The 72,089-nt window shown below is 35.3% G+C and overlaps 1 protein-coding gene across 7 annotated transcripts; it reads left to right on the top strand.

The window, feature by feature from the left end:
- Positions 1 to 14,592: 14,592 nt before the first annotated feature.
- On the top strand, positions 14,593 to 68,415 carry LOC110653766 (probable protein phosphatase 2C 8). 7 transcript variants are annotated; one of them, XR_009148258.1, is made up of 11 exons: positions 14,593 to 15,220; positions 15,309 to 15,417; positions 24,720 to 24,756; positions 24,842 to 24,886; positions 25,321 to 25,373; positions 28,348 to 28,509; positions 66,568 to 66,651; positions 67,288 to 67,377; positions 67,486 to 67,533; positions 68,005 to 68,182; positions 68,354 to 68,415. XR_009148258.1 is itself a non-coding variant. In XM_058145716.1 (11 exons), exons 1-10 carry the CDS (start codon positions 14,871 to 14,873, stop codon positions 68,113 to 68,115), a joined length of 1,089 nt encoding a protein of 362 aa, XP_058001699.1. In that variant the 5' UTR covers positions 14,593 to 14,870; the 3' UTR covers positions 68,116 to 68,125; positions 68,354 to 68,415. The 7 variants fall into 7 exon arrangements, 4 of the variants coding, with proteins under 4 accessions (XP_058001699.1, XP_058001695.1, XP_058001702.1 ...); XM_058145716.1 differs by having other exon boundaries at positions 68,005 to 68,125; XM_058145719.1 differs by having other exon boundaries at positions 14,594 to 15,220; positions 68,008 to 68,125.
- The last annotated feature ends 3,674 nt before the right edge of the window (positions 68,416 to 72,089 follow it).

The raw sequence follows: 72,089 nt of genomic DNA, 5'->3' as shown, positions 1-72,089 counted from the left end.
TTGGTGTTTGGCCAATTGGACATGAAACTAGACATATAATGGCACAATTTTGCTGAAGAAACCATGCCCAAAAGACCAAAGCAAGTGGACCAAAAGTTGGCCCCCAATCCGGATACCCTACAAGCAGATTCTGCAGAATGACCAAATGAACAGTAAGCCATAACTCACTGTAAAATGGTCCATTTGACCTGAAATGTTTACAGCAACAAGATAAGATATAGAAAAACAACTTTCATGAAAAAACCTACCCTAAATTATGACCAGAACCTGTCCAACAAGGCACTCACAGTCACTATTCATTATACTGTAGATTTGGTAAATTCTGCAGTTTTCCAATCCGGCCAGCTGTGGCTTTTGGACCATTTCTAGAGCTACAAAACTCCAAATGGAGTGATTCAAAAAAAGAAATTCAACTAGACAAAATAAGGAACAACTTTCATGTTTACCATTTCCTCAAATTTCTACTGTAACAGTCCCTAATGGAACAGTAAATTTATGGTACAAAAACTGAAAATTCTGCCCCTTAGTGCTAAGTTTGGAAATGGATTTGGTGATTAATTCCAACAAGTTTTAAATGCAAAATGTAGTACATTGGGAGTGTTAAAACTAATACACCTATTTTCTATCCAAAAGTCAACATTTTTGTTGACTAAGGAAGTGAATAGTAACACCAAAACTTGAAATTCACAAATTGAAGAATTTTAAAGTATCAAATGCCCTAGTATACCTAACAAGATTGGTTTGGATAGTTTGGAATGCCAATAGGGTTCAGTTAGCAGTACTGCACATGGCATTATGCCATTCTGTGATTTTATGGCTTTTAGCCATTTTGATATTGTGTTGAGACTTGGCCTCGTGCCTAATATTATTCTGACTTGTTAGGCATTACATTGCCTGCCGGGAGATACATATGTGACCGATGGTGTGACGGCCCGAGGTACTTGATACTCAGTGCTAGTTTACCCGTTTATCCAGTCCAGTCGTCTAGTATAGGTTACTTGGGCAACCAAATGAATGAAAATGGACAAAGTTAAAGAAATAAATGAATATAACAAATACAAAACAAATAAGACATATACATTCAATACATATTTATTTTCTGCTATTTTCTTTTATTTTATTATTGCACCACTAAGCATCATTGCTTAGCGCGTTGCTTTTGCCACGCGTAGGTTCTGGAGATACTGATCGTGAACCCAGTAGACCGTAGACTGGGTGAGTCCATCCTGCAGCTCTGCATAGTGTCCGTGTCACCTCACCCTCCACAGTGCATTGGTAGGACACTAGGTTCATTTTGGTATTTTGTAACTAAATTTTTATTTTCTCATATGTAATTGAACTTATGTAATATATTTTGATGTTCATTTAAATAATGAGAATTGGGTTTGTGAATGGAAAAGTGAATGTTTATCTGTGATTTATACATGATCATCACATGAGATGCATGACCGAGAAATGAGATTGAAAAATATTGAGATTTTGATATTGGAGTTTGAGGTGATTGAATATGATTATTGGAAGTGTTTTTCACAGGTTCCGAAGAACTGTTTTCTCCATGTATAGCCTGATCACGGATTTTCTTTAAAATTTTCGGAACCTCAAATAAATTATAATTTCGATAAATGGCTAAAATATATTATATTTCACAAGTTATATTCAAAACCATGATAAAAATTAATTAAGGTATAATAGAGTGTGCCGATACACCGTGTGATATTGCTGACTCGGGTATACTGTACACGGGTAAGGGTTGTCACAACGCATGTATTCTGACTTACCCCTTTTCACTCACATATAACCTATAATCACAAAAAATGTAGTCAATTTTCTTGATGGTACACAAAAACTAGTTACACACATTGGAACAATAAAAATAAACCCTAAACTTGTGTTATAAAATGTTCTTTACATCCTTAGTTTCAAGATTAACTTTTTGTCTATTAGCAAATTAACCTAACATTCACCTATTTTGCCCAATTCTTTTCTAATGATTGTATTCTGTAGGACCAAGTAACTTATGACATGGTAGTTGTTGGGAGATTGCACAAAAGATTATGCATATTAGATACCACTACAAACTTTATTACTTCTGTAATACCTATACCTAGATATATTGACCAACAAAATAGAGCCTTTCATACATCAACTCTCAAGGATTTTGTTTCATATGAGATATGCATTCTATTCTAACACATGTATCCAAAAACAAAATTTCTCATGTAATTGGAATGCATGACAAAGATGTTCTTCAAACTTGTGAAATTTGTCCACTTGCAAAACAATAAAGGCTTTCCTTCAATAAAAGTCATATTACTACAAATTTAATTTTTGAATTTAATCATATTGATTTGCAGGGACCATATGTTGTTCCATCATTATTAAGAGCTAAGTATGTGCTCACATTAGTTGATGATTTTTTTAGGGTCACTTGGAGTTATTTGCTTATTGACAAAATTAAAGTTTACGCTATTCTTACTGACTTTCTAGCAATGGTTTCTACTTAGTTTGCTAAATCAGTTAAGATAATAAGGTCTAATAATGGTACCAATTTGTTAATCAAGCTTGCATTGGTTTATTCAAATCCAAAGGTATCCTTTATTAAAGGGATTACCCATACTCAACACAGTAGAATGGTGCAGTTGAAAGAAAGCATAAACACCTTCTATAGGTGGCCAGGGCACTCATGTTTCATGCACATTTGCTAAAAATATTTTTGCCAAACTCCATTTTGACTATACACATATTATAAATCAACTACCAACTTCTATTTTACAGTGGAATAGTCCCTTTAAGGTCATGTACAATAAAATACTAAATTATAGTCACCTTAAAGTATTTAGTTGCTTATGTTTTGCAACTAATACCAAACCTCACAATTCTAAAATTGATCAAAAAGCTTTCAAATGCATATTTCTTGGTTATATCCCTGGTTTTAAAGCATATAAACTCTATGATTAGCAAAATAAATGTGTCCTCATCTCTAGAGATGTCATATTTCATGAATTTATTTTCCTTTATTCCAATTCTCGATAAAATCCCATAAGTAGCAACCAACTAGTGCCTCTTCCAATTATATGATTTGAACCTGACCCTCCTTTAAACTCATAATCATTAGTTTCTATCTTACCAACACTCCCTACATCTCCTACACCACCTACATCTCCTTTAAATTCATAATCACAATTTCCTCAATCACTTTTTCCTTCTTTTCCTACTACTACTACATCCCCTATTACCATTTTCCTAATACCACCTAGAAGAAATAATTAAACAACTACAAAACCATCACGATTAAATGATTTCATTGCTAATATATTCTTTTATGCAGGTCTTTTTACACTTATCGATAACTCTACTTCATCATTTTCACAAGGTATTGCACCCTCTATCCATACTTTTCCCACTCCTTATTTTTTTCACTCTCCTATCTCTCACCCCACATATACTCATTTGTAGCCAATATTCATGATTCTTTTGAGCCAAGAACAAATAAACAGGTTAAAAAGGACTGTAGGTGGGTTCAAGCCATGCATGCAGAATTGGATGCTCTAGAGTTAAACAATACTTGGATTCTAACTTCTTTACCTACTGGAAAGAGACCTATAGCCTATAAATGGGTTTATAAGATAAAGTACAAGGCTGATGGGTCTGTGGATATAAAGCCAAATTTGTGGCCAAAGGCTTTAATCAACTACTAGGAATTGATTATCATAATAGCTTTAGTCATGTAGCTAAGATGGTTACTGTGAAGGTTTTTTTATGTCTTGCTACATCTTTTACTGGCCAATTCACTATTTAGACATCAATAATGCCTACTTACATGGGCATATTGATGAGGTTTTATACATACTACCACCTGAGGGATATGATAAAGTAGCTTGAGGATAGGTTTGCAAACTGGTTAAAAGTCTTTATGGACTTAAATAGGTAGGTAGACAGTGGAATAGGGAATTGACATAGATTTTACTTTCCTATGGGTTTCTTCAATCTATCTTAAACAATTGTCTCTTTACAAAGCAATCTAATGATGTTTTTTTGGCCCTACTGGTATATATTGACAATGTTTTAATTATTAAGACAGATGAAGATGCTATCATTCATGTCAGACAATACCTATATTGTCCCTTATAGCAACCCAAGAGAGAGGGGTGAATTGGGTGTTAATTAAAAAATTTAAAGGGTAAGTGAAAATTTTTAAGTGAAATGCACAAGGAAAAGGAAGAAAAGAAAAAACATGAGATTTTATAGAGGTTCAACTATCCTAAACCTACATCCTCTCCTCAATGCCCTCCTTGAGAGTTAACTCCACCAAAATTCTTCTTTGGGTGAAGAATAAACTTCTTACAATCACCACAAGAGAAAACCCTTACTCTTTTACAAATCCCTTTATACTCAAAAGCAACTTAATGCTCTATTACACTTAAGTTACAATAAATGCTCATAACAACCTTGAATAAATGCTCAAAACTAAGAAATTACAGCTCAAACTATCGAGCTCTCAACAATCAATTATGGTAGTTCAAGTTCTAGATAGAGAGAAGAAAAAAAATCTTTTGAATACAATAAATTCTCAAAGAAATAGTTATTGTCTCTTCCATCTAGTCATAAATGTCTCTATTTATAGTTTTGGCAAGAAAATGACTGGGTTTCTTCAAGTTGCAGAAACTCAGGTTTAGCTGCACTTCAACTGCCAAATGTTAGAGAGCCAAAAAACATCATTTAAAAAGTGAACTTGCTATCAAAGTTCCCAGCTTGGATTACTGAAGTGCTCTCTAGACAAAAATGACGCTTAGGTTTTAAAAACTCATAACTTTTTAACCTGAATTCAGATTTTCGATTCGTTTAAACTGTTAGAAAGCTAATTTGATAAACTTTTTAATGAAAATACTTTCAAAAACAAATTTACATTTCTAGAAAGTGAAAATTTTTCCCAAAAATGAAAATTTCATTTTACTCCTCCTTGGTCAAGAAAAGTTAAAAATAGAGACGCTGAAAAATTTAGAGAATCCTAGACTTAAGCCAACATAACCAACAAATTAAGATTCATAAGATAAAAGAAAAATTCACATTGTATTGTCTCCTCAACCTTTGCTTCAAGTTCTTGTTTTCTCTCAATCATGATTAGCAATTTCTCAATTTTGAACTTGAGATCTACAATCTTAACACAAACACTTTCAAGGTAGATTAGTAGTATACTAATTGTTTATTATCATCAAAACATTGATTAAGACCCCTAGGTTCAATAACCTAGACAAAGCCTGCACAATTAAAGACCTAGGTTATGTCAAGTACTTTTATGGGATTGGAGATTGCTAAATCAAAATCATGAATGTTACTAAATCAAAATAAGTATATTCATGATATTCAAACAGACACAGGTCTTACTCATGCTAAGCTTGTACTGTTTCCCCTCTCTCAAGGATTGAAGCTAGACAATTTTGGTAAACCTTTATCTAATCCTGATCAATATAGATGACTTGTTGGCTATCTACTCTATCTAGAACTCACTCAACTAGACATCACATATGCAACTCAACAATTGAGTAGGTTCATGCAAACACCAATAAAACTACATTGGGGATGCAATGATGCATGTACTTAAATACTTGAATGGCAGTCCAGTGAAGGATATTTTTTTCCTACCCAGAATGATCTCCAAGTTTGAGCCTTTTGTGATGCCAATTGGGCTGCATATCTAATTTCTCGCAAATCAATTATAGGATTTTGCATTCTTCTGGGTTCATCTTTAATTTCCTGAAAAGCAAAGAAACAAAACCCGATCAGTAAATCTTAGTCGAGGCTGAATACTAAAGCATGGCAACCAACGTATGTGAACTTAAGTAAATTCATTGCCTGCTTCAAGGTTTTCAACTCAAACTGTACTGGCCATTTCTTTTACACTGTGATAATCGCATTGCTCAACATATTGTAGCTAATCCTGTATTCCATGAATGGACAAAACATCTGGACATCAATTGTCATATTGTCATTGAGCAAGTTGCCAAAGGCTTTATCAAAACTATTCACGTCCCCTCGAAAGACCAATTAGCATATTTTTTTACCAAAGCTCTTGATGCTTTCTCATTTCACAGCTTGTTATCCAAGATAGGACTGCGTGAACTTACTCAATCTCCTTCTTTAGGGGGGCTAACGAGTTATGTTAAATAGGTTGAAATGCTGCGTTTGGGTACGTATGAAAACGCTTCATATGGGTATGTACTAAAATGCTGTGAATGGGTACACATGGGCTTCTTATCTGCTTAATTAAGTGAACAGTGTGCATCATGGGGCTAGATACTTATGTTTCTTAGATTAGTTAAGTAGATTGTTCTAGTTTGTTCTTTAACTAATCTAGATAGCACTAAATTGTATTTAGTTACAATAAGCTCTTTTTTTTAAAAAAATTTTATAAATAGCTCAAGGATCAATGAGAAATATCATCTCAATTTCTCTAATTATTCTTTTTGAGTAAATTGTTCAAAAACTTATATTTATTTAAGGACTTGACTAGGTGTATAAAAATCTATGTACAAAAATGTACAAATGTGATAATTTAGTAAATTCTTGGCAGTTTTCTGATGTATAATGCCTATTTAGCCCTTTATGATTTAAATTTCAAAATTTACAATTTCTCTATCTTCTATTATTGATCATCTAATCAAATACTGCCAACTCTCTAACCTATTATGTTCCACCAACTATTCAAACCAATAAGAGACCATCCCACCATTTATTTAACCTATCAAAACCCACCATCTTTTTAACCTATCAGAGTCCACTATTACTCTGACCAATAATGACACATCTCAACCTCTAATTCCATAACTTATTCTCAAGTAAAAGACTCTATACCCATCTGAAGTATCTTCTTCATGTATCTATTTTTTATTTTTTTCGGAACTAAATTTATATTTTCCAACTCATACACCATTCAAGTTCTATAATAATGGGAGATGATTCGATTTTCAGAAGATGAAGAAAAAAAGAAAATATTATGTTGTCTCCAAAATCAAACTAAATAATCTGAAAAAATCAAAAATAAAAATTGAATCGAACTAAATTTCTACAAAAATTAAACTGAATTTACGAATTAAATCTGTCTGATTGATTATTTCAGTCTAAACTGAATAGTGTAAAATTGATTATGATGTACTTGATTATAGTTACTTGATTAATTAATCTAATTGTTAATAATTACTTGATTAATTGATCTAATTAATTATGATCCACTTTATCCTAATTACTTGATCTATGATCTAATTAATAGGTGGTTCAATTTTTACAAGAGGGAGGAAAAAAGGAAAATATTATGTTATCTCTAAAATCGAACCGTATAAACCAAAGAATTCAAAAATAAAAACTGAATCGAACTAAATTTATACAAAAACTAAACTAAATTTCCAAATTAATTATATTCGATTAATTAGTTATTTCAATCTGAACCAAATAATACTCACCCTATCTAATTAATCATGTTATAATTGATCATGGCTGATTTATGCACTAATTGAATATAATCTATTTGATTAATTTATAAAATATTTGATAGTACTTGATCTAATTGTTAATAGTTATTTGATTAATCAATTTAATTGATTGTGATGAAATTGATTATATTTACTTGATTTACGATCTAATTAATTGTAATACACTTGATTAATTGATAAAATATTCGATAATACTTAATCATAATATAATTGATCATAATTAATTGATTTAGATCTAATTGATCATAATTAATCGATTTAAAATTTAATTGATTAACCATTACTTAATTAATCGTTCTAATTGATTATAGTGTAATTAATCATAATTACTTGATTTATAATCTAATAGCTTAATGGTTACTTACTTAATTGATCTAATTGTTAACAGTTGCTTAGCTAATTGATTATGATCTAATTTAGCATAGTTACTTAATTAATGATCTAATTAATTAGGTAGTTCGATTTTCACAAAAATGAAGGAAAAAAGGAAAAAATATTATGTTATCTTCAAAATTGAACTGAATAAACTAAAAAATTCAAAACTAAAAATTGAACTGAACTGAATTTCAACAAAAATAGAATCAAATTTTCAAATTAATTCGGTTCGATCAGTCGATTATTTCAATCTGAATCAAATAATGTTCATCCTTATTAATTGTTTATGATGTAATTGATCATAATTACTTAATTTATGATCTAATTAATTACTATCTATTTAATTAATTAATAAAATATTCATTAATACTTGATTATGTCTAGTAGTTAATAGTTATTTGATTAATTGATCTAATTAATTATAATATAATTGATTAGAGTTATTTGATTTATGATCTACTTGATTAATTGATAAAATACCCGATAGTACTTAATTATAATGTAATTGATCATAATAAATTGATTTATGATGTAATTGATTAATTGATAAAATATCGATAGTACTTGATTATAATTTGCTTGATCATAGTTACTTGATTTATGATTTAATTGATTAGGCGATTTGAATTTCACAAGAGGAAAAAAAATAAAATATTATGTTGCTTCCAAAACCAAACAAAATATATTGAAAAATTCATAAAAAAAAAAACCGAACCAAGTTTCTATAAAAACCTAATTGAATTTCTAAATTAACTTGGTTCAATCGGTTATTTCGATTTGAACCAAAGAATGCTTACTCTTATCTAATTGATTAATTGATTATGACGTAATTAATCATGATTTGATTTATAATCTAATTGATCATAGTTACTTGATTTGTAATCAAATTAATTATGATCTACTTGATTAATTGATAAAATACACTATAGTACTTCATGATAATGTAATTGATTATAGTTACTTGATTTATGAGGTAATTAAATATGATATACTTTATTAATTGATAAATACTCAATAGTATTTGATGATGATATAATTGATAATGGTTACTTGATTTATGATTTAATTAATTGTGATATACTTGATTAATTGATAAAATAACTAATAATACTTGATTATGATTATGATGTAATTTGTTATAATATCTTGATTTATAATATAGTTGATTAATTGATAGAATATCCAATTGTACTTAATTATGATCTAATTAATTATAGTACTTAATTTATGATCTACTTAATTAATTAATAAAATACTTAATAATACTTGATTATGATCTAATTGATCATAGGTACTTGTTTAATATCTAATTAATTAATTGATCTAATTGTAACACCCTCACTGTAGCAACTCCTTACATTCTACTGTTCCGGTGACCGGTGTCGGTCCGGACAGCTAGAACGTCCGGAAAAATATTTAAACTAAAGTCAAGAACCATAATTAACTCAAATATTAATAAGAAAAATTTAGTAAAAATTTTAGAAATAAAATACAACCAAGTCAAATGAGCCTGTGCCCAAGCGATGGGTAACCGGAGGGAAGTTGTGGTTCTCGCAACGAGGAGCCCTAGACCCGGGGAAAAATTCATAAAATAATTCTTGGGACTCCAGAGAAGGGTCATTGAGGTTCCTATGGCATTAGAATGCCAAGAAAATATTTAGAAAAATTTTTCAATCGGTACAGACAATTTTGACCCGTTAAGCCAAACGGAGGGCATTTTGGTCATTTCGCCTTCAAAGGTGATTTTTGGCCGACTTGTCCAGTTGAGTAAATAATTATTATGGTCTAAAATATGAATAAATATTGCTAAAAATTAAATTGGAAATGAGTAAAGAAGAAAAGAAAAGAAAATGAATTAAAATTACAATTTTGACCTCATGCTTATGTCACTAAGCACTCCCACCCAATCACCACTTGACAAAATAAATAAATGGGATAAAAATGAAGCAAAAATGAGATAAAAACAAAAGAAATCAGCAGTTTCCCTTCTTCATACGGGCTGAATCAAGAGAGAAAGAGAGAAAAGGAAAAGAAAGAAAGAAAGGAAGAAGGAGAAGGAGAAGGAGAAGGAGATGAACAGTAGCAGAAAAAGGGGTTCAGCAGGGCAGCAAGTTTCTCTTCCGTCCAGGTGAGTTTGGCTCGACATCTATGGCTGATTTTTGGATATGTTTGAGGTATGTATGTGTGGAAGTTATGGTTAAAATTTGGTGATTGTTCAACGGTTGGATTTGGAGAAATATATTGTTGAACACAGGCTGTCTGTAGGTTGAATTCTGAATTTTGGCTACTGAAATTTGAGAAAAATAAATAGTTAGGATGCTTATAAAATTATGAAATTTGGTACAAATGATATTTGGGGTGTTGAGGCTGCTGGGTTAAAATTTGGTGAATTTTAGACTTGTGGTTTATGAGATATAAATTGTTTTGCATGAGCTGTCTGAGTAAGATTGATTTTTGCAAAAATTCAGATTTTGAAGGGTTGAATGAATGTTTTGATATCTCATGATATAGAGGTTATTTGATGCTAAAATTTTTACTAATATTGTATAGGGATGTCTTGAATATATGGTTAAAATTTGGGATTTATCTAACGGTTAGATCATTATATATAAATTTGAATACACAAGCTGCCAGATTGGGTATTAATGGGTGGTTGTGGATTTAAGATTTATGATAGGAGTTTAGTCCAATTTAAGGGGAAATGCTGTTGAATTTTTATTGGATATTTAATTTAGGAAAGTGAAGTTATAATTGATTATGATTATTATGGTTCTAGGAGAAATCTTGAAGAATAACAAGCTCAAGGTTGGTTTTAAAAAGGTTAGTGCTAATTCATCCTTAAAACTTTGTATATATATATATATATATATATATATATATATATATATATATATATATATATCATGTGGAGTATGAAATGAGGGTGAAATTAAGAGAATTGAAACAAGTTTGCATGAATAAATTCCACCAATTTTGGCAGCCTTAGGATACATTAGGGTTTCATTGATTAGATTGAGTTATAGTTGTACATGGCTGCCATTGAACATAAATTAGATACTTTGATTCATTGATTGCATGTATATGGAAAATTGAAATGGTAGAGCTAGGGTTTGGGAGTGAAATTTAGACTTGGCTTATGAAGTGGTAAGTGAACATTATAATGGTCAATTAGTAACCATTTGAGGTAAGTTGACCATAATTTGAAGAGATTTAGAGTAATACAAACTGAATTGGTGGGCTGCCTAATGAGTGCAGCAGGGAGGCTGTGAGTCCAGCCTGTTTGGACTGCCATATCTTTGGCTGTGTAGGTTCAATTGGTGTTTGGCCAATTGAACATGAAACTAGACTTATAATGGCACATTTTTTCTGAAGAAACCATGCCCAAAAGACCAAAGCAAGAGGACCAAAAGTTGGTCCCAATCCGGATACCCTGCAACAGCACCTGCAGAAATGACCAAATGAACAGTAACTGTTCATTTGGCCATAACTCACTGTAGATATGGTCAATTGACCTGAAATTTTTACAGCAACAAGATAAGATATAAACAAACAACTTTCATGAAGAAACCTACCCCAAATTATGCCATTAACCCATTCAAAGTATTGAGCAAAGTTAAGTTATCAAACCTGCAACTCTGCAGATTTTCATTTGAGCAGTAATGTTTGGATGACTATAACTCTCTCTAGAAAACTCGGATTTAGGCGATTCTTGAACCAATGGAAACCTAAGGCATGGTAGAACATTTCATATGAAGAAAGTTAGACCAAATTATGAACTTAACTTGGTCAAATTACTGACCAAAGTTGGACCAAAATCTGCCAAAACTCAAAATTTCAGCATGAACAGTACACGTGAACAATAAACTTATTTTGGCCATAACTTGAGCTACAAAACTCCAAATAGAGTGATTCAAAAAAAGAAATTCAACTAGACAAAATAAGGAACAACTTTCATGTTTACCATTTCCTCAAATTCCCAATCAGATTAGCTTAATGGAACAAAGAAATTAAACTTTAAAGCGAAAATTTTGTTTCCCTTGGCTTAAGCCTAGAAATGGTAATGATGATCACTTCCAACAAGTTTTAAATGAAAAATGTGGTATGTTTGAAGTGCCAAAGTCAAGGTACCTACTTTCTATGCAAAAGTCAACTTTCTTGTTGACCAATGAAATGAATAGTGACACCAAAAGTTAAAATTCAAAGATTGAAGAATTTTAAAGTATCAAATGCCCTAGTATACCTAACAAGATTGGTTTGGATAATTTGGCATGCCAATAGGGTATTGTTTTAGCAGTACTGCGAAAGGCTTTATGCCTGTATTCATGGCTTTATGCCCGTATTCATGGCTTTTACGCCCGTATTCATGGCTTTTATGCCCGATTATGTGATATCATGGCTTTTTAGCCATACTGATTGCATACGTGGTAGACGTTCTGCGTCCCATGGTATGACGACCCGAGGCACCGCGGTGTCGGTTAACGACCCGTTATCGATCCGATCGTGCCCAAAGATAGGTTACTTGGGCATGGAAAAGTATAACTGTGGTTGCACTGATTATTAAAGAAAATACAAAAATTAAGTATCAGAAATGATTACAAAAATACAAAGAAGCTCAAGATCATGAAGAAAATAATTAACGAAATGCATGAAGAAGTTAATATCATAAAACATGATTAGTCCTCGACTAAACAATAAGTTAGTAATTAGTCAATTCTTATGAACAAAATAGCAAGGAAATTATTATTTTTATTTGCATATATTATATTTTCTTGTATTATTGGCACCACTAAGCTTTATGCTTAGCGCGTCGCTTTTGCAACGCGTAGGTACTGAAGATTTGGACAGAGGGCCCGGTAGACCACAAATTGGGTAAGGCCATTCACAGTTCTGCATAGCGTCCGTGTCACCTCACAGACTACAGTGCATTGGTAGGACACTAGGTCCCATTTTGTATTTTGAGATTTTTGTAAATTTGGTAATTAAACTCTTATTTTATCATATGTATTTGAACAAATATAATATAATTTTGTATTAATGTAAGTACTTGTAACTTGTGATTATAAATCACATGTGAGAATTTATTTATGATTTGAGTCTAATGATGATGTGAAATGACAAATAGAGGAATCGTTAAGAAATTGCTGTAACTTGATGTGATACAAAATGCGAATTGTATATGAATACCATGAGATGAATGATTGAGAAATAAATGAAATTGATGAAATTATTCTGAGACTTTGTTGATAATTGGAGTTGGGATTGATTGAATATGATCATAGGAAGTGTTTTTCTGAGTTAGAAAAGCTATTTTCTCCATTTTTAGCCGGTACTCCGCCGGATTTTCTATAAAATTTTCGGAACCTCAAATAAATTACAATTTCAATAAATGAATTATATTTCACAAGTTATATTCAAAACTATGATAAAAATGAATTAAGATAAAATAGAGTGCTCCGGCACACTGAGTGGCATAACTTGCTCGGCTACACTGTAGTCGGGTAAGGGGTGTCACATTTATACAGCTCAATTGGTAAGAGGCGAAGCAAATCCGTGAGGTGATATGGGTTCGAATCCTAGCTCTGCAGGGCGAAGGGATTGAACTCAACCAAAGCGGACAGTACCGATTTGAGTTGCATCGCCGGCCTCTAGAGGGGTACGCTGGCAAGATGGCCACCCATAGAGGGGCTTGAGCTAGGGCCCACTAAGTCAGGGTGTGCGCCTTTTTTATTGTCACACCCCGGCTTAGTGAGCCCCAGCTCAAACCCCTCTATGGGTGGCCATCTTGCTGCACTCTAGAGGCGGCGATGCAACTTAAATCGATCTTGTCGCTTTGGTTGAGTTCAATCCTTCGCCTGCAGCCAGGATTCGAACCCATATCACCTCACGGATTAGCTCAATTGGTAAGAGGCGAAGCAAATCCATGAGGTGATATGGGTTCGAATCCAAGCTCTGCAGGGCGAAGGGATTGAACTCCACCAAAGCGGATAGTACCGATTTGAGTTGCATCGCCGGCCTCTAGAGGGGTACGCTGGCAAGATGGCCACCCATAGAGGGGCTTGAGCTGGGGCCCACTAAGCCGGGGTGTGACACTAATTGTTATTAGTTACTTGATTTTTTATCCAAGTGATTATATTGTAATTGAACATAGTTACTTGATTCATGATCTAATTATTAATAGTTACTTGATTAATTAATCTAATTGATTATAGCTACTTGATTTTATGTTGTAATTGGTTTACCGGTTACTCGCTCGATTTAAATGGGCCAACTCTAATTTGCTAAATAAAATAGATTAAAGGTTGAACCGAACTAGTCATTGACCCGGTTTTCATTTAAATTGATTCGACTAATCCGATTCGGTTCGATTTTAACACACTATATAAATCAATTGTAATTGATTGAATTTTTAGTGTGGTTAGACATAATTGATTAAATTATTAGTGGGCTATAATTAGTTGAAAGATTAATAGGAGCGATTGATTGATTAAAAAATTGATGGGATATAATTGATTAAAAGATTGATAAGAGCTAATTAGTCAAAAAATAAAAAAATTATGATTGGTTGAATTTTAGAAGGCAATGATTTTAGCTGAAAACTAAATTAATTTGGAACTTAAATGACTTAAGGATAAAGTGGACATTTTATTTTGTGCAACTTTTATAAATATTTTTTTTGTATACCAAATATTTTCCTTTATTTAAATATGAAAGTGTTAAAATTTAGCACTTCGGGAGCACATTATAATTTTCTTGAAAATACGAATTCAATGTGAAATTGAGAGTGGGTGATTTTCAAGGTATGGTAGCACTTCCCTAACCACGCACGGCTGAAAACTGAACCAAACGGGCATTAATTTTCTGGGGTTTTATATAGGCGCAGCTGAAGAGCCTTTCAATTTCTATTAAAAAAAGGCCCTTCGATTCGTCCAATTTTTTATCTGAGGATCCCAGCAGATGTCACTGCACAACATGCAGGCAATAGTCATTCACAAGCTTTCATATTAATCAATGGCAAAAACAATGCAGGGCACCCATTCTATCTCTGATACTGAGAACTCAAACGACAACCACAAGCGCGAGGGCGATTTCGAGGAATCAGAGTTGGGATTAAAGAAGCAGAGAACAGAAGAAAATGCATTGGAGGAGAAAGCGATAAAGATAGATTCAGATATGGATGAAGTGAGTGAAGAAGAAACCAACCAAAAAGTTTGTATGAAAGAAGCGAAGCAGAGTATGGAGGTGAAGAAGGGATTCAACATCGAAGCTGACGCTGCAGAAGATAAAGGTTCCAGGCATTCCATGGAGGATGCTTGGGTATTGCTTCCGGAGGCGAGCTTGGATTCTCCAGGCACATTGAGGTCATTTTTCTTCTTTTTGTTTTCCCCAATTAAGGAAGCAAACGGAAAACCTAATTTTATGGTTGCTGTTCTGCTACTTTTGAAACAGGTGTGCTCATTTTGCAGTCTATGATGGGCATGGAGGGCGGTTCGCTGCTGAGTATGCTAAGAAGCATTTACACAGAAATGTTCTTTCAGCTGGCTTACCACGTGAGTTGGTGTGTTTGCTTGGTCTAATTTCTTGTGTTCTTTTATCCCTGCTTTTGTTGGATTAAGTTTGTGTTATGTATATTCACATGAAAATGCAATTTGGTTGCAGTAACTGACTCATTGAATCATTTAGGGGGAGCCAAATGAAAATTATATGATTGAGATTCTGGTTGTTAATTAGTGCTTGAACCCAGGATGATTTGTGATGTCTTAACTGTGCTCCCCTCTTCAGGGAAAGAAGAAATCATACTTTTCGTTTCCTAATGACTGTGATCACGTATTAAGTCCGCCTTTGCTTCATTCCTCTCTCTTTCTCTGTCATCTTATTGATCTCCATGAATTCTTTTTGCTATCATGAAGTTTTTTTGCTGCTTTATTTGGTCATGGTGGGTTTGCTGCCTTAGTTTGGAACGATGTTGCTCCAAAACATTTAGTAACCTGTGTTTCTCTATATGGCCATATAAACTAAATATTATGATACATGCATTGCAAGAGAAACTTTGGCCTAAATGTGAAATTTGAGCTCAATGTGTTACAGTTGCGTATACAAATTATTGTCAATCAGGCCATAATCTTCACACTGGTTTTCAAGACTCCTTGTAAATATGGCATTCTGTTGTATTTGTCGCTGTTAGGTATGCTTGGTTGCTAATGGTACACACAAACTGAATGGTTTTATTACTGGGTTACTTTTGCTCTTGTGGAAAAGGTATTAGCTTTTGATGTTAGCGACTCTGCTTTTTATTAGCTGCTGATGTAGTCAGGCAATGGATTTCCATCAATTCCTTTTACTATTAAAGCCTTATATCAGTTTCTCTTTGAGTATCATAGAAAGGTGCAAAAGTGAAAGGAAGGACTGACGTCTTAACAAAATTGAATGTTAGGGATCATCTAATCTGGTTTTAAAAATGCAGGGATTGACTAATGAATATTGACAAACCTAAATGACTAAATAGTAATTTACCCAAATAAAATTACTAAAACGACTTTTTATTGTTTGAATAATGATTTGGTGTGTTATTAATTCCATTGGGGATTACTTGTTATGCTCAAATATGTTCATTTGCAAGTGTATGGTATTGATCACAAGACTTCATGTTTGTGAACAAATTGAATGAATGAAAGCTAACTGACTATTAGCATCTCTTAGACCAGTGTGGCTTGGTCCTGTGACTGAAGGCATGACACTTGACTTGGCAAATAATGATAAGAGTTAGGAACAGTCAATAAAAGTAACAGAGAATGAGAAGAATACTGAGTTTGTATTGAAGAAGAAATGGTAGCAGCCTTTACACAATAATCTCTCAATAACTTCTCAATGCTCTCCAAAGTTAAAATAAATAAATAAATAAATAAATAAATAAATAAATAAAAGATGACAGAGAAGATAACCAGGAGAATACTCCCGAACTAGCACAAGCAATCCCCAGCTATGGCTGAATAAAAAGAAAACTCTGAATGCTTTCTCTGCTACAGTATGCTTTATTTACAAGCTGGATTCTTCCCTTATGGACCATGTGAACCTTCTTCCGTAAATTCCTCTAACTGTATAACCTCCACAGTATTCTCTTCCAGCTGTCACTTTCTGGATGCTTCTTTCTTCTTCACATTTTTCCTATAATAGACCCTCAAAGGCTTTGGATCTAGGCCCATATTTCTTGGATCCTTAACAGGACCTGTAACACAATGTTAGGTTCGAGTTCCCAATCTCCCTATCTAATGAAAAAGGTAGCATCTCTTAGTTTTTTGATGATATTAAAGTGTTATACTTAATTAAAAAGGAAATCAAAGTGACCAAGGATAATAAAGAGATCTTGAAAAAATAATGTGGAAACAACCCTGTTAAGGTTTTTGGATAAAAAAGAGATTAGAAATAGAGAAAGTTCTTCTAATTTACCATAAGCTTGAACTGTTTGTTTATTAGTTAGTTATTAACTCTAACAATATCTTATTTTTTTAATGATCAAATAGTTATTTGTATGGAGTAGAAAAATTATAATTTTTTTAAAAGTTTATCTGTATGGAGTTATTTTTGGAAGAGCACTGGAATTTCTGCCTTCATGTAGACAAACTTTAGCACATCCCTGATGGCGCACAGGTTGAAGAATCTCTTCTTCCTCTAATAAGTCTATATAATATTTACAGGCGCTCTGGATTTTTTACTAGAAGCATTAGAACTCTCATTTTCTCGAGAAGAACGGCTACTAAGGAGTATGTTCAGACTTCACGTCTGGATCAGTGTGCTCTTAAATCTACAACTGCAGAACAGTATGTGACTCTTGAAATTCCCCCAGCCCTTATCCCTTCATGGAGAAGACAAGGATATTCTCATCTCCATTATGGAGCTGTTCGCCTTGTGCTCACCCTCCATGGCAGATGAGGCCTCTCAGTAACAGCCAGATTGTCCTTATTGGATATCAGGTTCCCCAATTATGAACATGCTATGATTGGCACCTGTATAACCACTCTCCACATTGGAAGTGGGGTCCTTACTTTCTTTTCCAACTATAACATGTCTCTTTTAGACCCTAATATTTCCACGGCACTAAAAGTCCAAGTTCAGTTTATTGAGGTAGAACAGACTATCGCCTCTATGGCAGCTACCTTACACCATCAGATAATCTATAGGCTTCAAGATTATGCCATAGATTTATTTTAGCTAGGAGTGTCCTTTGATGCTCTATTCATCCTTGCAGACACAGAAACCACACCCATTATTATTCAGATTCCTCGATAACTGTTTACAGAAGATTTGGTAAAGATCATTCCGCGGGAATGGTTTACCAACGATGAAAAGCTGCACCATAATTCTTGACCTATCTAAGTGACAGAGCCCACGTTTCACAGGCAAGCAGATGGCACTGTTAAGACCATTTTTAAGGAACCAGGAAGTACTTCACAAGCTCCTGCAATCTTTCAAACCATGATGATCTCTCCAGTGCGAGGAAAAAGAGAAAAAAGTTCCTGTTCACTCCTTTTGGGTAGATGGACAACCAGTCTACACAGATAAAATTCATGGACATTTTATTTGGGATGTTCCAGGTTCAGGAATGTGCGATGAAGGATGTGACTGTGACCTAGAAAACTGGGATGATGATGATGACAGTTATCCCAGTCGCAGGAAAGGGAAAAAGAAGCAAGATTCTCCCTGTAAGACCCTGAAAGGTAGAAGGGATTCCTCTCCAAATTCAGGACCCTGGATTGGTGTTCATAAAGATGTTCAAAGGAAAATTCCTTTACCAATCTATGAACTTGCCTTAGAAATCTTGAGAAAAGAAAGGGAGAAAGAAAAAAGGGTTCCTGTTCCATCACCTCTGGTACTTCCTCTTGTACAGCTTTGTATGATGTTCTCACAAGAACATGTATGAATTAGATTTTGCGCCACTCAGGCACCGAATTGATCCAGCACAACAACTTACATCCAGGCTATTTATTCGAACATTTGCTGTTAGCCCAGACGGATAGCCTAAGCCATTAACTCATGCTGAAGAAGTCCTCAACTGGCAGACTTTAAATACTAAGGCTTAAAATGCTTTCCTAGAAAAAATTGAATAAAAAATGGACCTGATAGTCGGACAAGCTAAATTGACTGAAACAAAGGTTGATAATTTATCAGCTCAAGTCAATAAACTTTATGTTGATCTTCAGTCCAGGGTCAATTAACTTGATAAAGACCTCAGAGCCTTACTTTAGCAGAAAAGGTTTGGCTATGAATTTGAGCAAAAGGAGTCAAAAATAAAAAAAATTAAAGGCTCAGATTGCTCAGATAGAAGCTGACTTAGCCAAAAGGAAACCATCACCATTTGACCATGATCATCATAATCTATTTCGTCCCCTTCTTATTATAATCCTTTTTCTTCATTTTATCCACCCTTTATCTATAAGCCATTCTATCAGATAAACTCTTATCCTCAATCACCATTCCGTGATCGTTTTCAAGAAAAGCCTAAACCAAAAGCTCAGCCTTTCTCATCTACTGCTCAACCCTCTAAAAGTATTTCATCTTCAGAATCGATGGAGGAAGATAAAGTCAAACCCAAAAAAGACAAATAGCAAATGGCTGGTGATCCTCCTTTCCAACAATTGTCAATTTCAGTTGGGCCCCTAACAAATGAGCCAGACTCCTTATCAGGAACTGATTCTGAAGAAGAATTGGCAGATATCTCAAACCTACTGATGGCAACTTCAACAGGCTCTAATGATTGGATCACAGAACCTCATGTAGAGCAATCAACTGATACTCTTATGGAGAAAATCCAGATAAAGCTCTCCCCAGGCCAACTTCTGGTCCTTTGTTCACTTTTGATGATATTCCTCTAGTCAAATGGAGAGATAGAATGACGGAATTCCATGCTTGGCTTGATCTCTAAATGTCTAAACTGGATGCGGTATTATTGAGTATTTTGAAAAAACTCTCCGGTAGATTCATTAGATCATTAAGAGAATGGTTCGAGAGTCTTGGAGATTACAAGCGGCTCTTGTCTTACCAAGCATCGATCGTAAGAGTTATGAATGCTCTCTATGAGGAATTCATTGATGACTACACACTTCTCAACAGACAGGTGCAACAAGAATACTTTGAGATGAAATGCTGCTCTTTAAAATAGAAAGATATTGAGTTTCATTGACAAAGGATGTCTTAGAGATATTATCTGTTGAATGGATACAATGATGTCAATTTGAGACACACTTATATTGCTTCTTTGCCAGAACAATTGCAGCCTGAATTACAGTGAGCAATTTTGGCAACCCGCAAAGACATGACCCAGATAACTCTGGGAGAAATTCATCAAATGACGCTAACCACTCTTGAAAAATGTGTGATCAGCAGCGCTTTCTGAGTGACATGTTAGACAATAACAAATCCCTGCGAAAAATGTGCAAAAAATCTTATCTCGCAATCAAATGTAAAGAAAAGAATTGCACTTGCAAATCCAAAAAGAAGAAGCATCTGAAGCATTGCAGAATCAATAGTGGCAAAAACAGGAAGAAAGGAAGATCTGTTCGATTTTTCAAGAAAAAATAGCCAAAGGAAAAAAGTTCAAAAAAGACAGATGCTTTATCTGTGGAAAAAAGGGACACTTCTCCAAAGAATGCCCTCAAAAGCCCAAACAAGCAGCAAAATTGATTCAACAAATTCACCAAAGACGCATTTTGACCTGGACAATGCTGACATTAAGTCTCTATTTTCAGAACAAGAAGAAGCTAATGAAGAAACTGTCTTCATCCTGAAAGAGATCTTTTCAGACGAAGAAAAATCTTCATTAGAAGATGATTTCGAGTACCTCAGTATCAATACTCTTCAGTCTTGCCATCCAGTATAGCTCCTGATCTCAATTCCGTTGGTGCACATTCATGTCCTACCTTCCAAATATGAAAGACCAATTCCTATCATTGGTTTTTTTGATATTGATGCCTATAAAAACATGATGAATCCTTCAGTATTGCCTGATGAAGCATGGATGTCTTATTCAGAATATTTTAAAGCCGCAGATGGGAAAGTATTTCGCACCAACCTCATTACCAAAGAGCCCATTGAAATACAGTTCTTTCCAAACTGTATCATATGGACAAAAAGTCAGTGGATCAACTTTGCTTGATAAAGATTTATTGATAGGATTTGATGTGTATTAGCAAGCTCAACATCTTCAAATCCTTCCTATAGGCTTGAAACACAAAAGGTCTTTTAAAACCTTCACCACTGTTCCAAAAATGTTCTCCTTGTTTGAAGTTCCAGAAGAATTTATCAAATACAAGGAGCTGCTCATGCCATCCTATGCAGAGTCCCATGCAGACTTTTCTTATTCAACACCTCTATGGAAAAACAGAGATTTCTTTATTAAGCGTCCTTTTAAGCTTAATGAAGATGTCAACCCCACAAAGACAACTTATCCAGGAATGACTCTAACAGACCTCCTGCTAGCTTAACAGGAATGCCAACAGCTGCTTCTACAGGTCCATCCTGAACTGGTGAGCTCAATAAGGTCTTATTGAGCTCACCAGTTCAAGTTGGACCTGTCAAGCATTTTATGTTGAAAAAATATTAGAAAAAATTCGAGGGAAGAAAAAGCTGGTCATTGACTATAAGCCCTTAAATCATTTCTTAATGGATGACAAATTTTCACTTCCCAGGATCAGTTCTCTGTTCACTCATTTACAAGAAGTGCATATCTTCTCAAAGTTTAATCTTAAAACAGGATTTTGGCAGTTAGGAATTGATCTAGCAGAAAGATGCAATACAACATTCTGCATTCCTAATACTCAATATCAGTGGACCGTAATGCCTTTTGGGCTCAAAGTTGCTCCCTCACTATTTCAAAATGCCATGGTTCGAATCTTTGAGCCTATTCTTCATAGTGCCCTGATCTACATTGATAATATTCTGTTATTTTCAAAAGATAGTTCGACCCATAAACAACTCTTGGCTCAATTTTACTCTTTAGTCCAACAATACGGGATTATGCTATCTGAAAGAAAGAGCTACTTGGCCCAAACTGATATTGAATTTCTTGGAATAAAATTTGAAAATGGGATGTACCACCCTGAACGTCATATTGCCCAAGAATTGCTCAAATTCCCAGATGCAAATCTCACTGTCAAACAAATTCAGCAATTTCTTAGAATTATCAACTATCTCAAAGACTTTATCCCTTATGTGTCCAAATAAACTAGTTAGCTTTCCAAGATGCTAAAAAAGAAGGCCCCCACTTGGGGTAATGAACAGACCACAGCCGTAAAGGTTTCAAAGAAAATAGCTTAAAACCCCCCTCCTCTAAAAATTCTAAGAACAGGAAAAAGAAATTCTCCAGACTGATGCCAGTTATGAATATTGGGGTGCTATTTTACTTGAAGAACTTGATGAAAAGCGACAAATTTGTGGTCATGCAAGTGGACAATTCAAAGAATCTGAAAAACACTATCACATGATCTACAAGGAGATCTTGGCCATTAAGAATAGAATCAAGAAATTTGAGTTTCATCTTATCGGCCATTGTTTTCTGATAGTGATGGACAATTCTTCTTTTCCAAAGGTCCTTCATTTCAAAAATAAGACTCTTCTAGAACCACAATTATTGAGGCTCAAAAGCTGATTTGATAAATATGACTACACTGTCCAACATATAAAAGGGCATCTCAACCTCATCCCAAATCTCCTCACCAGACCACCGAATATTTCTTTACTCACTTCTCTTTAGACAATTTCTCTCATCTTTATGGCAGACTCCTCCAGCTCCTCTAAAGCTCCGATACCACAGTTCCTCATTCCAGCAATAGAAACATTTCCACCCGGATGCACATCAACAATGACCCTGTTCCAAATTATTGAATTTGCAAAAAATCATTTATTCCATTTTCAAAACCTATCCAATGTCCTCAGATAATATAAAGACAACCACACTCAGTTTCGTCCAGACGCTTCATTCCTCACGGTTTTCTGTTTTAGTCCTTCAGAGGACCTGCTCTTTGAAGAAAAATGGTTCTTATGGTGTATGACTACTCTCTATGCCATTGGTTTTGAAGTTCCCACTATACTCATGTACTATTTCCTTAATGACAGGAGCAACCAGAAAAAAAATCATCTGAAACTTTCTTGACTAGTTCCTGCCAATTCCTCAATGGTGCAATGATCTAAAAAAGATCATCAATCATTATGGTCTATGGCATAGATCATCATACGATCGTAAGGAATTTTGCTCACTGTTCATCATGTATTGACCTTTCTTTAGAAATCCTGAAGGGATACTCTGGACTCAAAATTCAGTCTATGAATACCTGACTTATTTCAAGTTTATCACCACAAGAGATACGTCCGCCATCCTCAAAAAAAAAAAAAAAAAAAAAATACAGACTATTTACATGAACTCAACCACTTCAGGCCTAAAGCTCAAATTTTGGAATCAACCTCTATAGGTCCGAAAGCAAAACCTGAAGCGGTTCTGGACTACAGTTCAGAGATTTGACAAGATTCATAGGATCCAACAGATATGAACACCGACACCAAACCCTTTGATGAACCTGGAAGCTCATGGAAAAGAGATTTTTATGGCAAGGACATCGATTTTGATGACTCAGATTATTACAATAATAATTTGGGTCCCAGTCAGAATTCCTTCTAGAAAAGAACTCTTCAAAATAGAACCAAAATACACCCGGAAAATCCAAAATGAAGCCTGTAGACTATTCTGGCAAAAGCTTCGCAGTATGCAACCCGTGATAGATGCCCTCAGTAGACTGTCTCTCTGAAGCTGAAAAAATATGTATCTGTGTAATTAATTTTAGTCAGATAAGTTCTCTGTATAATTAATCTTAGTCAAATGAGTCATTTGTCTTTATGCATGACTTAGTTAGGCATAAGTCATGTACCTACCTAACTAGTTCTTATCTTGTTAGATGTCTCCACCTAACTATTAGGTAGACATGTGTCTGTATAAAAAGTTTTTGTAATAGTTTCAGCTCTCCTCTCATAAAAAGGGAGCTTAGGTTTCATTTGGAGCAAGAGTTACCAAGCAATAACATTTCAACTTTCTTATCTTATCTTATGGCTTTTTAAATTTCTCTCCCTCTCCTGAAAGTCAAGAATTCTATCTTATTTATATCATCCTCTACTAAGGCATGAGTATGCTCTACACTTGCCACTCTTAGTGGATCCTGTGTATTAAAAAATACTAGTCCATTGATCCATTGCTACGATCCTCTAAATCTAGTTCTGTATAATAATACAAAAGGACAAAGCCTTGAGATTTGTTTGGCCATGGTGGCTTGTGGTATCTTGGCACTACATGAATATTATTATGCTTAACTCAAGTTTAGGGGCTCCGGGCCAGTGATGGCATCATCAGTAATAAATTCCACTTAATATAGTTTTTGTCATGCCTAAATGGTGTCTTCTATGCAAATTTTGTTTGCTTTTTTGCTCTCAATGTTTAGTTTCGGTTTTAATAATTCTTTAAGAGCTTGTACCATGTAATGTTGCTCTTGTCCATTAACATATCCTAGCTTATTAATGCATATACACGATAATTGTTTTAGAGAGATTATTCTACTACCTATATATTTTCTAATTATTTTGTTTTCAATTAATATCTTTGATCTTTTATTTTTTTTTTCAGCAGTTATGTGGCATTTTATATATTTTTTATTTACTTATTTTTTTCTTCTAGTCTGATTATGTTGAATTCATGTTTAGCTCATATTATTTACCTTTCAAGTTTGAAACGTGATTATATTTCTTGTTTCCTGACTGAATGCTGTAACAATCAACTCTTGTTATTTAGTATTTTAACATTTTAATTAATGTTCTGTGTTGCAGTTGGATGTGAAAGCTGCGAAAAAGGCCATACTTGATGGTATAAATTTATTGTACATGTCAATTGCTGGTTAGTTTCTGTATTATCATATTTTCTAGGCATATATATTAACTCTGTGTTTTAGGTTTTCGAAAGACCGATGAATCTCTCCTTCATGAAAGTGCTTCAGGTAAATGCTAGAATCAAGTCTTAGACATCTGGATGCTCTTTTTCTTGAAGCAATCTATTCTCCTTTTTGTCATTTGTTGTCTGCAGTTCAATTTTTGAGAGCTTGGAAACTTAGATTAGGTACCAGCACAATGTATTAGAAGGTCGAATACATCATATTCTGAAGACATAAGGCCATTCAATTGTAATAAACATAATTAGAGTCTGCATCAGGAACATTTGCTTTTAAGTCTAGTTGACTGTATTATTCTATTTTTAATTAATCAACTCTTTGGTTTTGGTTTTCTTCTCTTTGGGCATCTAGTCTTGACTTAATGTTCTTTCTAGATTCCCCTCCTTTCCTTTTCTTTTTCTTCCAATTAAAATTTCAGAAAGCGGTAAAAATATTGGGAAATTTCAAGTTTCACCTAACAATTCACTCGGTGTTCTTATTAGGGGGATGGCAGGATGGTGCTACAGCTGTATGTGTTTGGGTATTGGGGCAAACTGTAAGTTTGATGTTACTTTTCTAAGATTTTTTTATTTATTTTATTTAATGTCAAACCATTGGTTGAATGTGTGCAGAGACAGTATTTGTTATTTGTTTTACCTGGTTGTCATAGAGCAGAATTGTAGATTTTTTTGGGGTTTACCTTCAAGTCCTTATGGATAGTTATTGTGAATGGGACCAACAGGGTTGATTATGCCATCAGCTTTTCTAATAGGAAAATTACCTTGTTATTGTATCAACTACCACCATTTGAAAGATTTTCCATTGTTGGACCAAGTGGATTGTCCTCTCTTTTATCTCCATTTCTTGTATGTGCAAACTCTTTCCCTAGCTTTATTAAATCTATCATCACTCAAACCCTTGAACTATGAAAGATCAAATCTAACCAATATGGTATTCTTTGCTAAGAATGGTAAATCATGTGATTTCATAATCTTTCTTCTCTCTTTTAACTTCTCCAAACCAAGAATGTAGACTTCTTTTAAAGTCACTTCAGTGCATGGTGGGTTGAAGAATTTGCCATTTTTGCCTTGATTGTTCACTAGATTGGTACAATTACTTAAAGAGTTAAGAATGACAGAAATCATAATCTTTCTTCTCTCTTTTAACTTCTCCAGACCAAGAACGTAGACTTCCTTAAAGTTACTTCAGTGCATGGTGGGTTGAAGAATTTGCCACTGTTGCCTTGGTTGTTCACTGGATTGGTGACATTACTTAAAGAGTTAAAAATGATAGAAATTAAGCCTTCCACACTCTTTGGTTTTCAGGGTTGATGAAAATGCATGAGAACAGTTGTTGCACTTGAGGTTTTCTATGAGATGTCTTAGAGGATCATGATCTCATTAGCCTTATATATGTTGGAAGTGTCAAGGTCATTTGATCGAAGTAAAGAGTGTGTTTGAAAAAAATAATAAGACAAGCATTATGAAATAGAATGATTGATAGGTTCCATTTAGTGATTTAGGGAGTGCTAATAAAATATTTGTTGATACAATAGAAATATCTGTGCAGTTTTATTAATTCTCCCCATCGCTGCAAATAGAAATCAAGTAATTGTTTTGATGCTAACGTAATCAATGGATGATACTTTTGATGCTCTTGAAGTTGGTTAACATTTATCTGTTGACTTTAAGTACTTTATTATTAGGAATGCTTGCAATTTGTAGGACTGCAAGCTCCATAATATTATCTAGGATTAGTATAAAGATTGAGAATATTTCTGTGGAGATGATGTGATAGGGCAAGGAGGTCACGGAAGCAAACAACCAGTGGACAAGGGATTAGTTGCGCCCTCAATTAGGAAGCAAAACCCTCAATTAGAAAGCAAAAACTATCTCAAAATTTTGATTTAATGTTTTTTTATGATATCCACTCCTTAGTAGAGCTAGCAATTTTTTACACGACCGGATTATGCGACATGACTCGACATATAGTTAAACGGGTTTGGATTTAGTATAAACAGGTTCGAGTCATAAACGGGTCAACTCATTTATGACATGCTAAAAATAAGGGTTTAATAGGGTTGACTTGTTTAACCCGATAAGACACGCAATAACTGGTTTATTTAATTAGGTTAATAGGTTAACCTGTTTCATTTTGATCCATTTAAACCTATTATGACCCTTTTATTTATAATTAAAAATATAATTTTACTCTTAGTATCTTATAATTTATATTTTTTATTATTTTTATGAAACATTTGATATTAAAAGAAAATTTGAATTCTTGATTAATATCATCTATATTAAACAAGTTAGATAGTGAACAAAAAAAAAAAAAAATTAGACTCAAATTATAATTGATTTCATTATAACTGCTCATTTTATAAATAAATAAATTATATGAGGTTAAGAAAATAAAACTACATAGTGACTATAAATTTCTTTTGAAGATTGTTAATATTTAAAAATAAAATTTTATTTATTTTAAGAATAAAAATAAAGGATTAAATTTAACAAAATTTTAGTATTGATTGAAAAATAATTTCTACGAATACATTGATAAAATAAATTAGTGATATTATTAATTATTTATTTATTCTAATATAACTTTAATTTAATTTATATATGAAGAAGATCATATTTACTGAATAGACCCAGATTCAAATCCTATCCCCTCCCTTGCAAGCATCTCAAAATTTTTAAGTAAACAAGTAATACGAGTCATTAAACGGGTTACACGGATCATGTTGTATAACCTTTTTAGATGACTTATTTGATAAGCGGGTCATTAAACAGGTTACACGAGTCATGTCGTGTGACCTGTTTAATAAATTGGCTGTGTTTGGATTGGAAGTTTATGACAAGATTAATAATCGTGTCGTGTTCGGGTCAAGTATAATCGTGTCGTGTCAAAATTAGACACGACCCGTTTAGACATGACGCGACACAAATTGCCACTTCTACTCCTTAGAAATGGAAGTGTTGTTTATTGCAATAGGAGGAGGCAGTACAATTAAAGGTAAGGGCATGAATGTAATTTAACCTTTTTTAATATTAAATTTTAAAAGCATTAAAGGAACACAGCCTAATAGTTAGGTGCTAAAAAAAAAGAAGGTAAGCAGATTGTTGGAAAATTGAGCTTTTTTGGTAAGCAGATAGTTGGAAAATTAAGCTTTTTTGGTAAGCAGATTGTTGGAAAATTAAGCTTTTTTTTTTTTAAAGGAAAATATTTCCTTGGAAAATATTTTTGTATCTTTTAGTGTTTGGGGCACTTAGAAAAACTGGTCAACATAAAATTTTTTCTTAGGAGGGAAAACTAAGTCATCTACTCATCTTCAAGGAAAATGATTTTGGCAAACATTTGAAAAGAGGAATTCATTTTTAAATTGTCAAACTCGTTAAAAGGAAAGGAACTTATAATTAAAAAAAAGGCTGGCAGAAAAGTGCTCTTTAGTGGAATTTATTTATTCAATTTTTATTAGGGTATTAGGGTCTTTTTGTCATGGGTCATTGGTTAAATTGATATTGCAGGTTTTTATTGCTAACATTGGGGATGCTAAAGCAATTTTAGCTCGATCATCTGAAGCTGGTGGATCACTAAATCATACTGATGGTGGGAATCTGTTGAAGGCCATTGTCTTGACTAGGGAACATAAAGCCATATATCCAAAGGAGCGTGCACGCATACAGAAGGTACTGATAAAAAAAAAAATTTCAGTTTGAAATTATGTTCTACCTCCTAAACTCCATCTATCCTTGAAGTGCATTTTCGTATTTAGGTAATATTAATTGATTTACGAAGTTGAAAGATAAATGCAGGAATAATATAAGATATTAAGTTACAACCTTCAGACTTTAGAGCAAAAGTTCATACAAAAAGAGCAATTATAGAATTCATCGAGCTTCTTGTGATCATGCCACATTGTCCTATTTCAAGCAAAACTTTTTATGAATGGTTTTTGATGCTTGAGTTTGACTTAAGTTCTGCTTCCTTAGCCAAATCTAATTAGTCCTATGCATGGTTCAGCTTGGCTTATTTGCATTCAAGTCTATGGCTTCGAATAGGTTAAATTTTCACCTCTGCATTCATATATGCTTCAAAATTGTTATTTTGTCTGAGCTTGAGATATCCTGAAGGGTTATTCTTATATTTCGTTGCATTTTGTTTGTCTTTTTGTGTTTTTCTGAATTCTACATTTTCTATTTTTTTTTATTTGGATTATATTTATATTTCTTTTCCTGTGTTGATTGAAAAATAAAGTAAAATTCAAAAGATAATACCAAAAAAGTTTACTTGTAAGAGATATGGTATTTTGGACAAAAAGAAAAAAGAAAGTAATATAATAGAGAAAAGAAAGAGTGATTCATTATGGATATGATGAATGCAAATGAGAGAAATGGTTCAGACCAAATTAAGATGGAAAAAAAAAAAATATGCTAAGAAAAAAGGGACACAGGTAGCTTCTGAACTGTTGACAAATTTTCATTCAGCTCTTTTAACTTTCTTTTACTGTCATTTATTATTTGACCTTTTAAACATATCAATCAAGTCCTATTTGAATGGAATTGCCCAATCCAATGTTTGACTAAGTAGAGTGTGTTTACTTTGTGTCCATTTAAGACTATATTGGTGCATGTTAAAAAAGTTTAAATGGCCCATAAGTAACTGTTCAGACTTCAGAGTTCTAGGATTACCCAAGTAAATATTCCATGAAAGGTTGATTCACTTTAGGAAGTTAAAATTGAATATACAAACACGCAAAGGCCAAGTGATGAAGTTTAATACTGTGTTAGATGCATCATATGTTCAACATGTCTCCATCATGTGGTGAGGACTCAGCAAAATGTGCCCAACAAAAAATATATATTTTCAGGTCATATCAAATACCTTTTAAGTCCGATCTCTAACCCAAATAAGCAGACGTGGCCACGGGCCAATTCAAACCGTGAACTGGACAGGGTTTTGGTTCATGAACTGGTATAGAACTGGGGCATAGGGGGCTTGATAGAATTAGGAAAACAAGAGTAAATTAGAAAATGAAACAAAGCTGAGATTTTATTGAATACTGAAATTCTCAAATACAAATAGTATTTCTCTGCTACAAAATAACTCTCAAAGTCTCAAGCAATTACTCAATTCAACAATACAAAATAAATCTTCCCAAAGGAATCCAGGAGCACTCTCCCGTCTAGCAGAACGTTAGCCCAGCCACAACCAAAAACCAGAAGGAATTTCTCAACACCCTTCCAGCAGTCATGTGCCCCTTTATATAGCTTTTTGGTTCCTCATAGCTAGTGCTCTCTTCACATGAATAAGATCCCGTATTTCTAGCTAACAAACATTCTTTTTGTTGCTCACCCTCTAGTTGTATTTTTCCAAAGTCTTCCTCCTCAAGTTCTAGACTTCTTCTAGAATACATTGGGCCTTTAGTTGAGTACCTATCATTACCAAACCCTTGAAGAACTTGCCCTCAAGGCTGTATTGCAAACATAAAAAGAGTAATGCGAGCAATATATTATCCAGTAACAACATTAATTTATGTAAGGTAGAAATTATTTGAGGCTACCAGTCCCTTTGGTCATACATGTAGTTGGGTGCAACCCGTTCCCTCAATAACACAAAACACCAAAAAAGTTTTGATTCAACCACTTTTTTTTTCTTTACCAAAAGCAATCCTTATCATATGAAGTTGCAATAAGCATTACCCAGGGAGTGAAATAAGTCCAAGATTGTAGGTTCCCAAACCTTTGCATCTACTGTTAGAGATCTCACCTTAGAAATATGAATGCCAATATTCCAATGAACGCTAGAACACTCGATGAATACTAGACTAGCCTTGTCCGCAAGACTGAGAAAAGGAAACTGGAGAAGGAAATTAACTTTGTCCACCCATGAAGCTTCTTCCAGTGGTTGCCCAGGCCAAAACGCTAATGACTGAATGATGGAAGAGTTGTCATTCCTAATTTTCCGCTGCTGTAAAATTGCTAAGGGTTCCACCATCTCTTCCTCGACTGCCATATCTTTGGGCAATTTAGTTGGAACTCGATGAGCCCCTATTACCTCGAGCTGGGATATATGAAAAAAAGAATGCAAACGACCTGCCGCAGGTGATCGTAATTTATATGCAACGGGGCCAATTTTTGCAATTACCTGAACTGGAACATAATACCTTGCAACCAATTTAAGAAAGACGTTTGAATTGAAGGAAATTTTCCTGTGAAGTTGAAATTTCAGTAACTCAAAAACCTCCATGTTGGAATGAATTTCTATAATTTCCTTGTTTCTAGGTGAGAAAGCAACCAATCCTTCCTCAACAATATGAGGACTCAAATAAAGAACAAAACTAGATCCAAGACTGTCACATACAGAAGAAGGATATAAGAATAAGTGAATTGATTAATTAGTTGTGATGGTAGTTGAAGTTGTTGTAGCTTTCTGTTAGAGGTTGTTGGAGAAATTGTAGCAAGTGGTTAGGCAGTTGTTTTTGGAGGGAAAGTGGCAATAAATAGGGTTGTGAGATATTGTAAAGATTCAATCGGATTCTCAATGCAATATTATCTTCTTCCTTACAATTCTCGACACTCTCTCTTTTTCTTCTAATTTTCTGTTCTTTTAAATTTCAACTCTAAAATAAATATTGTTAGGGTTTCTACCTAACATTTGTTATCAGAGCTTGAAAACTGGGTGGGTTTCATCTGCAATTTGGTTCTTTGTAGTCGCAAACCATGACTAAATCAGTAGTGGTGGGTCAAGATGCTGTTAAGATGGCACAAATGGAAGAAAGGTTGGATCTGTTGTAAGGGGAATCTCGGGAGACCAGGAAGGAAATGGAAATTCTGAAGCACGACTTCAATAAGTTACAAGAGGGAATCAAGAAAGATGCTGCCGGGAATAAAATTGCAATTGAGATTGCTGTGGGAAGATTAGAAACCCTAATGTTAGGGTTTTTTGGGGAAAAAGGGAAAGAAATCATCAACTCTGATGAAAGGAATTCTAATGGAGTGACCGGTAAGAATTCTTTAACAGCTTCAAACGAAACACTGAATCTTCATTCTAGAGATCAGGGTGGCTCTGATTTTGTTATGGAATCAGTGGGGTCAGAAAAGATTTTGCCTAAGATTGAATTAGTAACTTTTGATGGGAGTGAGCCAAGGGCTTGGGTTAGGAAGTGTTTCAAGTACTTTGAAGTTTTTGGGGTTCCTAAAGGTAAGATGGTGGGAATAGCAAGCTTGTATATGGTAGGAAGAGCTGACTCTTGGTTTCAAAATTGGAATAAGTCTAAAATTAGTGGATCTTGGGAAGAATTTGAGATAGCAGTATGTAATAGATTTGGAGAATAGGGTTTTGAGGGTGTAGTTGAGGAGTTTACGAGACTAAGGCAAGAGGGTAGTGTTGGGGAATATCAAGATAGGTTTAAGGATCTTAGGGTGAGAATGGAGAGGTTTATGCCTGATTTAGGGAAAGTTTATTTTCTGTCTGGATTCATTGGAGGATTGAGGGATGAAATTAGGCCAATGGTGAGAATGGTTAGGCCTACAACCCTAGCTCATGCTTTGGAAGCAGCTAGACTACAAGAGCAGTGGATGCTATGTAATAGTAAAGCCTTTTCTCTACCAAGATCTGGGTACAATAGTGCTTATAAGCCTAATTTTGCATCTTCTTCTTCAAACCAAACTAACTCAACTAAACCTTTATCCCAAAAATTTGGGGTCGACGATATGGATTCGCTTTCTCCATTCTAAACGATTTTGGGTTAAATCTTCAGAAATGTGTAATGCTTCTAGGTCATGTTGTATTAGTTTCTTCCAAGTCAATTTAGGTCTACCCATTTTTTTTTTTCTATCCTCTAACCTAATGTGCTCTACTTGTCTAACTGGAGCCTCCGTATGTCTACTTTTCACATGACCAAACCACTTTAATCTCCCTTCTCTTAACTTATCCTCAATTGGCACCACTCCTACCTTTTCTCTAATACTTTCATTACGGACTTTATCTAGTCTAGTATGATTACTCATCCACCTTAACATTCTCATCTCCGCAACTCTTATCTTAGACGCATACGACTCCTTCAGTGCCCAACACTCACTACCATATAACATAGCCGGTCGTATGGCTGTACGGTAAAATTTTTCTTTCAACTTATTGGGAATCTTGTGATCACATAGAACTCCCGTGGCACGTCTCTACTTCAACCATCCGGCTTTAATCCTATAACTAACATTCTCCTCACATCTCCCATCTACTTGAAGGACTGAGCCGAGATATTTAAAGTGATTACTCTGGGACAGTACCACTCCATCCAAACTAACTCCTTCCTTATCACTAGTTTGGCCTTCACTGAACTTACAATGCATGTATTCTGTCTTCGTTTGACTTAACTTAAAGCCCTTTAACTCTAGAGTACTTTTCCAAAACTCTAGTTTTCTATTGACTCATTCTCGCGTCTCATCTATTAGAACAATATGATCCGCAAACATCAAGGAATACTCTCTTGTATATGTTTCATCAATTCATCTAAAACTAATGTAAAAAGGTAAGGGCTTATAGCTGATCCTTGGTGTAATCCAACTGAGATTAGAAAATCTCTTATGTCTTCTCTCACTGTGCGCATAATAGTAGTTGCTCCTTCATACATATCTTTCAACACTTGTATGTACCTAATAGATACCATCTTTTGTTCTAACACACTCTATAAGACATCTCTTGGAATACTATCATAAGCCTTCTTCAAATCAATAAAAACCATGTGTAGATCTTTTTTCACATCTCTATATTTCTCCATCAAGCTTCTAATGAGAAAGATTGCTTCCATAGTTGAACGACCGGGCATGAAGCCAAATTGATTGAGAGAGATAGAAGTATCATGACGTAGTCGATTCTACACAACTCTCTCCCACAACTTCATAGTCTGGCTCATGAGTTTAATTCCCCTATAGCTTGAGCAACTCTGTATGTCTCCCTTATTTTTAAAAATAGGTACTAAAATACTCCTCCTTCATTCATTAGGTATTTTTTTTGAGTTTAGAATCTTATTAAATAATTTAGTTAACCATGCCACTCCCATATCTTTCAAACACTTACACACTTCAATTGGTATTCCATCGAGTCCACAGGTTTTACCCACTTTCATTCTCTTAAGTGCTTCCTTTACTTCTAAAGATCTAATCCTTCTAGTATAATTCACATTCTTTTCTATTGTTCTATAGTCTATATTCACGCTATTACCATTTTGACTATTATTAAAGAGATTATTAAAATAATTTCTCCATCTTTCTTTAATGTCCTCATCTTTCACCAACACTTTTCCTTCTTTATTCTTAATACACCTAACTTGATTGAGATCTTGATATTTCCTCTCTCCTCCTTGCTAATCTATAAATATCTCTCCCCTTCTTTAGTTCCAAGTTTCTCATATAACTTTTCAAAGGCCTGTGCTCTTGCTTGACTAACTGTCTTTTTTGCTTCTTTCTTTGCTATATTGTATTGTTCATATGCCTCATTATTATCACATTTAGATAATTTATACCATTCACTTTTTCTCTTCACTGCCTTTTGTACTTCCTCATTCCACCATCTCTCTTTTGAGGGTGGTCCATGTCCTTTAGACTCTCCGAGTACTTTTCTAGCTACTTCTCTAATCTTTGATGCCATCTGTATTCACATATCATTGGCCTCCATATCCAGCTTTCATGCTTCGGACTCGAGAAACTCATTTTTGAACTTCACTTGCTTTACTCCTTTGAACTCCCACCACTTTGTTCAAGTTACACTATTTCTTCTGACCTTACTTGAATTGTTCCTAAACTTGACATCCACGATCACTAACCGATGTTGACTTGTTAAAGCCTCTCCTGAAATGACCTTGCAATCCTTGCATAGAGCTCTATTTGTCTTCCTGATTAAGAGGAAGTCGATTTGGCTTCTATGTTGCCCACTTTTGAAAGTCACTAAATGTGACTTTCTTTTTATAAAGTAGGTATTTGCTAGTATTAGGTCGTATGCCATAGCAAAATCTAGGATACTTTTTTCCTCCTCATTTCGACTGCCAAAACCAAAACCTCCATGAACATTCTCATAACCTTGCCTATCACTACATGTCTATTCAAATCTCCACCAATGAAAACATTCTCTTCATTCGGTATGCTTTGCATTAAATCACCCATATCTTCCCAAAACCTTTGTTTACTCTCACTATCTAGTCCTATTTGTGGGGCATAAGCACTAGCTACATTTATTTTTTTTCCTTCTAGTACTATTTTTATTATTATAATTCTATCTCCTACTCTTTTCACAGCTATTACAGCGTCTTTCAATGTCCTGTCTATAATTATGCCTACTCCGTTCTTGTTTCTCTCATTTTCGGTAAACCACAGTTTATACCCTGAATTATCCACTTCCTTGCTTTTTCTCTCCTACCCATTTAGTCTCCTGAATGCAAGCAATATTCACCCTTCTCCTTTCCAAGGTATCCACAAGCTTTATTAATTTTCCTGTAAGTGATCCAACATTCCAAGTACCAACCCTGATCCTCCTTCTATCCTGTTCCTTCCTAATTGGTCTCCTTCTATGATATCTTCTATTGTTTTCTATGTCTATTTTGTATTTTGTTTCACTATCTATTCTACTATTTGTCCTATGGACTAACTTCTTTACCCACACCCGTTCATGATGTGGGAACCCTTGCTCACTTAACACTACACTCGGGCGCCGGCATGGCGTGTCGCTTTTGGTGAACGCCCTAACCCCTTGCATATTTCTCACTACACCCGGGCTCCGATGTAGCGCGTCGTAAGTAGAGGACGCCCCAACGTTTATATCATTTGAATCCATATCATAAGGTGTGACGAAATTTTTACGCTGGTTGTCACATACCGCAACCCTCCTCCTTTATCCGGTCTTGGGACCGGCTAAGCGCAAACTACTTAGGCAGAGTTTTCTTCTTCAAACCAATCCTACAAAATTTCTCAACCACTTTCTTATCCACCAAAACCTCCAAATGATAACAACGACAACCAAAAACCTTCTGCAACCACTGCAAAGTCCTCTTCTGCTACCAGTAGTAATTCACTACCTCAACCTTCATCTAAGCTAGGTTTACTTCCAACTCGAGCAGCAAGTAGACAGTCCAAACCCTGTTACAGATGTGGGGAAAAGTTCTTCCTTGGTCATCAGTGTAAATCTAAGATTGCTATGGCCATTCAATTGGGGGAACGAGGAGTGGAAAAATTGGAGGAAGAGTATCAGGAAGTGGTAGAAGGTCGGAAATTGGGGAAGGACAGCCAGAAATGACATCAGTCCATGCTATGGAAGGCAGTCAAGGTGTAGACACAATTAAGGTGATGGGGAGACATAAGGATAGACAATTAGTTATATTGGTGAATAGTGGGAGCACTAACAGTTTCTTGGATGTAAAAGTGGCCAAAGATTTAAAACTTCCAGTGGTGCAAGCACCTGTGTCAGTGGTTATTGTAGCTGAAGGAAGGAAATTATAAAGTTCTACAATGTGTCCTTCATTTCAGTGGCACACTCAGAACCAATGTTTCTCTTTTCCTATGAGACTTTTGGAGTTGGGTGGTGAAGAGAATATTTTCTGTGTATTTTCTTGAATGAGATACAAAGTATTTATATACAAAGAATCCTATAATTAAGTATTCTAATTGGGAAGAAATCCCAATAATTATGCTAACTAATTAATAAAGAATGTTATGTACATAATTATAGGATTGACTTTCTATAACACTCTCCCTCAAGTTGGAGCGTAGATATTAATCATGCCCAACTTGTTACAAATGTAGTCAACCTGAGCCCTATTCAAAGCTTTTGTGAAGATATCTCCTAATTGCTCCCCGGTTTTGACATGCTCTGTTGAGATGATCTTCTGTTGAATCTTTTTTCGAAGGAAATGGCAATCAATTTCAATATGCTTAGTACGCTCATGAAACACTGGATTTGAGGCGATATGAAGAGCGGTTTGATTGTCACACCATAGTTTGGCAGGAGATGAGGTCTCACGACCCACTTCTTCCAATAACTGACGTGTCCACATAACTTCACACACAGCTTGGGCCATAGCTCGATATTCTGATTCAGCACTCGAACGAGAAACTACAGTTTGTTTCTTACTTTTCCAAGATACTAAGTTTCCTCCAACAAAGATACAATATCCTGTAATGGATCTTTTATCAATCTTTGAACCTGCCCAATTTGCATCTGAAAAGCACTCAATATTTAACTGCCCATGATTGTTATATAAGATATCATGACCTGGAGCACCCTTCAAGTAATATAAAATTTGCCCCAAAGCTTTCCAATGGGTAACAGTAGGAGAGGACATAAATTGACTTACAATACTGATTGAATATGCAATATCTAGACGAGTTACTTTGAAATAATTAAGTTTGCCAACCAATTTTTCTATACATCTCAGGGTCCTCAAATAGTTCACCATCTCTTGCTGTGAGCTGAAGATTGGAAGTCATTGGTGCACTACATGGTTTGACACCTAATTTACTTGTTTCCGCCAATAAATCAATGACATACTTCCACTGAGATAAGAAGATGCCTTTCTTACACCTTGAAACTTCATTGCCTAAAAAATATTTCAATAAACCCAAATCTTTTATTTGAAACTGAGTCTGAAGGAATGACTTGAGTGAAGAAATGCCTGCAGAGTCATTTCCAGTAATGACAATATCATCAACATATACTATAAGTTGGATTAGTCTAGCTTTAGAATGTCTAAAAAACACCAAATGATCAGACTTGCTCTTTTGCATACCAAACTGCTGAACTACCTCACTGAACCTGTCAAACCAAGCTCGAGGACTCTGTTTCAAGCCATAAAGGGATTTTCGAAGTCTACAAACTTTGCCTAACTCCCCCTGAGCAACAAATCCTGGTGGTTGCTCCATATAAACTTCTTCCTAGAGATCATCATGAAGGAAAACATTTTTGATATCCAACTAATGTAAAGGCTGTAGAAAGAGATGATTCTCCTTAATTTCAATTAATCTGTACATGGGTATATATATACAATTGATTTCTATAATTGTGTTCTACTAATTTGGAAGAAATCCTAAATAAGAAATCCTAAATAGGAATACAGAATACAGAATATATAGAGAAATAATATAGTGATTGACTTTCCATAACACTCCCCTCAAGTTGGAGCATAGATGTTAATTATGCCCAACTTGTTACAAATGTAGTCAATCCTAGCTCCATTCAGAGCTTTTATGAAAATATCTCCTAGCTACTCTCCAGTTTTGATATGTCCTGTTGAGATGATTTGTTGTTGAATCTTTTCACGAACAAAGTGACAATCAATCTCAATATGTTTGTTCTGCTCATGAAACACCTGATTAGAAGCAATATGGAGAGCAGCTTGATTATCACACCACAATTTCGCAAGCAGGGAGGTCTTAAAACCTGTCTCATCTAGTAATTGAAGTATCCACATTACCTCACATACTGATTGTGCCATGGTTTTGTATTCGGATTCAGCACTAGATCGAGAAACTACACTTTGCTTCTTGCTTCTCTAAGACACCAAATTTCTTCCAACAAAAATGCAATATCCAGTAGTTGACCTCTTGTCAACCTTAGATCCAGCCTAGTCGGCATCTAAAAAACATTCAAATGCCCATGATTACCATATAACAAACCTCTTCTTGGAGCACCATTCAGATAACACAAGATTTGTCCCAAGGCTTCCCAATGAGCAACAGTTGGGGAAGACATAAACTGATTTACCACACTAATGGCATAAGCAATGTTAGGACGAGTGACTGTAAGGTAGTTCAATTTTCCTACCAATCTCCTGTATCTCTCTGAATCTTCAAACAACTCACTATCCCCTGCTAACAGGTGTAAATTTGGAGTCATTGGTGCACTACAAGGCTTAGCACCTAATTTTCCTGTCTCTGTCAATAAATCGAGGACATATTTTCTTTAAGACAAGAAAATACTCTTTTTACTTCTCATAATTTCAATACCTAAGAAATACTTTAACAATCCCAAGTCTTTGGTCTGAAACTGGGTTTGGAGGAAAGTTTTAAGAGATGAAATACCTGCAGAGTCACTCCCAGTGATGACAATGTCATCCACATAGACCACCAGGAGAATTAGACCTGCCTCAGATTGCCTATAAAATACTGAGTGATCACACTTACTCTTTTGCATACCAAATTCTTGTACTGCTTCACTGAATCTCCCAAACCAGGCTCTAGGACTTTATTTCAAGCCGTAAAGAGACTTCCGAAGCTTACAAACTTTACCCAACTTCCCCTGAGCAACAAACCCAAGTGGTTGCTTCATATACACCTTCTCCTGAAGATCACCATGAAGGAAAGCATTCTTGATATCCAATTAGTGCAGGGGCCAATCATATGTAGCTGCTAAGGAGATAAACAAGCGAACAAAAGTAAGTTTAGCTACAGGAGAAAAAGTGTCAGAGTAATCAATCCCATATGTCTGAGCATATCCTTTTGCTGCAAAGCGTGCTTTTAACCTAGCCACAGAATCATCAGGATTTACCTTCACTGTAAATACCCATTTGCAACCAATAGCTTTCTTATCAGTGGGCAAAGGCAACAGTTTCCATGTACCATTAGCATCTAAAGCCTCCATTTCCTCTTTCATAGCAGCACACCAGCCAGGATGAGACAGTGCCTTACCAACAGTATTAGGGATAGGAACAGAGTCTAAAGAAGTAACAAAATACCGAGAATAAGAAGACAATTGATTATAAGAAACAAAAGAAGAGATAAGGTAAGTACATGAACGTTTACCATTACGAAGAGCAATGCTTTGGGTAAGTCTAGATCAGAATCATGATCAGTATGAGGTACAGGATCTCCCAACGAAGTAGCTGGTGGAGGATCTGAGTCAGGAATCTCCAATCTTCTGGAATAAACATGAACAACGGGAGGTAGAGTAGGTCTAGAGACAGAAGGAACAGGCTATGAGAGAGGACTAGACATTGGTTGGACAGTATATATTAAGAGATCATCCTCCTCTCCCTGACTCTCATACGCAGATGATTGAGGAAAAAATATAGTGGACTCAAAAAATGTGGCATCTGCAGAAACAAGATAACGATTAAGAGTAGGAGAGAAACATCGGTACCCTTTTTGCAGTCGGGAGTACCCAAGGAAGACACATTTGAGAGACTTTGGATCCAATTTAATAACCTGTGGATAAACGTCACGCACAAAACAGGTACAACAAAAAATATGGGGTTCAACAGAGAACAAAGATTTTGTAGGAAATAAAGCAATATAAGGAATACCCCCATTAAGGACAGAAGACGGCATACGATTGATAAAAAAATATGCTGTAGAAACTGCATCCGCCCAAAAGTGTTTAGGAACTTTCATATGACAAAGAAGAGCACGAGTTACCTCAAGAATATGCCGATTTTTTCTTTTGGCCACTCCATTTTGGGATGGGGTATCCACACAGGAAGACCGATAAAGAATGTCATTTTGTGTCATATAAGACTGAAATTGTGCTGAAAAGTATTCTTTGGCATTGTCACTTCTTAATATGCGCACTGAAATATTAAATTGAGTTTGATTTCATTACAAAAGGCACAAAAGATAGAAAACAATTCGGAATGATTCTTCATTAAATATAACCAGGTAACACGATAGTAATCATCAACAAAAGTAACAAAATGACGAAATCCAGTTTTAGAAGTAACAGAACAAGGACTCCAAACATCAGAATGATCTAACTTAAAAGGGGATGAAGCCCGTTTATTGACTATAGACACAGAAGGCAAATGATGATGTTTTGCAAACTGACACGACTAACATTCTAGTACTGATAAAGACTGAAACTGAGGACACAGCTTCTTCATGGTAGACAAAGAAGGATGACCCAATCTACAATAAGCTTCAAGAGGTGTTAAGGTACTGGAGCAAACAAGTAACCGCGGTACATGATTTTCCAGAATGTAGAGATCACTTGACTCACGTCCTCTACCAATAATCTACTTCGTCGTAAGATCCTGAAACAAACACTGGTCAGAAAAAAAAGAAACAGAACAATTTAAGGTACGGGTAAGTTTACTAACAGAAAGTAGATTAGAAGAAAATTTTGGTAGACATAAAACAGATGACAAAGAAATTGATGAAGTTGGGTTCGCAGTTCCAGAACCTATGACACAAAAAGTAGAACCATCAGCTAAAGTAACAGTAGAGGAAGTGAGATTAGACTGAAAAGCAGATAGAAGACTAGAACTACCTGTCATGTGATCTGTCGCACCAGAATCAATAACCCATTTGGATGAGAAAGACACAAGGCATGTAGTGGATTTACCTGACTCAGTGATCGCAGTGACAGGGGAACTGGTAGGTTTTAGAGATGCTTGATACTGGGAAAACAGTGCAAAGTCCTCTGCAGATACCAAAATAATTTTCTCAGAGGAAGATGCTGTAGAATTCTCTGCTGCCATATTTGCCATATGTGATCACTGATTTTTCCTCTTAAGTTGCGGACAATTATATTTTGTATGGCTACGCTAATGGCAATAATAACAAATGACTTCTCTTGAGTCCTAATTAGAACTAGCCTCTCCATTACGTTGATTACTTCTGTTGCCTGTAATTCCTCTACTTCCTCTTCTATTATCCTGTTATCCATTTGGATTACGGCTAATAAGAGCACTACTGGCAGGCTGTGAAGATTGGGTACTCTTTGTACGAAGGATCCGTGTGAATGTTTCATGCAAAGAGGAAATCTCAGAACTGGAGAGAATATGAGATTTAGCAGTCTCATACTCTGAAGGAAGGCCTGCAGGAAAACTCATAACAGCCAGTTGTTTCCGTTGAGCCTGCTGAACTTTCACACAAAGACTAAAAGGCAACAATACATTAAGTTTCTCATATACCCGTTTAAAATCCATAAAATAAGCCGTGAGAGACTTATCCTCTTTCTCAGCACCGTAGAATGCCTTACATCATAAATGCGGGAGATATTCCCCTTACCAAAATACAGAAAATCTAAGTAATCCATCAATTCCTTAACACATTCACAGTGATTAATTAAACTAATTACCTCACTGTGAATCGAGTTCCGAAGCTGCAAAAACAACCGATCATCCTCCCTTAGTCAAGTTTGTCGTGTATCATCCGTAGGTGGATCTTTAGTAAGGTGATCATCCTTATCAATGTTACGCAAATAGACACTAACAATCTTACTCCACTCCAGGTAATTTGAACCATTAAGTTTGTATTCCGTGATCTCAGTAATCACCGGAATCACATCTGAAATAAAATTCTTATTGTCTGTCATTTTTTGAGATAAAGAAAACTAACTGAAATGCTAATCCAAAGTGCTTACAGCAACAAAATAATCCAAAATCACAAATCAAGCAAATACCGAAATAGGATCTGAGAGCCAAACCTCAGAAGTTCTTTAATGATGTACTGGATCAGGCAACAGCACTCTGTGGTGGAATGAGGGAGTTGAGGTGATGCCGGCGATGTTGATTGGATTCGAAACGGCCGGTCGGCGGCCAAGGTCTCTCCTGAGCTGGGTGGTGAGAACAAATAGTCACCCTAGATAGATGACCTACTCTGATACCATATAGAAAGAGATGATTCTCCTTAATTTCAATTAATCTGTACATGGATATATATATACAATTAATTCCTATAATTGTGTTCTACTAATTAGAAAGAAATCCTAAATAAGAAATCCTAAATAGGAATACAGAATACAGAATATACAGAGAATAAATATGGTGATTGACTTTCCATAACAAAGGCCAGTCATATCTAGCTGCCAAGGAAACAAATAAGCGAACAGAAGTTAGTTTAGCAATAGGTGAAAATTTGTCAGAGTAGTCAGTCCCATAAGTCTAAGCATATCCTTTAGCTACAAGGCTAGCCTTGAGACAAGCCACAGTACCATCGGGGTTCATTTTCACTGTAAAAACCTATTTACATCCAATAGCTTTCTTATTTGGAGGCAGATGCATCAATTCTCAAGTATCATTAGTATCTAAAGCTACCATTTCCGCTTCCATTTCAGCACGCTAGCCAGAATGGGACAATGCCTCAACAACAGATTTAGGAATGGAAATCGTGTCTAGAGAACTAACAAAACAACAAGATGGAGACAATTGATCATGTAGAAAGAGATGATTCTCATATGTTTCAATTAATCTGTACATGGGTATTTATATACAATTGATTCCTATAATTGTGTTATACTAATTAGGAAGAAATTCTAAATAAGAAATCCTAAATAGGAATACAGAATACAGAATATACACAGAAATAATATAATGATTGACTTTCCATAACACTCCCCCTCAAGTTGGAGCATAGATGTTAATCATGCTCAACTTGTTACAAATGTAGTCAATCCTAGCTCCATTCAGAGCTTTTGTGAAAATATCTCCTAACTGCTCTCCAGTTTTGATATGTCCTGTTGAGATGATCTGTTGTTGAATTTTTTCACGAACAAAGTGACAATCAATCTCAATATGTTTGGTCCGCTCATGAAATACCGGATTAGAAACAATATGGAGAGCAGTTTGATTATCACACCACAATTTCGCAGGCAGGGGGGTCTTAAAACCTGTCTCATCTAGTAATTGAAATATCCACATTACCTCACATACTGATTGTGCCATGGCTCTGTATTCGGATTCAGCACTAGATCGAGAAACTACACTCTGCTTCTTGCTTTTCCAAGACACCAAATTTCCTCCAACAAAAACGCAATATCCAGTAGTTGACCTCCTATCAACCTTAGATCCAGCCCAGTCGGCATCTGAAAAACATTCAACATTCAAATGCCCATGATTACCATATAACAAACTTCTTCCTGGAGCTCCCTTCAGATAGCACAAGATTTGTCCCAAGTCTTCCCAATGAGCAACAGTTGAGGAAGACATAAACTGACTTACCACACTAACGGCATATGCAATGTCAGGACGAGTGACAGTAAGGTAGTTCAATTTTCCTACCAATCTCCTGTATCTCTCTGGATCTTCAAACAACTCACTATCCCCTGCTAACAGTTGTAAATTTGGAGTCATTGGTGCACTACAAGGCTTAGCACCTAATTTTCCTGTCTCTGTCAATAGATCAAGGACATATTTTCTTTGAGACAAGAAAATACCCTTCTTACTTCTCATAACTTCAATACCCAAAAAATACTTTAATAATCCCAAGTCTTTGGTGCAGCTGGGTTTGGAGGAAGGTTTTAAGAGATGAAATACCTGCAGAGTCACTCCCAGTGATGATAATGTCATCCACATAGACTACCAGGAGAATTAGACCAGCCTCAGATTGCTTATAAAATACTGAGTGATCACACTTACTCTTTTGCATACCAAATTCCTGTACTGCTTCACTGAATCTCCCAAACCAGGCCCTAGGACTTTGTTTCAAGCCATAAAGAGACTTCCGAAGCCTACAAACTTTACCCAACTCCCCCTGAGCAACAAACCCAGGTGGTTGCTCCATATACACCTCCTCCTGAAGATCACCATGAAGGAAGGCATTTTTGATATCCAATTGGTGCAGGGGCCAATCATATGTAGCTGCTAAAGAGATAAACAAGCGAACAGAAGTAAGTTTAGCTACAGGAGAAAAAGTGTCAGAGTAATCAACCCCATATGTCTGAGCATATCCTTTTGCTACAAGGCGTGCTTTTAATCTAGCCACAGAACCATCAGGATTTACCTTTACTGTAAATACCCATTTGCAACCAATAGCTTTCTTACCAGTGGGCAAAGGCAACAGTTCCCATGTACCATTAGCATCTAAAGCCTCCATTTCCTCTTTCATAGCAGCACACCAGCCAGGATGAGACAGTGCCTCACCAACAGTATTAGGGATGGGAATAGAGTCTAAAGAAGTAACAAAACACCGAGAACAAGAAGACAATTGATTATAAGAAACAAAAGAAGAGATAGGGTAAGTACATGAACCTTTACCTTTACGAAGAGCAATGGGTAAGTCTAGATCAGAATCATGATCAGTATGAGGTACAGGATCTCCCAACGAAGTAGCTGGTGGAGGATCTGAGTCAGGAATCTCCAATCTCCTGGAATAAACATGAACAACGGGAGGCCGAGTAGGTCTAGAGACGGAAGAAATAGGCTGTGAGAGAGGACTAGACATTGGTTGGACAGTATATATTAAGATATAATCTTCCTCCCCCTGACTCTCATACACAGATGATTGAGAAAAAAATGGAGTGGACTCAAGAAATGTGACATCTGCAGAAACAAGATAACGATTAAGAGTAGGAGAGAAACAACGGTACCCTTTTTGGATCCGGGAGTACCCAAGGAAGACACATTTGAGAGACTTTGGATCCAATTTAGTAACCTGCGGATGAACATCACGTACAAAACAAGTACAACAAAAAATACGGGGTTCAACGGGAAACAAAGATTTTGTAGGGAACAAAGCAGTATAAGGAATATCCCCATTAAGGACAGAAGAAGGCATACGATTGATAAAAAAACATGCCGTGGAAACTGCATCCGCCCAAAAGTGTTTAGGAACTTTCATCTGAAAAAGAAGAGCACGAGTTACCTCAAAAAGATGCCGATTTTTCTTTCGCCACGCCATTTTGGGATGGGGTATCCACACAGAAGGCGATGAAGAATGCCATTTTGTGTCATATAAGACTGAAATTGTCTTTGAAAAATATTCTTTAGCATTGTCACTTCTTAATATGCGCACAGAAATATTAAATTGAGTTTTGATTTCATTACAAAAGGCACAAAAGATAGAAAACAACTCAGAACGATTTTTCATTAAATATAACCAGGTAACACGAGAGTAATCATCAACAAAAGTAACAAAATAACGAAATCCGCTTTTAGAAGTAGCAGAACAAGGACCCCAAACATCGAATGAACTAACTCAAAGGGGATGAAGCCCGTTTATTGACTCTAGACACGAAGGCAAGCGATGATGTTTTGCAAGCGACACGACTCACATTCTAGTCTTGATAAAGACTGGATCGAGGACACAACTTCTTCATGGTAGACAAAGAAGGATGACCCAATCTACAATGAGCTTCAAGAGGTGTTAAGGTCTGGAGCAAACAAGCGATCGCGGTACATGATTTTCGAATGTAGAGACCACGACTCACGTCCTCTACCAATAATCTGCCGTCGTAAGATCTGAAACAAACAACGATCGGATAAAAGGAAATAGAACAATTTAAGGTGCGAGTAAGTTTACTAACAGAAAGTAGATTAAAAGAGAAATTTGGTAGACACAAAGCGATGACAAAGAAATTGTGAAGTCGGATTCGCAGTTCCAGAACCCATAACACAAGAAGTAGAACCATCAGCTAAAATAACAGTAGAGGAAGTGGGATTAGACTGAAAAGTAGAGAGAAGACTAGAATTACCTGTAATGTGATCTGTTGCACCAGAATCAATAACCCATTTGGATGAGGAAGTCAGAAGGCATGTAGTGGATTTACGACTCGTGATCGCGATGATAGGGAACTGGTAGGCTTTAGAGATGCCTGATACTGGGAAAACTATGCAAAATCCTCTACAGATACCAAAACAGTTTTCTCAAAGAAAGATACTGTAGAATCCTCTGCTGCCAGATTTGCCATCTGTGATCGCTGATTTTTTCTCTGAAGTTGCAGAAAATTATATTTTGTATGGCCAGGCTCATGGCAATAATAACAAATGATGACTCTTGAGTCCTTATTAGAACTAGCCTCTCCATTGCGCTGATTACTTCTGTTGCCTGTAATTCCTTCTCTACTTCCTTTTCTATTACCCTGTTGTCCATTTGGATTACGGCTAATAAGAGCACTACTGGCAGGCTGTGAAGATTGGGTACTCTCTGTACGAAGGACCCGTGTGAATGTTTCATGCAAAGAGGAAATCTCAGAACTGGAAAGAATCTGAGATTTAGCAGTCTCATACTCTGAAGGAAGGCCTGCAAGAAAACTCATAACAGCCAGTTGCTCCCGTTGGGCCTGTTGAACTTTCACATCAGAACTAAAAGGCAACAATACATTAAGTTCCTCATATACCCGTTTAAAATCCATAAAATAAGCCGTGAGAGACTTATTCTCTTTCTCAGCATGGTAAAATGCCTTACAAACATCATAAATACGGGAGATATTCCCTTTACCAGAATACAGAAAATCTAAGTAATCCATCAATTCCTTAACAAATTCACAGTGATTAATTAAACTAATTACCTCACTGTGAATCGAGTTCCGAAGCTGCAAAAACAACCGAGCATCCTCCCTTAGCCAAGTTTGTTGTGTATCATCAGTAGGTGGATCTTTAGTAAGGTGATCATCCTTATCAATGCTACGCAAATAGACCCTAACAGTCTTACTCCACTCCAGATAATTCGAACCATTAAGTTTGTGTTCCGTAATCTTAGTCATCATCGAAATCACATCAGAAATAACATTCTTATTGTCTGTCATTTGTTGAGACAAAGAAAACTAACCGAAACGCTAATCCAAAGTGCTGACAGCAACAAAATAATCCAAAATCACAAATCAAGCAAATACCGAAATAGGATCTGAGAGCCAAACCTCAGAAGTCCTTTAATGGTGTATTGGATCAGGCAACAGCACACAGTGGTGGAATGAGGGGATTGAGGCGACGCTGGCATTGTTGATTGGAGTCGAAACGGCCGGTCGGCGGCCAAGGTCTCTCCTGAGCTGGGTGGTGAGAACAAATAATCACCCTAGATAGATGACCTGCTCTGATCCCATGTAGAAAGAGATGATTCTCATATGTTTCAATTAATCTGTACATGGGTATTTATATACAATTGATTCCTATAATTGTGTTATACTAATTAGGAAGAAATCCTAAATAAGAAATCCTAAATAGGAATACAGAATACAGAATATACACAGAAATAATATAATGATTGACTTTCCATAACAGATCATAAAATACAAAGGAAGAGATAGGATAAGTACATTGACGCTTACCTTTGCGAAGAGTAATGGGAAGATCTAAGTCAAATTGAGGAGCAGTGGATGAAACTGGATCTTCTGACGAAGAAGCTGATGGAGGATATGAGTCAAAAGTCTCCAATCTCCTGGAATAAACATGAACAACAGGTGGGCGATGAAGTTGAGCAAGTGCTGGTGCAGGAGGATTTTGAGGACTTGACACTGGATGGATAGAATAGACCAAGAGATCATCTTCCTTCCCCTGACTCATAACTAGGAGAGGGAGGAAAGAATGGAGTAGATTCAAAAAAGGTAACATCAGCAGACACAATATAACGATTAAGAGTTGGAGAAAAATATTTGTACTCTTTTTGAAGTCGAGAATAGCCAAAGAAGAGATGCTTAAGAGACTTGAGATCCAGTTTAGTAACCTGTGGATGAACATCTCTCACAAAACAAGTACTACCAAAGATACGAGGTTCAATAAGAAGCAAAGATTTTGAAGGAAACAAAATGGTATAAGGAATGTCAATATTAAGCACAGATGATGGCATACAATTAATCAGGAAACAAGCTGTAGAAATTGCATTATCCCAAAATTGTTTAGGGACTTCATTTGAAAAAGGAGTGCTTGTGCTACCTTAAGAAGATGTCTATTTTTTCTTTCAGCAACCCCATTCTGGGATGGAGTATCAATACAAGATGTTTGATGAAGAATGTCCTTTTATGACATATAGGCTTGAAAATTGCCAGAAATATATTCCTTAGCATTATCACTTCTCAATATACGCACAGAAGTATTAAATTGAGTTTGAATCTCAGCACAAAAGGCAAAAAAAAAAGAAAATAATTCTGTACGATTCTTTATTAAAAACAATCAAGTAACATGGGAATAATCATCAACAAATATAACAAAATACTTGAAACCAGTTTTAGAAGTGATAGAATAAGGACCCCAAATATCAGAATGAACTAACTCAATAGGGGACGAAGCCCTTTTATTGACTCTAGGTGTAGAAGGTAAACGATAGTGCTTAGCAAACTGACATGACTCACACTCTAAGACGAACAAAGACTGAAGTTGAGGACATAATTTTTTCAAGGTAGCCAAAGAGGGATGGCCCAAACGATAATGAATTTCGAACGGAGTTAAGGTGCTGGAGCAAGTAAGAGATCGTGGTGCATATTTATTCAGGATGTAGAGACCACGGGACTCATATCCTTTACCAATAATCTGCTTCGTCGTAAGATCCTGAAACAAACAATAATCAGAGAAAAAGGAAATCGAACAATGTAAGGCACGAGTAAGTTTACTAACTGAAAGCAAATTAAATGAAAATTTAGGTAGGCATAAAACAGATGATAAAGAAATAGATGACGTTGGGTTTGCAGTACTAGAACCCATGACACAAGAAGCAGAACCATCAGCTAAAGTAACTGTAGAGGAGGTAGGATGAGACTGAAAAGATGATAGAAGACTAGAATTACCTGTCATATGATCTGTAGCACCAAAATCAATTACTTATTTGGATGAAGAAGATACAAGACATATAGTGGATTTACCTGACTCAGCGATAGCAGTGACAGGGGAATTTGAGGCTTTTAGAGATGCGTGATATTGGGAAAATTGTACATATTCCTTTGCAGATATTAAGATAGTTTTCTTAGATGAGGGTGCAACTGTAGACTCATCTATTGCCATGTTTGCCATCTGAGACCGCTGATTCTTCCTCTGAAGTTTTAGACAATTGTATTTTGTATGACCATGCTCATGACAGTAATAACAAATAACTCTTTTTGAGTCCAGATTAGAATTGGTTTCCTCATTACGCAGATTACTTCTATTGCTTGAATTTTCTCCTTTATTTCTCTGTTGTCCATTCATATTTCGACTAACAAGAGCACCACTAGTAGTTTGTGGAAGTTGGGTACTTTCTGTACGAATGACACGTGTGAATGTATCATGTAGAGAGGAAATTTCAGAGCTAGATAGGATTTGAGATTTAGCAGTCTCATATTCTTAAGAAAGACCTGCAAGAAAACTCATAACAGCCATCTGCTCTCGTTGAGTCTGCTGGACTTTGACATCAGGGTTAAAAGGCAACAAGACATTAAGTTCTTCATATACTCTCTTAAATTTCATAAAATAAGCTGTGAGAGACTTATCCTGCTTCTCAGCAATATAGAATGCTTTGCACACATCATAAATCTTTTTCAAAATATAGGAAATCTAAGTAATCCATCAATTTCTTAACAAATTCACAGTGATTAATTAAACTAATTACCTCACTATGAACTGAATTTTGAAGTTGCAAACACAATCAAGCATCTTCCCTAAGCCAAGCTTGCTTTGTATCACCAGTGGGCGGATCTTTAGTCAGATGATCATCCTTGTCAATACTTCGTAAATAGACCCTGATAGTCTTACTCCGCTCAAGGTAATTTGAACCATTAAGTTTGTGTTCTGCGATTTTAGTCATCATTGGAATCACATCAAAAATAATAGCCTTATTGTCCGCCATTAGATGAAATTAATAAAATTCTAACATAGATTAATAACCAACTCTGTCCCAATCTTTAAACAAACTCAATAAAACTTAGAAACAAAAGAATTCCGTGAAAACAGAACCTGAAATTGCTCAACAGTGAACTGCCCGAAGGAGAGAAATATTTGAGATCCAAAAGAAATGCTCCAAACTGAACAATGAACTATGGAACTAGAATCACAAAGTCGAGGTGACCCTGGGACCAGAGGCGCGACTGTCGGACGTCACAGGAGGGCACACGCGCATTCACGCACCGGCGCGTGGAATAGGGATCAGAACTTAAGAATGGCGGGTGAAGGCTGTGCGCTTCAAGTCCGGTCACCGGACTTCCATGGGTGGCCGATCGGCACCTGAACCTTCTCCTGAGATGGGTGGTGAGACACTATGATAACTTTATTGAGTTCTCCTAGAAGACAACACTTGTCGGAGAAGAAGAACTAGAGAAAAAAAAATATAAGAACTAGAGAAAAAAAATATATATATTTAAAAAAAAAATTTCAGGCTAGGGAACCTAGGCTCTGATACCATGAAGAGAATATTTTCTGTGTATTTTCTTGAATGAGATACAAGGTATTTATATACAAAGAATTCTATAATTAAGTATTCTAATTGGAAAGAGATCCCAATAATTATGCTAACTAATTAATAAAGAATATCATGTACATAATTATAGGATTGACTTTCTATAACAGGTGGATTTGATGTTATATTGGGAGTAGATTGGATGCGAAGAGTGAGTCCAATTTTATTTGATTTCAAGGGATTGCAAATCTCATTTCAAAAGGGGGATACTTCAGTTACTTTGTAAGGGATTAAAAAGGGGATGGAACCTGGTAGCCTTTAAGAATGTAATTCCTTGCAGCAGTTGTTGCATAGGAAGGAAAATGATTTCCAATCTCCATTATTCTGTGTTAATTTGATAGAGCAGGTTGTTGGAATTCATTTTGCTGGTGCTACTACTTTGTTTGCAGCTAACAGAGGTAATATTCACCCTAATATTTAGAAAGTTATTGATAAATACCCTCAAGTTTTTGCTGAACCTACTTCCTTAACCCCTTTTAGAAGTCATAATCACAATATTCCATTACAACCTGATACTAAACCTATAAATGTGAGACCTTATAGGTATCCCCATTATCAGAAAAATGAGATTGAAAAGTTGGTGACTGAAATGTTGAATTACAAAGTTATTCAACCTAGCACTAGTCCATTTTCTTCTCCTGTTTTATTGGTTAAGAAGAAGGATGACACTCGTAGATTTTGCGTTGATTATAGAAAGTTGAATGACCACACCATTAAGAATAAATTTCCTATTCCTATCATAGATGATCCATTAGATGAATTACATGGAGCAAAAATGTTTTCTAAGATTGATTTAAGGGCTAGATATCACCAAATTTGAATGGATCCTCCTGATATTCCTAAGACTGCATTTAAAACCCACCATGGACATTTTGAAATCACAGTCATGCCTTTTGGATTGACTAATGCCCCTGCCACCTTTCAAGCCTCATGAACTAAATTTTCCAACAATTTTTAAGAAAGTTTGTTCTTGTTTTTTTTGATGACATACTCATTTACAGCCCTGATTTAGAATCCCATTTACAGCATTTGGAATCTATTTTTATTGTGTTGGAGGAGCAGCAGCTTTTTGCTAAAATGTCTAAGTGCTCTTTTGGTTAGAATTCTATTGATTATTTAGGACATATTATTTCAGAAAAAGGAGTATCTACAGATCCAAACAAAATTGAGGCTATGGTAGCTTGGCCTTATCCAACTGCTGTCAAGGAATTGAGGAGTTTTTTGGGATTGACAGGGTATTTCAGGAAGTTTGTTAGAAATTGTAAAAAGAGATGATTCTCTTTAATTTCAATTAATCTTTACATGGGTATATATATACAATTGATTTCTATAATTGTGTTCTACTAATTAGGAAAAAATCCTAAATAAGAAATCTTAAATAGGAATACAGAATACATAATATACAAAGAAATAATATAGTGATTGACTTTCCATAACACTCCCCTTCAAGTTGGAGCATAGATGTTAATCATGCCCAAATTGTTACAAATGTAGACAATCCTAGCTCCATTCAGAGCTTTTGTGAAAATATGTGCTAACTACTCTTCACTTTTGATGTGTCCTGTTGAGATGATCTGCTGTTGAATCTTTTCACGAACAAAGTGACAATCAATCTCAATATGTTTGGTTCGCTCATGAAACACCGGATTAGAAGCAATATGAAGAGCAGCTTGATTGTCACAGCATAATTTCGCAAGCAGGGAGGTCTTAAAACCTGTCTCATCTAGTAATTGAAGTATCTACATTATCTCACATACTGATTGTGCCATGGCTCTGTATTCGGATTCAGCACTAGATCAAAAAACTACACTCTGCTTCTTGCTTTTCCAAGACACTAAATTTCCTCCAACAAAAACGCAATATCCAGTAGTTGACCTCCTGTCAACCTTAGATCCAGCCTAATCAGCATCTGAAAAACATTCAACATTCAAATGCCCATGATTATCATATAACAAACCTCTTCTTGGAGTGCCCTTCAGATAATATAAAATTTGTCCCAAGGCTTCCCAATGAGCAACAATTGGGGAAGAAATAAACTGATTTACCACACTAAGGGCATAAGCAATGTCAGGACGAGTGATTGTAAGGTAATTCAATTTTTCTATTAATCTCCTGTATCTCTCTGGATCTTCAAACAACTCACTATCCCCTGCTAACAGTTGTAAATTTGGAGTCATTGGTGCACTACAAGGCTTTGCACCTAATTTTCTTGTCTCTATCAATAAATCGAGTACATATTTTCTTTGAGACAAGAAAATACCCTTCGTACTTCTCATAAATTCAATACCCAAGAAATACTTTAATAATCACAAGTCTTTGGTCCGAAACTGGGTTTGGAGGAAGGTTTTAAGAGATGAAATACTTGCAGAGTCACTCCCAATGATGACAATGTCATCCACATAGACTACCAGGAGAATTAGACCAGCCTCAGATTGCCTATAAAATACTGAGTGATCACACTTACTCTTTTGTATACCAAATTCCTGTACTACTTCACTGAATTTCCCAAACCAGGCCCTAGGGCTTTATTTCAAGCCGTAAAGAGACTTTCGAAGCTTACAAACTTTACCCAACTCCCCCAGAGCAACAAACCCAGGTGGTTGCTCCATATACACCTTCTCCTGAAGATCACCATGAAGGAAAGCATTCTTGATATCCAATTAGTGCAGGGGCCAATCATATGTAGCTGCTAAAGAGATAAATAAGCGAACAGAAGTAAGTTTAGCTATAGGAGAAAAAGTGTCAGAGTAATCAACCCCATATATCTGAGCATATCCTTTTGCTGCAAAGCGTGCTTTTAACCTAGCCACAGAATTATCAGGATTTACCTTTACTGTAAATACCCATTTGCAACCAATAGCTTTCTTACCAGTGGGCAAAGGCAACAGTTCCCATGTACCATTAGCATCTAAAGCCTCTATTTTCTCTTTCATAGCAGCACACCAGCCAGGATGAGACAGTGTCTCACCAATAGTATTAGGGATAGGAACAGAGTCTAAAGAAGTAACAGAACACCGAAAACAAGAAGACAATTTATTATAAGAAACAAAAGAAGAGATAAGGTAAGTACATGAACGTTTACCATTACGAAAAGCAATGCTCTGGGTAAGTCTAGATCAGAATCATGATCAGTATGAGGTACAGGATCTCCCAATGATGTAGCTGGTGGAGGATCTGAGTCAGGAATCTCCAATCTCCTAGAATAAACATGAACAACGGGAGGTCGAGTAGATCTAGATATAGAAGGAATAGGCTGTGAGAGAGGATTAGACATTGGTTGGACAGTATATATTAAGAGATCATCCTCCTCCCCCCGACTCTCATACACAGATGATTGAGGAAAAAATGGAGTGGACTAAAAAAATGTGACATCTGTAAAAACAAGATAACGATTAAGAGTAGGAGAGAAATAGCGGTACCCTTTTTGCAGTCGGGAGTACCCAAGGAAGACACATTTGAGAGACTTTGGATCCAATTTAGTAACCTGTGGACGAACATTATGCACAAAATAGGTACAACAAAAAATACGGGGTTCAACAGAGAACAAAGATTTTGTAGGAAGCAGTATAAGGAATATCTCCATTAAGGACATAAGACGGCATACGATTGATAAAAAAACATGCCGTAGAAACTGCATCTGCCCAAAAGTGTGTAGAAACTTTCATCTGAAAAAGAAGAGCACGAGTTACCCCAAGAAAATGCCGATTTGTTCTTTCGGCCACGCCATTTTGGGATGGAGTATGCACACAGGAAAACTGATGAAGAATGCCATTTTGTGTCATATAAGAATGAAATTGTGTTGAAAAGTATTCTTTGGCATTGTTACTTCTTAATATGCGCTCATAAGTATTAAATTGAGTTTTGATTTCATTACAAAAGGCACAAAAGATAGAAAACAGCTCAGAACGATTCTTCATTAAATATAACCAGATAACACGAGAGTAATCATCAACAAAAGTAACAAAATAACGAAATCCAGTTTTAGAAGTAACAGAACAAGGACCCCAAACATCAGAATGAACTAACTCAAAAGGGGATGAAGCCCGTTTATTGACTCTAGACACAGAAGGCAAACAATGATATTTTGCAAACTGACACGACTCACATTCTAGTACTGATAAAGACTGAAATTGAGGACATAGCTTCTTCATGGTAGACAAAGAAGGATGGCCCAATCTACAATGAGCTTCAAGAGGTGTTAAGGTACTGGAGCAAACAAGCTACCACGGTACTGGAGCAAACAAGCTACCACGGTACATGATTTTCCAGAATGTAGAGACCACCTGACTCACTTTCTCTACTAATAATCTGCTTCGTCATAAGATCCTGAAACAAACACTGGTCAGGAAAAAAGGAAACAGAACAATTTAAGGTATGAGTAAGTTTAGTAGCAGAAAGTAGATTAAAAGAGAATTTTGGTAAACAGAAAACAAATGACAAAGAAATTGATGAAGTTGGGTTCGCTGTTCCAGAACCCATGACACAAGAAGTAGAACCATCGGCTAAAGTAGTAGTAGAGGAAGTGAGATTAGACTGAAAAGCAGATAGAAGACTAGAATTACCTGTCATGTGATCTGTCGCACCAGAATCAATAACCCATTTGGATGAGGAAGACACAAGGCATGTAGTGGATTTAGCTGACTTAGTGATCGCAGTGACATGGGAACTAGTAGGCTTTAGAGATGCCTGATACTGGGAAAACTGTGCAAAATTCTCTGCAGATACCAAAATAGTTTTCTCAGAGGAAGATACTGTAGAATCCTCTGCTGCCATATTTGCTATCTGTAATCGTTGATTTTTCCTCTGAAGTTGCGGACAATTATATTTTGTATGGCCTGGCTCATGGCAATAATAACAAATGACTCCTCTTGAGTCCTAATTAGAACTAGTCTCTCCATTACGCTGATTACTTCTGTTGCCTGTAATTCCTCCTCTACTTTCTCTTTTATTACCCTGTTGTCCATTTGGATTACGGCTAATAAGAGCATTATTGGAAGGCTGTGAAGATTGGGTACTCTCTGTACGAAGTACTCGTGTTAAATATTTGATGCAAAGAGGAAATCTCAGAACTGGAGAGAATCTGAGATTTAGCAGTCTCATACTTTGAAGGAAGGCCTGCAAGAAAACTCATAACAATTGCTGTTCGTTGTCTCATTGAACTTTTACATCAGGATTAAAAGGCAATAATACATTAAGTTCCTCATATACCTGTTTAAAATCTATAAAATAAGCCGTGAGAAACTTATCCTCTTTCTCAGTACGATAGAATGCCTTACAAACATCATAAATATGAGAGATATTCCCTTTACCAGAATACAAAAAATTTAAGTAATCCATTAATTCCTTAACAAATTCACAGTGATTAATTAAACTAATTATCTCACTGTGAATCGAGTTCCGAAACTGCAAAACAACCGAGCATCCTCCCTTAGCCAAGTTTGTCGTATATCATCCGTAGGTGGATCTTTAGTAAGGTGATCATCCTTATCAATGCTATGCAAATAGACCCTAACAGTCTTACTCCACTCTAGGAAATTCGAACTGTTAAGTTTGTGTTCCGTGATCTTAGTCATCACCGGAATCACATCAGAAATAACATTCTTATTATCTGCCATTTGTTGAGACAAAGAAAACTAACCGAAACGCTAATCCAAAGTGCTTACAGCAGCAAAATAACCCAAAATCACAAATCAAGCAAATACCGAAATAGGATCTGAGAGCCAAACCTCAGAAGTCATTTAATGGTATACTGGATCAGGCAACAGCAAACAGTGGTGGAATGAGGGGGTTGAGGCGACGTTAGCGATGTTGATCGGAGTTGAAACGGCCGGTCGGTGGCCAAGGTCTCTCCTGAGCTGGGTGGTGAGAACAAATAGTCACCTTAGATAGATGATCTGCTCTGATACCATGTAGAAAGAGATGATTCTCCTTAATTTCAATTAATCTGTACATGGGTATATATATACAATTGATTCCTATAATTGTGTTCTACTAATTAGGAAGAAATCCTAAATAAGAAATCCTAAATAGGGATACAGAATACAGAATATATAGAGAAATAATATAGTGATTGACTTTCCATAACAGAAATTATGGGGTGATTAGTAAGCCTCTTATAGATTTATTAAAGAGGGACAACTTTCAATGGACTGAAGTTACTAGACAAGCATTTGACTCATTAAAAGTAGCCATGTCTTCTGCTCCTGGTCAGACATTACCAAATTTTACTCAGCCATTTATCATTGAAACTGATGCTAGCAACTATGGTATGGGAGCTGTATTAAAGCAAAATGGATGCCCTATTGCATATATTTCTAAGGCTTTTGGGGTTAGGAATCAAAGCCTTTCTGTATACGACAAAGAATTGCTGGCAATCACTTTTGCCGTCACTAAATGAAGGCATTACCTTGAGCAAGGTTCCTTCTTCATCAAAATTGATAATGAAAGTATCAAGCACTTTTTAGAGCAAAGACTTCACACTAACCTACAAAAGAAAGGTATTTCTAAACTCTTGGGTTTAGATTATAAAATTTTGTATAAAAGAGGGGTGGAGAATAGAGTAGCTGATGCTTTGTCTAGAAGGCCACATTCTGCTGTGAATCAATTATCTACTGCTCATTCTGAAATCATTCCTACTTGGATGGCTAATGTCCTTAATAGCTATGTTAATGATTCTAAGGCTGCGGATTTAATTACTCAATTTTCTTTGGATAGTAAGGCTCATTCCAAGTTTCAGTTGAAGCAAGGGCTGTTGTATTACAATAATAGATTGTATGTGAGTTGTCATGATAATTTGAGGAAGCAATTAATAGCATTGTATCATGACAGTGCTATGGGAAGGGCACTCTGGCATTGACAATTCTTATAGTAGGCTGCAGAGACATTTTTATTGGCCTGGCATGTATATTGAAGTCTTGCAATGGGTACAACAATGTGCAGAATGTGCTAAATGTAAGGGAATGACTTCCGCTACCCCTGGGTTATTGTTGCCTTTACCAATACCTTCTCAGGCATGGCAGCACATCAATATGGATTTTATTAAGCAGCTTCCTAAGTCTGGAGGTAAGGATACTGTCCTAGTGGTGGTTGACAAGTATACAAAATATGGCCATTTCATTGGATTGGCTCTTCCCTTTACTGCATCTTCTGTAGCAAGGATCTTTATAGAACACATTTATAAGCTTCATGGTGCCCCTGTCACAATTGTTTCAGACAGACATAAAGTATTTACAAGTGTATTTTGGAAAGAATTTTTCAAGCAGCTGGGCACTACTCTTTCTTATAGTAGTGCTTACCACCCTTAAAGTGATAGCCAAACAGAACGTTTGAATCAGTGTTTGGAAACCTACTTGAGATGCATGAGTCATTAGCATCCCAAAGCCTACTTTCAGTGGTTGCCACTTGCAGAGTGGTGGTACAATTCCTCATACCATTCTGCTATGAAAATGACTCCATTTGAAGCCTTATATGGCTATTGCCCTCCATCATTACCTGCTATTCCCTCTTTTGCATCACCAGTTCAAGCTGTTGACCAATTTTTTCAGTAGAGGCAGTAGTTGAATGATGTTCTCAAGAGTAATTTAGAGCAAGGTAGGAACAGGATGAAACAACAAGCTAATAAGGGTAGATTTGAGAAAGAATTTGAGGTAGGGGATATGGTATATCTGAAGCTTCAACCTTATAGGCAAACATCTGTTGCCTTAAGAAGGAATTTAAAGCTAGCTGCTAGGTATTATGGACCATTTCAAATTCTGCAGAAGATTGGCAAAGTGGCATGCAAGTTACAGCTTCCTCCTAATGCTGCTATTCACCCTATCTTCCATGTCTCTCTTCTTAAGAGAAAACTTGGAGACAATGTTGTGCCACAATTATAGTTACTCGAAATGTTGGAGAATGAAATAATAGTGGCCCCTGAGAAAATTTTGCAAACTAGAACCATTACAAGGAATGGTTAGGCTGTGCTTCAAGGATTGGTCAGATGGTTTAATCTTCCATTGGAGGATGCTACTTGGGAGGATTAGTCATTCATCCAAGCCCAATTTCCCACTTTCATGCATTCTTGGGGACAAGAATGTTCTCGAGATGGGGGTATTGTCACGTACAGAAGAAGGAAGTATAAGAATAAGTGAATTGATTAATTAGTTGTGATGGTAGTTGAAGTTGTTGTAGCTTCTTGTTAGAGGTTGTTGGAGAAATTGTAGCAAGTGGTTAGGTAGTTGTTTTTGGAGGGAGTGTGGCAATAAATAGGCTGTGAGATATTGTAAAGATTCATTTAGATTCTCAATGCAATATTATCTTCTTCCTTACAATTCTCGACACACTCTCTTTTTCTTCTAATTTTATGTTCTTTTAAATTTCAACTCTGAAATAAATATTGTTAGGGTTTCTACCTAACAAAGACCCATTGACACCACAACACCAATAAGATTTCCCCATAATCTAATCCGCCAATAGCAAGAAAATACCTCCATGTACTCACTTCCAACAATAGAAATTATATTAAACCGCAACAACAACAAAGAATCATTTATGCATCTCAAAACTGAAGAATCCTTACCTTTTAGTTCCATTAGACGCTTGTTGACAAGTGAAACTTGTTGCAATAGACAACACAGCCTTCTGAATTGACGGCAACCTATTCCCCCCATCGGCATTAAGAAAATGTCAACGTCCCAATTGACAATTGCCTGTTGTGGTTGAACTATATCAGGAGGTGTAGGGGGTGGGGCTTGGAAAATGATTTGAATTGGTATGCTTCTCAGGGGGCCTAACCCGGTGATTTTGAAATTTCAATGGTCCAAGAGTTGGGCTCGTTGGTGGATGTGGTCTTGCTTCCCCCTAATATTGCATTTTGTTGCAGAATAAGAAGTCCTATAGGATAAGAAGTCCTATACTTTTAGTAATATAAGGAATGTATATTCCTATTTAGACTAGGATAGCCTTGTGTGTGTGTGTGTGTGTGTATATATATATATATATATATATATATATACACTTATACCTTTATTATTTGAGAAATATATAGAAAATTCTTCCACATGGTATCGGAGCTAATAGGAAAATATTAGTCCTCTGTTGTGGAATCATGACCCTAGAGAGTCTGTTTCGGGAAAGCAAATTAGATTACCTTCCTGGGGGGCTTGTTTTATGTCACCGCCTGCCTCAAAGGTTGGCTGGGTTGCTGACAAGCTTGTACACGAAAGACAGTCACCGGAAGACCAGCGCGTAGCTCCCACACGTTTTTCTTTTCTAGCTGCCGTCTTGGCACGTGAAGGTGCGTCTGGCGGCTGATTGCCTTTCATCTTCCATCAATAACGTCGCTGTTGTGCAAATTCTTGCAATTGCATGGGTCGTTAACAAGTAATAAGTACAGTATCATTTCTACGAGAAATCTGGTTTGAGTTCCAAACCACACAATAATTATTATTATCTATACTTCAAAAATCGAAGGAAGAATTATAAACTAAACTAATAATAACTAAAAAGCAAATAAGAGCAGACTAACTAAACTGAAAATATCAAATAGTAAAGGCATTTTAGAATTAGGGGCTCATACTTCATCAATAGCAAATCGATCTAACCTATTCAATAATTTGGGAATTATACTTTGAAGGAAATTAACTTAAGTTTTCTTTCAAGGTACTCAAGTTGTATCTTAATCAATTTAAGTCTTACTTTCGTGGTGATTAAATTAATTAAAACTTTTTAAGATATTTGATTAATTATAAATTCCGCATAAAATTTTAGCCTATCTCTAGGTCAAAAACCATAAGTTCAAAATTCTGTTTATCTAATATTAATATTCACTTTTCAGTCTTTTAATTAATATTTAAAATAATACTAAGTGAAGCTCAATACATAGCATGCATTAAGAACATAATAAATTGAATCAAAGAGTGAAATCCCAAATTTATTGAAATAGAATTAAATAAAATTCATAACTGAATTGAAAGTGCTACATTCTTAATTCTAGAATAAAGAAAACTGCTCATGATGAGTTCAACAATCAAATTTAAAATAAGAAAATATGAAAAACACATAAGAAGAAATAGAACGAAGAAACCCAGAATGAGAATTTTGTAGTCTTGGACTTTTGGAATTTTAGCTAAGAATTTCTTACAGAAATTTTGCCAACAATCTCTCCCGAAGTGGAATTACTATGCTTGAATGTAAACGAATCAATCCTTGCTTTGTTTTTGACTTCTTGTATTTATATCTGGTGTAAAAATACTTAATTTAGAGCCCTAGCAGCCTTAGAAGTCGTTCCAGGTTGAGCAAAAAAGAGGAAAAGTTGAATTGGGATTATTTACTGGTATCCATTACACGGCCTGTATAGTATTGCACAGGGTAGGGCTGTGTAATTCTTTGGACTCCCTAACCTTGCATCTTATGGAGGAACAGAAGATTACACGGGGTGAGGGTTATCGCATGGGTTATGGTACACGGCCCGTGTACTGGCTTTCTCCCATGGCTATGTTTCACGGGTCATGCTTCAACATTGCACGGCTTGTAATTCTTCCAGCTTTCTAGCTTTTACTTTTTTGACTTTCAAACTCTTCTATATTTGTTCTAGGCCTTAGGATTGCATTAAATCACCTGATATAACATAGAAATCAAGAAATTAAGCTATATTAACACAAATTTTAAAACATAATGAAATTAACTAAAAATCATGCAATTGACTAACTAAATGTGAATGAAATGTAACAAATACTACTATTAAATACCTATATAATATCAGTGCATCAGTTGCCTCGAAGACTGTGTTGCATTCCTGTAGATTTTATTTTTTCTTTATTTTTTATTTTTTTGTGTTTGCCTTACATAAATTGATGTTGTATTTTTTTGTCTTCCATCAATAGACGACAATTGTTTGTATTGTGCCGTCTCTAACACCAATGCAACCATACTCTTATTTTTATTTTTATTTTATTTTATTTTTTTAAAATAGACTATTATAGACTTAAACATAGATTGAGCCCTTAAATGAAATTGTCTGGTTTAACTATAATATATGATAAGAAGATAAAGGGGAAAAGGAGAGTAGGAATTTGTTAACCCATAATTATAACATAGCCATAATTAGTTTTCAACAAATATGATGTCTTGCCTATTTAATTAATTAAATAATTACATATTTTGCATGATTTTACCATTGTGGCCTTGTCGTGTTCATTTCCTACAATTTCAAAAAGTTGTTGAGTCTCATTTTGATGCCTATAAATATTGTGCTTATGTTCATCTTCATGCGTCATAGGAGTTAATAATAATAACAACAATAACAACTGAGCTTTAATCCCAAACTAATTAGGGTTGACTCTTGGATCATTTTTCTCCATTCAGTTTTATTTGAAACTAATTCTGCATCAATATCTAAAAATTATAAATCTTTTGATACTACCCTCCATGTCATTTTAGGTATCCTTCCTTCCCTTCTCGTTTCTTTTACTACTAACATATTACATTTCTGTACTAGGACATTCGATGCTTTACATTAGACATGATTGAACCATCTTATTTGATCATCTCTCATTTTATCTGTAATGTGTGCTACATGCACTCTCTGGCGTACGTGGTAATTTCTAATTTTATCCATTATCGTAATACTAGACATCCATCTTAATATTCGCATTTCTACCACACTCATTTTATGGATATATAGCAACTCAGATGCTAGCATTCATTCACCCTTATACAACACAGTTGGGTTGACCATAGTTCTATAGAACTAACTTTTCACTTTGTTAGGGATCCAGTGGTCACATAGCTCACCCAATGTTTTTGATCTTATGAGTTACATCCTCATCTATTACTTTGTTCTTCTAGATGATAGAATTTAAATAATTGAATTGGTTGCATGTTGGCATCAGAACTCCTTTCAGCGAACCTCCTCTTCATTCCTTTTACAATGGCTAAACTCACAATGCATATATTCTATCTTATTTCTACTTTGCTTAAAACAATCTCAAGAATCCTCCACAACTCTAATTTTTTTTGTTAATTCCTTCACTAGTTTCATCCATTAAGACAACATCATTTACAAGATTCGTTTCTTCTGTAGCATCCATCAAAGCACTTTCTCAGTATTCTATCATATGCCTTTTCTTGATGAATGAATGCCATGTGGAGATCCTTCTTATAAATTTCCATTAATCTTGTTAATAGAAACATAGGGTTTGTTGTAGATCTACTAGGCATGAAGCCAAATTGGTTCTTTGATGCTTTAGTGGTCCCTATTTCCCATATTTTCATTGCGTGACTCATTAGTTTAATGCCTTGGTAGTTGGTACAATTTTGGATGTCTCATTTGTTCTTAAAGATAAGAACCAATTTATTCTTTTTCCATTCATTTGGCATCTTTCCATGTTTTATTATGTGATTGAATAACTTGGCTAGGCAAGCTATTCAAATCTCCTGAAAGCACTTCCATACTTTTGTAGGGATACAATCTAGACTGCAAGCTCTTCTTATCTTCATATTCTTCATGGGCTCTTTAACTTTAACAATCCTGATTTTATGAGTGTAATTAATGTTCTTTTCTGTAAAAGAAACATTAAGGTTTGAAAAATCATCCTCATGACTCGCATTTAACAACTAATCAAAGTAGCATTTTCATCTCTCTTTGATCTCACTTTTTACAAAGCTTGTTGACTATCATCTTTAGTACACTTGACCTAAACTCAAAGAAAATTCCTGATGAATGGAGGAAGAGTATTTTAGTACCTATTTTTAAAAATAAGGGAGACATACAGAGTTGCTCAAACTATAGGGGAATTAAACTCATGAGCCATACTATGAAGTTGTGGGAGAGAATTGTGGAGCATCGACTACGTCATCATACTTCTATCTCTCTTAATCAATTTGGTTTCATGTCCGGTCGTTCAACTATGGAAGCGATTTTTCTCATTAGAAGCTTGATGGAGAAATATAGAGATGTGAAGAAAGATCTACACATGGTTTTTATTGATTTGGAGAACGCTTATGATAGTGTTCCAAGATATGTCTTATGGAATGTGTTAGAACAAAAGAGGGTATCTATTAGGTACATACAAGTGTTGAAAGATATGTATGAAGGAGCAACTATTATTGTGCGCACAGTGGGAAGGGACACGAGATTTTCCGATCTCAATTGGATTACATTAAGGATCAGCCATAAGCCCTTATATTTTTACATTAGTTTTAGATGAATTGACGAAACATATACAAAAGAGAATTCCTTGGTGCATGATTTTTGCGGATGATATTGTTTTGATAGATGAGACACGAGAAGGAGTCAATAGAAAGCTAGAACTTTGGAGAAGTACTCTAGAGTTAAAGGGTTTTAAGTTAAGTAGAACGAAGACAGAATACATGCATTGTAAGTTCAGTGAAGGCCAAACTGGTGATAGGGAAGGAGTTAGTTTGAATGGAGTGGTACTGTCCCAAAGTAATCACTTTAAATATCTAGGCTCAGTCCTTTAAGTAGATGGGGGATGTGAGGAGGATGTTAGTCATAGGATTAAAACCGGATGGTTGAAGTGGAGACGTGCTACGGGAGTTTTATGTGATCATAAGATCCCCAATAAGTTGAAAGGAAAATTTTACCGTACAGCCATACGACCGGCTATGTTATATGGTAGTGAGTGTTGGGCACTGAAAGAGTCGTATGCGTCTAAGATAAGAGTTGTAGATATGAGAATGTTAAGGTGGAACTAGATAAAGTCCGTAATGAGAGTATTAGAGAAAAGGTAGGAGTGGTGCCAATTGAAGATAAGTTGAGAGAAGGGAGATTGAGGTGGATTGGTCATGTGAAGAGTAGACATACGAAGGCTCCAGTTAGACAAGTAGAGTACATTAGGTTAGAGGATAGAAAGAAAAAAAGGGGTAGACCTAAATTGACTTGGAGGAGAGTAGTACAACATGACCTAGAAGCATTACACATTTCTGAGGATTTAACCCAAAATCGTTTAGAGTGGACAAAGCTGGACAAAGCGAATCCATGTAGCCGACCTTAAATTTTTGGGATAAAGGCTTAGTTGAGTTGAGTTGAGTTCTCCATCAATTGTGCTAATTTGTGCATCTCCTTCCCTTCCCATTTTTTCAACTTTGGGTGCAAACTGGCTAGAGATTTACCATGAGTTTCGCTAACTGCTTTCTTAGATTATCTCTTTAGCTTTCCCATATTTTGTTGTTGGTAACATTCTATACTATTCTCTTCTCATCTTAATAGCTTTTTGACCCTCCTCAGTCCACCACAAAACTTTTGTGGGCGCGGTCCTCTACCTTTGGATATGCCTAGTATATCTAGTATTTTCTTAATGCAGCTTGCCAGTGTCCTCCAAATAGTATCCTCCAAATAGTATCAACATTATTGTCTAAATTTCATACACCGCTTATTAATAGCTTTTCCTTGAGTTATTTGGTTTGTACCTTTTAGGCTCCATCAAATTTTAGGTTGCATAAATTTTTTTCCTTCTTCACTTAGCTCTTTATCTTAAGACTGAAACAACTAGCCTGTAATGAGTAGTTAGAGCCTTGCCAGGGATAATTTTGCAAGTCTTATATAGAGCTTTGTCCTCTCATCTAGTGAGGAAGAAATCTATGTGGCAATGATTACCTCCATTCTTAAAAGTAATCAAATGTGATTCTCTCTCTCTCTCTCTCTTTCTCTCTTTGGCCAAAACCAAATCATAAGCCAATGTAAGTTTTAGAATGGTCTTCCCTTGTTACTACTCCCAATATCTAAACCCTCCACGCATCTCCTCAAACCGTCATTACTATTACCCTCTTGCCCATTCAAATCTCCCCCAGTAAAAAGTGAGAAGTTTGTAATCATTGGAAATCCCATAAATTAAAGCATGTATATCTTAACGAAACTTGCTTATGGCTTACTCATCATGACCTACTTGATATGCAGACAGTTTGGTGATGATAATAGTCTCCTTTTGAACACTAATTTAAAGAAGATAATTTTATCATTAAGTCTGTTCATTTCCATTACTTTATCATTGAGTCCTAGTTTTACTATGATTCCAACTCCATTTCGACTCTTTTCAACCCAGGGTGCCTCATCTTATAACCCATCTTACCAATTTATCTCACCTTGTCAACTCTCCTCATCTTTATGGTATCCAACAATCGCCATTGTCTTAGTGGATGGATTATAGAAGTCATCATAGGAGTCAAGTGATGGATTATTAATTTTTGGAAAATAAAAGCCATTTTCAAACTCCAGAACATTTTGAAAACTTTGAGACCTATTATTCAATTGAGTGCTATTAAGCCCATGAACTTTTTAATTTAAGGAGTTATTTAATGGCAAAAATAGAAAAAGGAAAAACCTGTTAACAATAGTTTAAAAAATTGGTTGCATTGCTCAATAGATAAAACTCGAAAGATCCATGGGCTTGCAAATTTCTTTTTCCTTTCCTCTAACCTGGATAATTTTCATAGTGAAAAAATAGTACAAATTTTCGATGTCTTTTAAATTGCCATTGATGGATTTCTCATTTTATTTATTCTATTAAATAAGTCCTCATTGTTTTTAAATTGCAAATTTTATGGGTTCAATATTACGTGCAATTAAAGAATAAGGGCATAATTGGGGGCTGGGAAATGGGTTTTTACCTATTAATGTATATAATTATGTTTTGTGACTCTCTGCTTACTATAAGCCCTTTGTATTTTTTAATGACCATCCTTTCCCATTTCCAGGCTGGCGGAATAATAAGTTCAAATGGACGATTACAGGGTCGCCTTGAAGTTTCCAGGGCCTTTGGGGATCGCCAGTTCAAGAAGGTTCAAAGTACTTCCTTTGTGCATCATTTACACTGCAGTTTCATATTGGTAGAGCAGTTGAGGTTTCTGAGAGGGTACCAGGAGTTTTCTATTGTGTTTTGTCTTTTGTGTACATTTTTGCATGTTATTGCTATGCAGGAGGAAAGGGTACTCTAAAATGGGAAAAAAATAAAAAAAAACTAATTCTATTGCTTGTGCATAAGGGTGTAATTTTAGAAATTTGTTTTTCCCGGAATGGCAAAAGAAAAGAATTTAGCTGAAACTGGGCTGTCTAAAGAAATTTCTGCAAAGGAGTGGTAAACATTCTGAAAATTGAATTTATGTTGAAGTAGCTCAGTGAAGCATTATGGAAACAATTGATGAATAAATAGATGGTTGATTTAGTCACATTGAAGATCTGAACAGATTAATTGAATTTTGTTCGAGGTCAAATCTTTATAACAGTATAGGTTGTACCATGATTTTGATAAAGTAACTGCCTTAATATATTTTGTTTCTTGTGTGTAGATAGACATATAATATTTCATTCTAGTCTGCTTTTCAGCATATAAACTTGAATTTTTACGGGTTGGAAAACCATATTAAGGAACCTATAATGTATGATATGTTGCTATCTAAAATAAGAGTGAGTTGCAGGTGGGCGTTGTTGCAACTCCAGATATTCATTCTTTTGACCTGACAGACAGAGAACACTTCATCATTCTTGGTTGTGATGGTTTATGGGGGGTATGTCTTCCGTGTAATATAACATAATATAATATCAAGTCTGTCTTTTTCATTTGACCTTCTTTGACTTTGAAAACATGATAAAATTGTTGTTCTGTATTGTTTCAGGTATTTGGGCCAAGTGATGCTGTTGAATTTGTTCAGAGATTATTGAAGGTAAAATTGCATTTCACTTGGTATTTAAACACTATATCACTTCTATATAACTTGAATTAGCCCATGAAACCATTGCTTTCATTTACATGAATCATTTCTTTCCTCATAAATGGCATGCTAGGTTTGATGTATCAAAGTTATCTGCATATCACACCACAAGTCTGTCTCTTGAATTGTAAGGTGATATGGGTATTTCCTGTTAGCATTAAGATAAGTAAATTTTATGTTTGGTGTTCTGTGTAGTATATTTTTCATCAACATGGTTACAACTTGCTTGAGTTACAAAGGCAAATTGTTTCATCTCAACTCCCCATCTTGGTAGAAAAATTGAGGATGGAAAATGTTTCTCCAAGTCAGAACTGCTTATCCTGGAACCATTTTTCATCATACTGTTACCATTTGTTTTCCATTCATTTTTTTTCATTGCACTGTTTATCTTTAACGATTAATTACAAGCTTACATATGTTTAGCAGGAGGGCTTAACTGTTACAGCTGTGAGTCGCCGTCTCATAAGGGAAGCTGTAATTGAGCGGCGTTGCAAAGACAATTGCACTGCTATAGTGATTGCTTTCAGGCACTAGTAGCTCCAAGGTCACTCGTTTTGTCATCCAAGAAATAGCCTTTCAGCTTCTCATCACTTGAAAAGAGGTTTTCAATTTTTGTTTGGTTGTAGGAACTCCCCACATGGTTATGGCTTTATCTATGCCTAGTTGATTGAGCATAATGGCTTGGTCTATTGCTGTGTAGCTAAGAATCTAAGCCTAGCTGCTCATACGTGGAAGAGTAACTGAACTTCTTGCATTTTGTTTGTGGATGCAGGGGTTTGTAGAAATTGTTAACTTATGAATTATACATCAATGTAATCTAGCAACTTCAATTTATGTTCTTTTTTTATTTTTTTGGACAACTTTACTGATTGTCAAAATCTTGTTTGATAACACTAAAGGAAAAGAGACATGAAAGAAAAAAATTGCAACCTTTATCTTAGGATATGATCATAAATTTGCTTTTTAAGCAAATTGGAAAAACTCGATTGTTCCCTTTAATGTTTTATTTCAGTCTCTTTCGGCTTTTATTTTGACCCATTATGCCCTTAAATTTATAATTTTATAACCATTTAGCATGACTGCCCAATCTCAATGAGATTGCTACATGAAGTATTTTCATTTCAACTTATATTTTTGTTGATTTATCCTTTTATTCATCGATCAAGTGGATATGTTGGTCTGAGTCATAGTCCATTGATCGGATTGTGACGCAGAGATCCGTTGCTAGAATCGCTAAATTCTCTTTCTTTTTTTATTTTTTATTATTTATTTTTTTATTAGACAATAAGCAATGCAACGCAAGTTAGGGAACCGTAGCAATTGACTATTAAGAAGATGTCTGTCTTAATTTATTGGTGAATTTAAATTTTAAATTTAAGCTGAATTATTTGTTTATAATAATTTTTTAAGTTTATAAGTTAAAAAAAAAAAAAAGCCAAGAGGGATTCAATTTTTTATTTTGTTGCTTATAAGTCTTATGATTGAAGCTAATTTGATAAAGTATTTTATAATATTATTTTTATTTAATTTTTAAAATTTCATTATAAATCTAATTTAATATTTTTTTAGATAATTATTTTTTTAAATAAATATATTAATAATTTATCAATTACTTATAAATACTTTAATTAAATACATAACTGATTAAAATTTTAAATGTTTATGAATTCAAATTAATTTATTAGCATCGGCTATTTATAAGTTGATTTGCATAAGTAAAATCAAACACTCTTTAAATGAGAAATTTTTTGTTGCTAAATTTTATTGCTAATCCGTTTATATTATGTTTCATTTTTGTTAATTTTTTGGTAGTTGACATGCAATTTAGCCATGAAAATTTGTCCATTGCTATTCTTTTTCTAATATTACTAAATAATATCTTTTTTTTAATTCGTTGCAAAACCATGGTTGATTAGCTTTGTATTTCTTGCAATCAATATATATATATATATATATATATATATATATATATATATATATATATATATATATATATATAACGGCTAAATACATTTCTCGACATCTGCACTATTGCATTTTTATTTATTAGACACTTGAGCTTTTCCGTGATCCATCACACACTTTAACTTAAAAAAAGCACATCAGATAAGCACGAAATTATACATGTCCATCTCCGAAGCTTGAGATACATGCACCTTTGACTTGGCAAATATTTGCTGCATGGCCAATTGTACTTGGGTAAACTTGAAGATGCTCTTAAGGGTGAAGATTTATAGGAACTGATTCATTGTGTACCATATTCGTAGTCTTGAGTTTCTTCATGTAACGTCCTGCACTTTTAAGCTCTAAATAGTACTATTTTCAGTCCATAAATGATATTATTTATAGCCAGTTTGAGGACCAAAAATAAAATGAAAATAAGTTAAATTAAGCAGTATAAAAATCAAAATGACCATCGGATTATGGATTTAAAGGTTATTATCGAAAAAGATAGATTATAACCTGATAAAGGGCATTTTGGTCATTTCACTTGGAGAGTTGACTTTTAATTAAAATGTCAATTAAATTAATTGAAATTAATATAATAAAATATGAAGAAATTTTGATGAAAATTTAAATAGAAATGTGTAATTGAAAGAAGAAAAGAAAGGAAATAAAAAAAATTTAATTTTAATTATGACATAAGCATGACCATATGACGACTTAATTAAAAACAAATTAGAATAAGACACATACAAATAAGAGACAAGTTTAATTATTGTATTCTTATCTTCAAAAGCCTTCATCTTCTTCCTTCATCTAAGTTGGCTGAACCATGCTCTAAACCACCTCCCACCATTTTCAAACTTTCAAGCTTCAATTTCCATGCAATTTCACCCTATTTTTCCATAGCCACCAACACTAAACCTTGTTATTTGATCTTGCTGAAGAGTTTAGAAGCAAAAAGAAGTAGAGAATTGGAGTTTTGGCTAGCTTGGAGTCCACATAAGTGAGGTTAGTGCTAACTCCACCCCTCTTTCATTTTCTATTTTTGAAACTAAGGTTAATTATGAGTGATTTACATGGGAAAGGTTGAAATTGATGCATGAAAGGAAGAACCTATAATTCGGCCAGCCTTAGGAGAGATGGGATTTTGATGATTTGTTTTGATTTAACTTGTCAACTAGTGTTGTTGGATGAGTATATATGAATTATGAGTTAAATTGCATGTGGTTGCATGGAATTGAGATTATATAGTTAGGGTTTTGAAGGGAAATTTGGGGGTTCAATAATATGATGCTCAATAGATGTTGTTGAGGTCAAATATTGACCATTTTATGTGAATTGGTTGAGTTTTGAAGTTGGTTGTTGGATTGAATTGATGAATTGGAAGTGTCACCCTTGTGTAGGAATTCTGAACCTCTGAGTCCAATGTGTTTATGTAGCCATAAGTAGAGCAACATATCTCCATTTGGTGTGAGGCTAATTGGGGATTAAACCTTAGACATAATGCTAGAAATGTTATGAAGGAAGCCTGCCTAGAAATTGACTATAGCTTGCCCTAAAATTGACTTGAATCCGGATGTGGCATTTTGGACCTAAACAGAATGACCATTTGAACAATGCTCAGCAATTTGAGCATAACTCACTCTAGAAAATCCTAGTTGACCTGATTCTTGAACCCATGAACTCCTAAAACATAGGAGAACATGTCTTATAAAGAACTCAGAGCCCATTTATGAATCAAACCCAACCAATTTGCTAGACCAAATTAGTCCAGCAAACCTGACCAGAACCAAACCTAACCTGGAAATCCTGAGTTTTAGGGTACCCAACCAGTTGTGGCAAAAATGCCATAGCTCAGCCTACAAAACTGCAAATGCAGTGATTCAAAAGCCAAAATTCTCATAAGACCTAAAACTACAACCTTGATGTTTTGGCCAGAGCCCAGATCCTAAAGGAACTTAGGAAAATTGTTAGGAAAAGTTAGGAACTCCAATCCTGGAATTCCTACATTTGGAGTAATTGGCCATTTGACACCCGGATAGTAAATGAATCATAACTCTGAATAGAAATCTCCAATTGGGATGATCCAAACTAATATAAAAGCTTAAGAAATAGAGCTATAATTTTGGTTTAGAAACTCTACTCAAATTTTGAGTGCAAGGACCTCAAATATGAATTGCAAAGACTGACCTGAACCTGAAATTCTGAATGCACAGGGTTTATGAGTTCAGGTTAGTTAACTTGCCATAACTCACCCTACATAACCTGAAACTTAGTGATTCTTGAACCTGTGCAACCATGAGACACAGGGGAACAACTCATATGAAGAATATTAAGCCAAATTATGACTGTAACTTGTTTAAATGTCTGGACAAAGTTGACTTCTAGAATCTGCCTTGTTCTAGAACAGGAATTGGTTAATAGACCAGTCTTAGTATATTGACCATATCTTGAGCTACAAAATCTCAAATTGAATAATTTAAAAAGGAAATTGAAGTTAACACATAAAGGAACAACTTTCATGAAGGAAGTATGGCCAAAAGGATTATACAACTTGGCCA

This window comes from Hevea brasiliensis, chromosome 1 (assembly GCF_030052815.1).
Source record: "Hevea brasiliensis isolate MT/VB/25A 57/8 chromosome 1, ASM3005281v1, whole genome shotgun sequence".
NCBI classification, from domain to species: domain Eukaryota; kingdom Viridiplantae; phylum Streptophyta; class Magnoliopsida; order Malpighiales; family Euphorbiaceae; genus Hevea; species Hevea brasiliensis.
Note: the sequence above shows the minus strand (reverse complement) of the source record. Positions and strands in the feature narration are given on the sequence as shown.

What these genes read in the sequence shown, in the direction of transcription:
- LOC110653766 (XM_058145716.1), top strand. Translation starts at nt 14,871, where the DNA reads ATGGCAAAAACAATGCAGGGCACCCATTCTATCTCTGATACTGAGAAC. An exon ending in CTGGCTTACCACGTGAGTTG is followed by an intron (nt 15,418 to 24,719) that starts GTGTGTTTGCTT and finishes TCTGTGTTGCAG; the next exon opens with TTGGATGTGAAAGCTGCGAA. An exon ending in TTGTTCAGAGATTATTGAAG is followed by an intron (nt 67,534 to 68,004) that starts GTAAAATTGCAT and finishes ACATATGTTTAG; the next exon opens with CAGGAGGGCTTAACTGTTAC.